The following is a 70,000-nucleotide window of genomic DNA, read 5'->3' on the forward strand; positions in this document are numbered from 1 at the left end:
CAAATAACAAGGAAGTGTACAACACTTGCGTTACAGTCCTGGAGCTCTATATCTAAATAATATCATATACATAGATATCTATATCATATAACATATTGTGTGCGCCTCCAGACGATATTATGAATCACAAACGACTTGGTCGGGTTCTGCGACGTCTCTGGTTCTTCCACTTTCACATCAACCTGAAGTCGACTGAACCGCGCGCTGCCTGCTGCCGGCTGCCCGCTGCCGGGCGATGGTGCCTCGCGGCAACCGGCAGCATGTCGCAGTTCATGTACTTCAGCGAGTCAAATCAAAGTTCCTTTCCCCCAATTCCTTCTCAACCATGGCTCAGATAACCCCCACGACAGTCTCGTTGTGGAAATACAAGACACGTCAAAGAACCGACAAGAAACACTTGCGTTACAGTGTGTGTATTCACATTGATGTGGACGTTGAAGAACCAGGAACGTCGGAGAACCCAACGCGGTCGTTTGAGATTCATAATATCGGCTCACACAGCTTTTGGCCGTGATAATATATATTATATGATATAGATATCTGTGTAGGCTATATGATAATATTTAGATATAGAGCTCCAGGACTCCCGTGTGTTCTAGAATATTTACAGAACACGGCTAAAGGCTGTGTGCGGCTCGCCATTGCGATACATCCACTGTAAACAGAGCGCATGGTGGCTGCAAGCTGCTCAGGGCCACACCCCCACCCTCCTCCTTGACACGCCCACCGAAACAGCGCATTTGGGGGAAGCTCAATGTGCGACTGGCTCGGAGTGGCTGTAACTCTGCACCACGGCTGAATTTAGGGAACGTCTTTGAATACTGTGTTAGTTGCCCACTAATACCTATATTAAAGAATACATAAAATAGCATGTCATGGGACCTTTAAGGAACCGTAAATCAAAACTTGTCTAAAACAAGTCCCTTGTGTAAATTACGTGCTTACGTCTCTGCGTCTAAAACGACCCTAAATCGGCCTGTAGTCGTGAACCACTATGGTTCTCTGTTGGGTTTACGTGTCGCTATGCATGTCCGTGGTAAAGAGAGAACAAATAGTTGGTCTTTGTCTGTGCATGCAATTACTATACAATTGGTCTACTACTAGAAGTTTTTATAAGATTATACCAAGATTATAATATGGTATGGATTCTAGCAACTTGAACGCTGAATACGACTCAAACTATGAGCAACTAAAACAGAAGATAGGCTGTTAGTTGGTCGACATTGTCCGATCTGGTTGTTACATTCAAAGTCTATAATGACCGAATACAAAACATCCCCAGGACAGTTTTGATCCTTTTTGAGAAATATGTTCAAACCTGACACACACTTTCAGTTGGTCTCATTGATTTACGTTGAGGCTAGAAGGATAAGGGTTAGGGTTATAAAATCCTGCACGCGATGACTGCATGATTGACCAATGTACCTGTAGCTTTGTAAGAGACAAACGATATAAATGTTCTCAACAGGTGAAAGGTCATGAAGGGGTCATAACGACTCACCTTGGTGATGTTCTTCTTCCGAAGCACCATTGTTGGAAACACCTTTGACCCAAACCAGGAAACTTATTTGACCGATTCCAAAGTAAGATTCCAGTAATAACAAAGATTGGTTATCGGCAACAATTCTATTGTTTACCAGCTCAAATTTGAACTATTTTTTTAAGGTAACGTGATCGTTATAAATGAGTCGCACAGCTTGTGCCGTCCAAGGCGACCACAACTATTGGAAGGAAAGGGGGTCACTTCTCCCTCATGAGTGTTTTGACCCTTGACTCTGAATCCTTCATTTTGTGAGACAAAATGAACCAAATTATGGATTCAGTGTGATGGAGGCTCCCCCTTTTAAAAGACCACTCGTCCTCAAGCCACGACTGTAGTTCGGATACAAAAGGACTCAGAGACCTCACATAGACCCAATCATTGTCCTGTGCAGGTCCAACAGTGTCCTTCTGTTGTCGTTGCTTTCGTGGCTAAACGTGGTCCTTTGTGTCTTCTGGTGTCGAACGGTCAGCCTGTGTTGGCTGTGTTCTGAGCTTGTCGACCACAAGCTCAGACCAGATGGGATTAACCGTGAAGGTGACATAAATATGTGTACGTTTCATAAATATATTGGTGTGAATATGATGAGAATCCAGGGCAAGTTTACGTCGCCATCGTGAGCCTCAGCTTAGATAACGGAGCGATAAGATTGTTAAAGACATACAGTATGTTCCTGTTTGCGATGATAGTGTGAATAAGAAGCAGGCATTCAGTGACATAAACGTATTTATTAAGATGCAACCAAGGTTTTTTAAAAATGACTTTCGATACTTCAGAATTGTTATGCCTTATTAATGCCATATTTATTTAAATAGTTTGTACAAACTGTAGCTTTCAAAAAAACAAAAAACAAAAAAAACAGAACTGTCAGGCACAAGTGTTAACAGTAATTCATAATCATGATTCATTCAGGAGTTTGAACCAGGTCAGGGATAAAGATCCACATGTTGGGTGTAAATGTAAATGCACCGAAAAAATGCATTAATAATTACTCCATCCCAAACAGGTCGGGCATTACGATTCCTCCTCATTTTAGATTGTGGCTTTCAGATGCCATCTCGCGACTGACCTAAACCTAGACCAGCCCCTCCCCCGACTAGTTCAATGTGCAACTCGCTCTGCAGTTTCATTACGATTTAAATTTTGTATAACAAAAGCAAATCACGATATCACGTCATACAAAACAAAAAAAAAGGCAAAACACTGGTTCACTAAGACACGGAAAACAATATATATATATATATATATAATATATATATATATATATATATATATATATATATATATATAATATATATATAATATATATATATATAATATATATATATAAATAAGCCTATATACTTTTTTTAAACCTCATAATGTGGAGTGAAGTCGGATTCATACTCTTAACCTGCCCGTCACGTACATTTCGTCACCAGTCAGTGTCTGCGAGGGACTGCACGGACCCCCACCGCACGGGGGGTCCTTGGACGCGCAGTGGGCTGCTGACGAGCCAGTGGCCTCGCACACACACGAACACACTAGTGGTGGATTTAATGATTAGTTTCCGTGACCCAGTGAGCGTGATTCAGTTCGCCACGAGGAGTCGTTCGCGAATCGTTTGTTTGTTCAGTCGAGTTTCCGGTAGCACTAACTCCACTGAGTCTGACTGACTCAGCTGAGAACCGTGCAATGGGGTCCATTCCATGATGCGATTTACCGCTACTGAAAACCAGGCTGAACGAACATACAATTCGTGAACGACTCCTCCCAGTTCAGTCGAGTTTCCGGTGAATCGATTCACCGGAAACTCGACTGAACGTGGAGGAGTCGTTCGCGATTCAGCCTAGTTTCCGGTAACGGTGAATCGCATCATGGAATGCAAGCCATTGCATGGTTCTCAGCTGAGTCAGTCAGACTCAGTGGAGTTAGTGCAACCGGAAGCTCGTTCGTTCGTTCAGTCGAGTTTCCGGTGAATCGAATGGTGAACGAGACGACCGAGAGACGAACCGGTTCGGTTCGTTCGTCCTAAAGACTCGTTCATTCGAACCGGTTCGCAAACAAACGAGCCAACACTAGCACACACACGCTCAGACTCTCATTAGGCGAGTTTCAGATCAAGCGTGCGTTGCGTTGCCTCGCATAACATAATGCATTCTGGGATCAAAACGTCAGAAATGCTGGCGATAACTTCCCTATGCGACATGTCACATGACTTTAAACACTCGCGGGAGCTCCGTCCGTCTGCATTTCTGTGCATATGGTCTCAAATAAATGTGGACATAAGACACTCCCCTCAACATATCAAAACGTTGCCCTGGTTGGTTGGAATCACCACGTGGAATTACCCACGTGAGAAATGACATATCTCCTTTGAATGAGGCGTGCCCTCTCCCAAACTATGCTTGTTCAAACTACGAGAAGTGCACCTGTGTCCGACTTGACGTGGGGGGAACTTGATGTGTTTCTGACTAGTTCCGGTGGATGTTCTCAAGTCTCATGCATGCATCGCTCGCAATTGCAGACGATCTGAAACACCCCTAATGTCTTACACACACCCACACACACACGTTATGAAACAAGTGTCCCTGCGTTAGACTGTTAGACGGTGTTTAATCTAAAGCGGGCACTGGGGGCTGTGGTGGTGGTGGTGGTGGTCACTCGCAGGCCAGCTTGCTGTCGAAGCTCGACAGGCCGATGGCGAAGGCCTGCAGGGCACACATGGGGTAGTTGAAGTCCAGCGTGAAGATGTCCTCCGCCACCCGGCCAAACTGCATCACGATGTAGTCGGCTGCAGCGGCCACCGGGGGGAGACAGAGAGACGGCGTGTTTATACACACGGCAGAAACACAGTGGGGAGGAACTTCGTGGGGAGTATCACCGTTACCGTGGAGGCTAGCTTGTGTTGTAAGGGGTGCTATCTTAACACACTTTTTCAGAGGAAACGGCTCTTTCCACGCCTGTGTGTGTTTGTGTGTGTGTGTGTGTGTGTGTGTGTGTGTTTCAGAAAATATGTACGTTTACAACAAATATATATTTCTGTCTGCAGTATTACTTCATATTATATATCAAGATTTTGGTATAATGGTTATTTTCTTTGCTATGAAAGCATAGAGCGCACACACACACACACACACACAGGCGTGGAAAGAGCCGTTTCCTCTGAAAAAGTGTGTTAAGATAGCAGTAACACACACACACACACACACACACACACACACACACACACACACACACACACACACACACACACACACACACACACACACACACACACACAAACACAAACACACACGTATATATGTATGTTTGTTTGTAAGTATGGCCAGCAGGTGTGGGCAGGAAGTGGGATCTCACGGTCGTTGTCGTGGACGATCTGGAAGTTCTTGACGGAGGCCTGGGTGACGCGGCCGTGGAAGTTGAGCACGTAGGACTGTGTGTCGTCGTTCCAGACGGGCGCCTTGTTGTGCAGCTCGATCAGGTTCTCCAGACATCGGTTCTGCCACTTGCTCAGCAGGCTCTCCTGTTCCTGCAGGGACCCCAGCGCTCTTTAGCACGTTCACGCTGAGCGGCACGCGACCGCACGACGACGCGTTTATCAAGTTCACGCTGAGCGGAAAATGACTGTTCTGGAAATCATACGAACCACGGCGCGTTTATCACGTCAAGGCTAAGTCAAAAGAACTGCTTTGGAATTGGAACATAGCGATGTGACCCTTTAACACGTATGCCTGTTTGATGAGTCCACACACACGGTCCAACACACGGACAGACACACACTCAAACACACACGGTCCAACACACGGACAGACACGCACTCAAACACACACGGTCAAACACACGGTCCAACACTTGTTCAAACACACACTCAAACACAAACGGTCAAACACACACTCAAACACACACGGTCAAACACACACTCAAACACACACTCAAAGAAACGGTCCAACACATGGTCAAACACACACTGTCACACACACTCTCAAACACACACGGGCCAACAGACGGACAGACACACTGTCACACACACACTGTCACACACACACGGTCAAACACACGGTCCAACACACAGTCTAACACACACTCAAACACACGGTCCAACACACACTCAAACAGACGGTCACACACACACTCAAACACACACTGTCACACACACACACACACACACGGTCAAACACACACTCAAACATACGGTCCAACACACGGTCAAACACACACGGTCAAACACACACTCAAACCCACGGTCCACAAACACTCAAACACACACGGTCAAACACAGGGTCAACACACAGTCCAACAAACACCCAAACCCACGGACCCCCACAGTCCTTCCCTGCACCGAGTGACCCCAATCCTTACGCTGCTTGGGCGCACGGGCACGCGCTCGAAGTTCATGTTCATGCCGGGGATGATCACCGTCATCTTCCTCGGACCCTTGAAGCCCAGGACGTTGGTCTCCTGCAGGGCGGGACACACACACACACACACACACACACACACACACACACACACACACACACACACACACACACACACACACACACACACACACACACACACACACACACACACACACACACACACACACACACACACACACACACAGAGAGCACTCTCATCAGCACCTCAGTTGAGAGGAACCAAGATTTAAATTTTAAACAAAATCTAAAAGCTAATCTTTTGGGTGGAGCGGTCTGACAGATGGAGCGACGCTGGGTCTGCGTTGCCCCAGCGCCCTGCGATGCGCTCCGGTGAAGTGTGATTGAAGGGAGGCCCACTCACGTAGCAGACGGCGGCCAGCTCCTGCCGCGTGTTGCTCTCCTCCAGCAGGGCCCCGGGGGCCTTGCCCGGGTTGGTGCCGCTGTCGTACACGGTGAACTTGGTGCCCATCATGTTGGACCTGAGGCCCGGGGGGGGAAAGGACACCGTGGTCAGAGCCACCCTTCAGCAGCACAACGGGTCATTCCAGTGACTGGAGTTTGGGGGGGGGGGGGGAGATCGCTAGCTTTGGCGTTAAAGGGGGGGGGTCTCATTGGGCCAGATCTGTCTGGACGGTCGGCCGAAACGCCCCGTTACCGTAGTTTCCCCATGAAGCTCTCCCCCTCTCGCGACAGGTCGGTGGCGTCTACGGAGATCAGGTAGTTGGACGTCTTGCTCTTCTTCCTCTTCCTGCCCGCCAACAGGAACACCTGAGGGCAGAAACATCAGCGCTGGGTCAGCACTCATCTTCTCTCTCTCTCTCTCTCTCTCTCTCTCTCTCTCTCTCCCCCTCCCCCTCTCTCTCTCTCCCCCTCCCACCCGTCGCCCGTCCTCCCCCTCCCTCCCTCTCTCTCTCTCTCTCCCTCCCCCCCCCCCCCCCCCCCCAACTCCCCCTCTCTCTGTCTCTCACCCGTCGCCCGTCCTCCCTCTCCAGGTGCATGAAGTAGGTGGGGTAGAGGCCTCGGTCCACGCCCTTCTCTCCCTCCCCCCCCCCCCCTCTCTCCCTCTCTCTGTCTCTCACCCGTCGCCCCCCCCCCTCTCCCTCCCTCCCCCTCTCTCTCCCTCCCTCCCCCCCCCCCTCTCTCCCTCTCTCTGTCTCTCACCCGTCGCCCCCCCCCCCTCTCCCTCCCTCCCCCTCTCTCTCTCTCCCCCCCCCCTCCCCCTCTCCCTCTCCCTCTCTCTCACCCGTCGCCCGTCCTCTCTCTCCAGGTGCATGAAGTAGGTGGGGTAGAGGCCTCGGTCCATGCCCTTCTTGTCCCGCGTGATGCGGCACTTGACGATGACGCCGCGCGGCGCCGGCCGCACCACAAACTCCTCCAGGTCGTCCACCTCCAGGGGGGGGCCGTCGGCCGTGGGCGAGCCCGACGACAGAGGCTCCTAGGTGGGGGACAGGAGACACGGACCCGGGGTGAGAACCGCTGACCGACAGAACCGGGCCACTTGGACGCCTCGTCGTGGATCCATGGCTTTTGATTCTCTTGATACAAGCTTATTATTTAGAATGATATAATTTAGTGTTTAGTGGAATAATACGCTTATAAAAAATAGTGTAAAAAAGTATACGCTCATTATTTTAAATCAAATGTATTTTTAAATAATACGCTTATTTTCTTCCATAAAAAGTATTCAAAATAATACGCTTACTATTAATAAAATATAGATAAATAAATTATAAGCTTATTATCTTAAATCAAATGTATTTAAAAATAATACGCTTATAATTTTCAATCAAAAATATTTTTAAAGAATCCGCTTGTTATAACCGAATGGAGAGCCGCTGCTCGGTACATACGGAGCTGGACTTGACGCTGGAGGCGGAGGCGGGCCGGGTGGAGGCGGTGGCGGGCCGGGTGGAGGCGGTGGCGTCGGCGTTGGGGGTCAGGGAGCGCGTGCGCTCGGCCTCCGGCTCCACGTTGTTATCCTCGTCTTCGTCGCTGGGCTCCTCGTCGTACTTCATGCTGCCCGACAGACCTGGGGGGGGGGGGGGGTCAAGGTTCTGCTCAATCTACAAGGTTTAACAACTGCGTTCTCCTCCGCGGCTGTAGTTTGTATACAGCGCACAGGCTTGATGCGCCCCACTTTTTTTGGTGGAGAACCAGCGCCACTCAGTGGCCTTGAATATGTACTACAGCGTTTCTCTGAGTCTGCTTTAACTGAGAAATTCCTGAAACACATCAAAGGAAAACGGAGAGGAAAAGATTGTTTTCGCTCGTGTTGACGGGGCCTTAGTCTCTCTTCGAGAGTACAACTAACAGACGAGGTCCAGACCAAATGGACGCTGGACTCTTCTGTGCGGGCGCCACTCGTGGTACACCTATCGTGAATCATCCCTGATCAGTATCGATCAATCGTCGATCCATAACCAGTCTGTTCAGAGGCGTTCCACCCTGGAGAGGAAGAGCCGAACTAAAAACACTGAAACGGGAGCTTAAGTAGCCCCGCAGGAGCCCAGTGTGAGATAAAATGGGGAAATGTTAGCCTATGTTATCCTCTCGTAAAGGTACAGAGCCCCTGAGCCAAACCACTGACCTCTCTCCTCCCCCAGACCCCCCCCCCAGCCCCCCTTATTAAGAATCTTATTACAAAGGAGGTATGGTCCACCTGTCCCCCTGGTCTATAAATAGCCCGGCTTTGTGATTGATGACGCGGCCGTTAAACACGGCCAACGCCGGTTCCTCCGTACCCAAAAATACCTGCCGTAACCCCGGCGACGGGCGGGCGCGCGGCCAACGGGGACAGCCCTGCATTATTAACAGAGGCGGTCGCCGGGGCGACGGAAGTAAGAGTGACACCGGGCCACTGCGGCCCGCCGCTCGTCTCCTCTTCTGTTGCCGGGGGCGACGGCGTAAGGCAAAAAGCGATTGGCGTGCGTGAGGGTGGACTGGGCGCGGATCTGCTGATGCTCTGAGGCTGAGAGACGTCCGCGATGGGTAGAGGGAGAGAGAGGCTCGGTCCCCTCTTGCGCTCGTACGGTCGTGGAGCCATTTAGCTGAACTGTTGCATGCAAATGATATGGTCCTTGTTTATAGAATCACTCGTCAATCGAAAAGGCGTTTGTATGGATTCTCCTTGGACCTGGAGTTAATCTCTGATGCTTCCCCCCCCCCCCCCCCCCCCAAGCTACTTCCTCTTCTCCAGGGTCATGTGACCTGTGACACCTCCAGGGGGGGTTGGTCGTCAAGCCTGCCCAGAGTGGGACAAACAGTTGCCGGGGCCAACGGCAACGACACACAGAGGGGCGGGGGCGGTCTCTTCAGGATTGTGTGTGTATCGTTGCGTGCGTGTGTGTGTCTACATTGTCAGAGTAAAAGGGAGTGAAGGGACTCTGCCTTTCACGCTGGGCTGAGATGAAACTCAGGTGTGTGTGTGTGTGTGTGTGTCTGTGTGTATGTGTGTGCGTGTGGAGATGAAGAGGGTAGTAGTATAAGTAAATAGTATTCATGAATAAATAACAAAAACAAAAGTACAATTGTGAAATCTAGAGATCCAGCCCTCGAACACGTCAACAGTGACCCTTTGTTTCAGAGGGAGGCTCTCGGCCCGAGCAGAAGCCTGATCGCTAAGACGCTAACGCGGCTCTGACGCTATCGCGGCTAACCCCCCCCCCCCCCCCCCCCCCCGGAGCCCCAGGGGGTTCGGGCCCTCACCTCTCCTCTGCAGCAGCTCATGGAGGTCCGTCTTGGGCTCCAGCAGCGACACGGTGTCCCCGTCCCTCTCAGGCCCCTCCCCCGGCGAGGGCCGCGACTGTCCGGGGGTGGAGGAGGCGGCGGTGGTGGTGGAGGCGGTGGCGGGGGGGGCGGCGGCGGCGGGGGGGGGGTAGCGGGTATGGTGCGGGTGGTGCTGCTGCCGGGACGTGGGCGGCGGGGACCGGGCGGTGGTCCGCGCAGGGCCCACTGACAGCACCTGGATCTTGGAGCCCAGGTCAGGGGCCTCGGGGCCCAGGAAGGCGGCGGGTCCGTCGATGCCTTGAGCGTCGGAGAGGGGGGGAGGGGGAGGGGGGGGGGGGCGTTATTGATACTGGCTATACTGGTGGCACCATGAGGGGTCGTTCGCCTCTTTCCGCACCGCTGCAGAAGTGGTTTTGGGCTGGGATTCGTTCTGGCTCTGTTGGAGGTGGCTCACTGTTCCCTCGTGTCCTAATATACCCAGATAGCGAACACTACGCAGTACACTTCTGACGAGGCACCAGAAATCGATCGGTGTGTCTATCAGCCACATTAACCGTCTCAAAACGTGCGAAGACGTCTCCCTGTTCAGGACCCTCGCTTTGCAGTGCATCGTGGGTATTAAGTGGTGGACTGTATGTGGAACCTGAATCGCCTGCTCAGTTTCCAAACAACACTACCAGATACAGACTCATGTATAATGATAATAATTGTAAAAAATAACTTTTTTTCACCCTAAGCAAGTTTCAATTCTGAAAGCTAGACAATAGATAGTCAAGAAAATGGACAAGTGGTTGAAAATGTAAATCTGACAACAAGGAGAAAGGAGAGTCCGTGAAAAAGAAAGCGCATCCAGAAACACCAAAGTGTCGTCAGTCTCAGGAGGAATATATTGTAATGGATTGCCCCTCTACATGCTCTCACCCCCCTGGCCTTGTGCTTCCTTTGTGGGGAGAAATCAGCCAACAGTTGCAGGAAGCACAGGCCCACGTTTCTCACTAAACTGAGGGTAGATGCACCCCTTTCCATGGTCATGGTAACACTGCCAAACAGAACGCGCACACAACTAGCTATGTTTTTATTATTTTATTTCTCGCCCAAAAATGTGGTTTGTGCCGGTGAAGGTGGTCCACTCGGTTGAAAACAGAGCACCGAACGGACTGCTCCCCAGCCTCACCTTCCAGGATGGCGTCGGCGGTGACGGCCAGGCGGAGGTCCACTAGCGGGGCCTGCTCCTCCCCACGCCGCGGCCGGCTGGAGCGCCGCGGCTGGGCCTCCTGGTTGGGCTGCACCATCAGGGGCTCCTGCCGCTTCCTCCGCTGCTTCTGCTCCAGCAGCGCCCTCTGGTGGGCGGGAGGGACGGCGCAGGGTAAAGGGAGGGTTCAGGTTAACTGGAGTCAGCGGGAGCTAGAGGGAGCTAGCGGAGGCTAGCTCCCGCTAGCTCCAGCAGCGCCCTCTGGTGGGAGGGAGGGCGCAGGGTTAAGGGAGGGTTCAGGTTAGGTTGCGGGAGCTAGCTGGAGTCAGCGGGAGCTAACGGGAGCTAGAGGGAGCTAACATGAGCGGACGGGCCACGGCGCTTGTTAACCGTGTCAAGGAACGCCTGCCTGTCAGTCCGAGGTCTTGATTGACATGCAGTGAAAACTGCAACTACTGTATCGTCAGCATTTTGTTGACGACAAGAATAGAAGCAAAGGCAGTTATCCAACCTATTAGGGGGGCAGGATAGTCGTGGTGGATATCAGGGTGTTTGAATCCCAGGCAAAAGGGTTCTGCATTCAAACCCCGATATCCGCATTACACCTACCCTCTCTGTGATACTGCTGGTACGGTCGTTTAATCAATCAAGTCAATCAATTTCCTATCGTGTGTGTGAGTGTGAGTATGTATGTGTGTGTGTGTGTGTGTTAGGGATCGACCGATATATCGGCCGATATTCGCTTTTTTTTTACGTGTATCGGTATCGGCCGATACGCGGCTGATTTTCGCCGTTTTTTTTTTTTTTTTTTTACTTGTTGTACCTCACCTGTTTTTAATATTTGTTAAATATTGTTCATCTACTTGTTCTTACTTGTTCTACCTCACCTGTTTTTACTATTTGTTCAATATTGTTTTTTATATTGAAGTTCAATAAATGTTCCTTTTTTTAAATTGAGACTTGTAACATTTGTTATCAGTGTAATTTTTATGATTGAGGGAGCAAAAGCAGTATCGGCTCTAAATATCGGCTCTAAATATCGGTATCGGCGTATCGGCTAAGGCTGATGAAAAAATATCGGTATCGTATCGGCCCTAAAAAATCTGTATCGGTCGATCCCTAGTGTGTGTGTGTGTGTGTGTGTGTGTGTGCATGTGGTTGTGCGTGTGGTTGTGTGTGTGTGTGCGCGCGCATGCTCCTTAATGCTCGTACCGTGAACACACCATTAATTAACACACCTATCTCCGACCCCCAGTAAACGGCACAGGGAGGAAAACAGCAACGAAAGCCTCTCAGAATCAGCGTCTGACGACGACAAAGGTCGACCTCGTTGAGACCTCGTCCACCGCCGTGCCGGCCCCCATCTCCACCCCACCCCCTCCGGAGAGAGAGTGTGAGAGTGAGGTAGAGAGACCTAGGCGGGCTACACAACACGATCTTAATCCGTTTATGTTCGCATGAGGTGCTTGGGGGGGGGGGGGGTGTTTCCACGGAAACAACACCCTGCTCTGATGACGTCAGAGTAGAGTGTCACCGCCGTGGGTCTTTTTCTGCCATTTTGCCGTGCGGGCGTTTTGTGTCCATCACACACCGGCGCTCGCCGCTGCCCACAGCTGTTGTTATGGTGAATGAGAAGCGGGGAAATTGGCGCCATTTCAAGCTACAGGGGGTACTTCTGGTCTGAGGTAAGCAGCCTTTGATTAAGACCCCCCTGGTGTCTTTCTCTCCGGCCCAAAGTATCCTCTGATTGGTCTGTCTCTTTGACGAAAGCAGCCCCCCCCCCCCCCCCCCCCGGATTGCGTAAGTGCATTCGTTGTCACGCTGGCTGGCCACAGAACAAAGATGGCCTGGCCAAGCCGACTCATGTCAGTTTCAGAACTCCTCACGGTCATTGGGCTCACACACACACACACACACACACACACACACACACACACACACACACACACACACACACACACACACACACACACACAGTTGTGTGTTTGTACACACAACTAGGGATGCAGGATATTGGAAAACAAAATTGTTGCGAATTTTGTCCTTCTGCGATACGTATTGCGATGACAAAGAAATTATTTAAAAGAAAAATCTGATTTATTTTGATCGTTGCATAATGATTGGGGTGATTCTTTTGCATTACAAACTTGTTATACAGAAATGAATGGTGTAAATTTAAATGGGAAAATTAATAAGTGGTGTTGCCCATTGTTGTGGGAACAATTGCAAGGCACTCTAGACAGAGTACCTGTTTTTGGTCAACGTCGTCTTTTCTGTAACCCAAATAATTCTATACAACTGAAGTTTTTTCTTCTCTTTGGAATTCAATCATATTTTTGCTGGCTCTATTTGAAGCTTTGTTCTACTACTAGCGGGGGCTGTCTACGACTGCTTTGGTCGTCTGATCATAAACTGTTCGACATGATCACTGATTGGAGGTTCGCTGCCCATGCAGAGCCTGCAGGTCACTCCCTAGCAACAAACTGTGCATCCAAGAACCCTTGAATCTGAGGTAATTATGTTTTTAACAAAGTATTTAAAAAGAAAGAATACGCGATACGAATAGCAATAAATGGTATTGCGAAAAACGATATATCGTGGAGCCCTAATCACAACCATTTTCTTTTCCCCATAGCCACAAAATGCAATAAACAGTCACGTTTCTCAAAAACAGGGATGATTTCACATCAACTGAGCTTCTGAAAAACAATAGTCAACACAGATGTGTTAAAGAAATGCTTCAGGAGGCGTCAAAAAGACTACATTTATTGGTTTTATACCTGCAAGTGATGGGTAACAAGTGGATTAAGAAACTGACGTCATTGTGCTGAAGGTTGGCAAACTCGACATAGCTAAAAGTGAGTTTATGAATATTCTGTATGATCTCAAACACTAAACTGTTTAATATGAATCATATCATGGTGCCGTTTGGAATGAGGTCTTGCTTGTGAACTAGTTGGACAATGCCACGGAGCCACGAGTTTGTTGAGGGTGTTTTGCGTGAGACTATTGTAACATGCTTTGTATAAACATACCATTCAAAAGTATTTATTTTTTACTGCCATACTGTTTATAATGTAAAATACAAACTTCAATAACAGAATAGAATTGCACTGTTTAGAAGCAGGGGGTCCGGCAGCGAGACCACCCCAGTATGTTGTGTCTCTACGCTCTGATTGCGTACCAAAGGCTCTATTTTAGGACGCGGCCCCATTGTCACACCCTGGCTTTATTTGTGTAAGCACCAGGGATGTGGCACTTCCAGGCCGGGACGGAGTCGGTGGGCTCTCCCTCTCCTTCCTGCCACAAAGAACATATTGCTCACTTAAAGGAACACGCATTCAAAACCTGTGGGGTGGCACAATGGCACAAAGGGAGGCAGAGAGAGCCCGCGATGAGGTGAGAGCAGCGAGCTGCCCCAGAGGATGAGAGGAGAGGTGGGGGGGGGGGGGGGGTGGGGGGGGACTGTAAACCACCCGGACAACCACAGGACAGGACAGGACAGGACAGGACTCGCTTGTCCTGTGGGACTAACGTAAAGTGGGTTCAGGCACACTTCAGCCTCTCCTGTCCCAAACAAGAACAGGTGGCAGCCAGACAGACAGATGGATGATCAGACAGAGAGAGACAGACAGGACACACGGATGATGCAGACAAACAGACAGATGATCAGACAGACGGATGAGATAAACAGACAGACAGACAGATGATCAGACAGACGAGACAGACAGACAGACAGTTGGATGACAGACAGACAGACAGATGACCAGGCAGACGGAGGACACAGACGGACAGACAAGACGGAGAGAGGATACAGACAGACAGAAAGATGATACAGAGGGACAGACGGATGACACAGACAGATGACACAGACAGACACACGGATGATACAGGCGGACAGACAGGCGGAATGAGACTCAGGACAGACCCACATCCACCGCTGTGTGCACGCTACTGGAAACAATTCAGCAGCATTCAAAGAAACCCGGCTCACCGCTGGAAATAGAACCGATGAGGCGTGAGAGCGCGCCATCCATCCATCCATCCATCCATCCATCCATCCATCCATCCATCCATCCATCCATCCATCCATCCATCCATCCATTCATCCATTCATCCATCCATCCATAAAGAAAACAAAAAGAAACAAACAAAAAGCGAGCGGTCCGTCCGCAGACGGGCTCGGAGCGCGGCGACACTACCAACCCTTTCCATCGAGGTGAGGAGATCCCGGCGGTAAACAGGATGTGAGGGGGGAACAAAGTTACGGGATGGCGAGGAGCGGCGAGGTCTGCGTCCAGACAAGCTTCGAGTCGGCACCGTAACCCTGGCGGGACCGCCTCTCTCACATGCACACACACACTCTCTCTCTCACACAGAAACACACACACTTTGGAGTCGGATGAATGAAGCTCCAAAAAAAAAAAGTGCCTCATAGGAAGAAGAGGAGACTTTAGTTGTCGGTTTAGTTCCACGGACGCACGAGCAAGAGAGCGCGCCCTTCTCCCTCTCTCTCTCTCTCTCTCCAGACGCTGTGTGTGTGTGGATGTGTGTGCGCACGCTGGGGCTTGCATGCAGTGGGTCCTTTGCAAACGGAATCAGTGGTCATTAGGGAGGGGGGAGAGAGAGAGAGAGAGATAGCCCTAGCAGCAAGAATAATTTCTGATATATTCCTCTCATACATCTTGTTCTAAACCCTTGCAGACGGCTGCATCAGGTTTAAAGACCATGTCAAGTCTCCCTTCGACATCCGAAGGCTGTTTTATAATTATTTCAATTATTCATAGCTTTTCTGATTGCTGACAGGGCCCAAGTCTGTGCTAATCCCTGACACGCGTGTGTGACACACATGATGGATGTGTGTGTGTGTGTGTGTGTGTGTGTGTGTGTGTGTGTGTGTGTGTGTGTGTGTGTGTGTGTGTGTGTGTGTGTGTGTGTGTGTGTGTGTGTGTGTGCGTATGCATACACACACACTCATAGTGTGAGTAACGGAGAGACTAAGAAACCATGTGTGAAACCACCAGTTGTTGCAGCTCTTATTTATCTCAATCTCACATCTGCACCTTCCCACAGTGGGGCTACACTTCAGCCTGCGCCGACATCACAAACCAAATCCTCCCTTTGAAGCCGTGTCATGTACCTAGCAGAGCCTCTCTCGTTCACTGTGGGGGGGGGGGAGCCGCGTGACAATCAGTACACATCCTTCCTCACCTCCCGGTCTTGTTGTGCCGGCATTTATCCTGCTAGGCTTTTTTCTAATTATTTCAGTCGGTCCGAAAAGAAAATATCAATGAGGCCGTAGAGGGCAAAGTGACGTCGTAAAGGGTGGCCCCTCCCACGTGCAGGGAAGCCGCTAATGAGGTGACCTCCTGTCCGTCTCATTTCTAGATGGGCCGACGGGGGCCCTTCCAAAGAAGCATGTAATGAACAGCAGGGGGCATCCTCAGAAGTACTGCGCTCCTTAGCTACATGTCTGCTGCGCGCTCATGTACGACCCTGTTTGTAGCAACGATACCGTGGGCTTGTCTAATCATTAGACTAGCCTCGCTCGTCTTTCGGTGCTCATTAGCTCACGAGTCAGTGATCTGTCTCCAGCGACCCATAACATACTAATCAAGTGCCGCCACACAAGCTCCTGAAGCAGAACCAGAACCAGAGCTGGAGAGACACGGGTCTGGTGGGTCTTTCTATCGCGTGTCCGTGTGCTGTGCGTCATGTAGTATCCGGACAAATCGGTGCCAAAGAGCATTACAACGCTGGATTCTGGATTTTAATATAGGCTGTCTACCAGCCTTCCTGTAGGCATTCGTGAGCGCATCGAGAGCTAAAACTCGGATGAAGTCCATGTCTGAATTAAATGTTAGTCAGATGAATAAAGATACGAAAATAGTCAACAGAAGGAATATCCTACTATCTCCAAACTGAGCACCTACCTGTTTCTCCAACTTCTGCTGCCTGAGACTGGTGGTGTCATCGTCAAGGCAACTGTAGAGACGGAGAAAACAAACAAACACAAACATTTGATCTAGATTCATGACATTGTTTGATTCCCCCATCCCATAGATATATATATTAACTAGATGCCCTACGGCGGCGCGTCTAGAACGTCACCACTGGCGGCCATCTTACCACAGTAAGCTGCTCAGCCATAACATTGTGTTGGTAGTGATTCATGTACTTTTTAAACAACCATAACTTGCTCAATTTTCAACCGATTTTAGAACATTCTTCTATTTTTCATTATTCTATCAAAAGTATGCAGTGTCATAACTACATCTCTGACGATTCTAAAAAACCAAACCGTTTGAAAATCGGTTGAAAATTGAGCAAATTATGGTTGTTTAAAAGGTACATGAATCACTACCAACACAATGTTATGGGTGAGCAGCCTACTGTGGTAAGATGGCCGCCAGTGGTGACGTTCGACTCCATTGGCCAGCAGCGCGGACGAGGCATCTAGTTAATATATATCTATGCCCCCATCCCACCATCACACATTTGATCTAGCCGCAGCGTCATCTTATTGTGTGATGGGTGTAATTCCCCCATCACACCACTAAGTGTCCCCAGTGAGACACCCGCAGGGACAACAAAGTCCCCCTCGTAACCGTAAGCCCCCCTCGAAACCGCATAGCGGTGTGTTCCAACATAGATGAAGATCGGACGTGAGCAGGGATTAGTCACGCTTTCATGCTCCGTTCTTCTGGGTTTTGGTAAAACCGTCAATGTCAAACCCGCTTTCCTGTGACCTGTGAATAATCCGGTTGCCTCAGCTGTCACTCATTGGTGCACGTTGGAACTTTCCGGAGCAGGACAAAGAAGTAGGCTGATGAGGGAGGAGGGAGAGGAGTGACTCTGTGGTCATGAACCCCTACTGGTTTGTACCATGGGTGACTCAGAAAGAAGAGAGAGACGGAGAAAGACAGGAAGTAAGGGCGAGGGAGCATATGAGGGGGAGAGAGGCATAGAGAGTGGGAGGAGGAGAGAGAGAGGGCTTAAGAGATACATAGAGGTGAGGAGAGGGGGAGGAGAAGCGAGCGAGGGAGAGGAGGGAGGAAGAGTCAGAGGAGAGAGGGAGAATGGATGGATGGAGAGAGTTGGAGGAGGAAGAATGGATGGATGGAGAGAGTTGGAGGAGGAAGAGAAGGAGAGGAGAGGGAGAATGGATGGATGAAGAGAGTTGGAGGAGGAAGAGAAGGAGGGAAGAGGAAGAATGGAGAAATGAAGAGTTGGAGGAGGAAGAGAAGGAGGGAAGAATGGAGAGATGAAGAGTTGGAGGAGGAAGAGGAAGAATGGGGAGATGGAGAGAGCTGGAGGAGGACGAGAAGGAGGAGAGAGGAAGAATGGATGGTTGGAGAGAGTTGGAGGTGGAAGAGAAGGAGGAAAGAGGAAAAATTGATCAACGAGAGAGTTGGAGGAGGACGAGAAGGAGGAGAGGGAGGGAGAGTCAGAGGAGGGCTGAGATCGCTCGTTTCCATCGAGCGCTGTTGGCTCCGTCCAGGGGACTGTGTGAAGGTGCTCCTGTTTCTCCACGTTGCTAAGCAACCGCAGAGGGAGGGGGAGGCTATTGATGTGCTGTGAAAGAGCCACCACTGTATGTCTTTTTACGCACACACACACACACACACACACACACACACACACACACACACACACACACACACACACACACACACACACACTTGATCGACTTTGCTTCCTTCCAATCCATCCTCACCTGGTCCACTCATACAGAGTGGTGGTTGCCGCGGGGAGAAGTGCGTTTGTCATTTGTACTTTTGTGCTTGTCGCTTTGATGCTTGTACCACATTACCTCTGGTAACCGTGTCAGACTAGAACCCATGGCCTACGGTAGTAGCGCCTGCATCCTTCTCTTAAGTTGGACCAGGGACGACAAACCCGCATTCACCAGCCACAGTGACCGGTGGGCGCACCAGAAAATAAATAACCCATGTGCTACGCTAAGCTAGGCCAAGCTAGTAAGCTATGCTGCGAGGCTACACTATGCTACACTGCCGTGTACGAGGACAGCTCAGGATATTGGCCACAGAGTATTAGCTGTGGGTTGTGGTGGTGGTTGTTGCGGTTGTGGTGGTGGTGGTGGTGGAGGAGGTGGTGGAGGAGGTGGTGGAGGGGGTGAGGCCTGGGTGTTAAGGGGGTGGAGGAAGTTTCTGGTTATTAGTGGCAATATTAGACGGCTCCTCTGGGAGGTCATTACAGCCACCGCACAACAGGTGGCTGAGACAGATGCTCTAACGCGCACGCACACACGGTATGTGTACGTGCATGTAGGGCTGAAGTGAACGGGTGGTGTTGGTCAGCGGAAGAAACAAAACCTGCAACCAGAGCCCCCGATTTGAAACACAATTCATTCATTCATTCAGTCATCACTCAGTCATACCTCAGACAAAAACACACACACGACCACACACTAACCTATGTGTACTTCTACGTTACAGCCAAGACGGAGCTAGATTTCCAACAACCTTAACCCCAGTGCATCATGTGGGTTCATGTGCAGGGTGTGGGCCGAGGGTGGTGCGCTGTCTGGTGGTGGTGGTGGTGCCTCCTACCTGGCGGTGGCGTTAGAGGAGAAGCTGGCGGAGGAGGAGGGCCTGGGTGGAGGGACAGAGGCAGGGCGGCCGGCCAGCATCACAGGACATGGGGACGAGAAGAGAGTCATGTTAGGAGCTGCTGCAGGGAACCAAACAAGGATTAGTTAAGCTGCCATGTTGTCGGATTCACTGTGAGCTGAACCCTGACAGCAGAGCCAGCAGAGAGATGGAGGAGGACGCTCATAAGTGTGTTCTGTTCACAGCGAAACGCCCAAGAGCACTTCAAATGTGCGCGAGCAGAAGCTAACCCACGGTCCGGGTCAGTGACTAACAACGCATGTTGTTGATGACTAACCCTGGCGCTTCATAACTCTGCGGACTCGATTGTGCTCGCCCCCACGTATGTTGCAGAGAGGAGAGGACATTCTGGTCAGCAGAAGTCTCCCACCACCTGTGGGTGGAGCAAGGTGATGGACACCAAACATGGGGGACAATGATGGCGACGGTGTGCCTTTTCAATGACATTTTGGAAAGGCAACGGTAGCTGTACAGCGACAGTGAACCGAACCGTGGTGGTGGTACCATCACCCTGAGATGGCGCTCTACTCGGGGGGATGTGAACATGACCCCTAGCGGCCCACCTGCCCTGTTCTCAGACACACACACACACACACACACACACACACACGACACTAATCACACTAATCCATCACAGCTGCGACTGATCAATGTTTAATCAGGCCGTCACAGAGCTTGGATGACAGAGGAAGGACAGCGACGCCGTTGTCTGTCATGCAGGCGTTGTAGCCATGGAGACGCCCCCCCCCCCCCCCCCCCCCCCTCCCTCCACCAGGTATTGATTACCAAGCCAACGAACAACCTGTTGCCGATCGGCCAGCGTAATGAGAGGCGGCCGGGGCGATTTAACGACTGACAGCCCGACAGGCACCAGCCGGGGAAAGGCCAGGATCCAAGGGAGCACTGTGGAGCCAGTTCCATGACACAGGGAGAAAGGGGCAGGATTAAGGGAACCTTATTTGTGGTCAGTTCAATGGGGGGGATTGTGTAGTGGGTGGGGGGGGGTCGGGTTCACTCCGTGATCTCCTCATCCCAGGCGTCACTGAGCAGGACGCCCTATCTGCACCTTGATGACGCTCCTATCTGCTCCCCTCCCCTTCTGGAAACAAGCATCTAAGTTTGGGTCTCATGTTTAGGGTTCTACGGAAGCATATGAAATGCGAACGGGATGTCGGGTGGATTAGTTGATCTTTGATTCAGGTTTTTTTCAACAGGTGGCCATTAGTCAAGCTAGGGAGCTGCCCTGAGTCCCAGAAGACAGTCACCTGTGAAAATACAGAGTGTTTATTTTCAGCTGAGTGTAGCTTAGCGACTGGCCAAGTTAGTTACACTACCAGGTGGGCAATGACAAACGAATGCTAATAGGTCATCTACGACACTATGAATGTATTACATTGTGGCTTCATTCATGTAATCACCAGTGTATCTATCTGCGTCTGTGCCAGACGTGAACGGGATGCACCGATATTAACGTCACCCGATATTGACACGCGCCAATGATAGGGGCCGAGGTATTGATGATTGCTTCTCGCCGTGCATTGTTTGGCAAACTTTTACTTTAAATAAAAAATATAAAAATGCCAAAAATGCCTTTCACAAACAAAGTTCTGTGTTTTCAGCTGCTTGGGACAAGAATGGGTAAAAAAATAGCTCAAAAACTACTTAACACCTTCTACAGACGCACTGTCACGCACAGTCACTCACTTCTGCAAAGACACGCACAAACGAGTACCATAAGGAAACGAGGCCCATTTCCCCAGAGATGGACAGCAGGTTGGGCAACAGAAAAAGGAAAGTGGGTGAGGGTTGAGAACCCCTGGACACACATTTCAGACCGCGGGAGAAGGGCAGCAAGGGACGCACAAAGTAAATCAAGGTTATTAGGCGTTTCATTGGCAGTGCAAACACCTCCTCTGTTAGCAAAATGCCAAGCAGCGCCTGAGGCTCCCGCTATCTAAACCTTTGGATGTCTGCAAATCCTCTGGGTAAATATTCACATCCTTGGTTACAGTGTTACAACGGCCACGCCGCCGCCAGCCACACACAAGACGGGGAGGGCACTAGCGCACAACTGCACCACCGTAACCTACGTACACTACACACATTAAACCACACACACACACACACACACACACACACACACACACACACACACACACACACACACACACCAACACACACACAGCCGGTACAAACTCTTGTTACAGCATGCAATCACATTCCAATACCATGAATAAGTCAGAGTGTGGCAGCAGAAACGGGATCGCCGACAGTGGGTTGTGCCCTTGCCCGGCCAGGAAGTCCAGCAGCACCGTGTGCGTGTGTCTTCTCTCAAACAGCACTTGTCGAACCCCGACAGGTCTGGCGACCAAAGCGTGACACGTGGTCCCGAAGTCACTGCTTTTGTGTGTGCGCGCAGGTGTGTGCGTGTGTGTGTGCGTGTGTACGGAGCCACCTGTAGGAGAATCGGCTGTAGACGGGGTGAGAGGGCACCGTGGGGCTCTTGGCGGCGCTGTCCATCATGGAAGCCACTGACAGGCTGAGCTCCAAAAAGCTGCTTCACACTCTTTAACAGCTCCGAGGTCTCAGAGGCTTAACTCCACAGCGGACACCAGCGGTCCTGAGCCCTCACGTAAGCCCGGCACAGGGAGACACACAAACCGAGATACATCTGCTTCCCTCTCCTCCCACCCAGGTCACTGCGGGAGAGTAGTCTCTCGCTCACCTGTGCGAGAGAGCGGGCCTCACCTGAGGGAGAGCCCGTCCCCTCGGCTTCCTTGGCAGGCCCAGCGAGGGTGGGGGGGGGGGGGGGGGGGGGGGGGGCGGTGGTGGTTACCATGACTTGGGAGAATGCTCCCACCGGGTAGTAAGCAGGGCCTACCAGGATGGGCTCCTCATTCGGCCATGCTTCTGTTTACAGTTCGGTGAGCGATAAAGAGAGATGAAGACAGAGAGATAAATTGCGAGGGAGAGGCTAAATGCCACCTTTGCATCCAAACTGAGTTTCAGTCTACCGCACGCCTATCTGCCGCCTATCACCCACACTTCAGCAACGCTGCTAGAAAGACTCTCGGGCTGAAACACTGCCTAGATTGGAAAATAAGACGAGCGAGAGAGAGAACGAGAGAAAGAGAGCTACAAATATAGCCCTAGACAGAGAGAGAGAGAGAGAGAGGGAGAGAGAGAGAGAGATAGATAACGAGATTGACAGAGAGGAACAGAAGGAGACACTAAAAAAGGCCAAATTGATGCGACCGAGCTGAATCCAAAATTGTATTAAAGTTTAAGTGTTGAAAAAAAGAGCCGTCATTCACACTTTACCCATCAAACAAGTTCCTTGGTAACTTCCTTGTGGGGAACTCAGCTGTCCGCAAGTTCCTCTCTTATTCACTGGCAGAATCTAGGGGGGGGGGGGGGTGGGCATTCTAGTCTTCAAGTCAATGGGGCAGCGTCTAAATCTGGCGTCGCTGTGGAGGGACGGAGGTGGTGGTGGTGGTGGTACTGGTAGAGGACCATTGACCAGTTGCTAGGAAACCAGCAGAGCCATCTTCAGTCTCTCTTGTGCCGATGCCCAAAAGAGTACATGTAAGAGAAAGGTGGTGATGGTGTGTGTGTGTGTGTGTGTGTGTGTGTGTGTGTGTGTGTGTGTGTGTGTGTGTGTGTGTGTGTGTGTGTGTGTGTGTGTGTGTGTGTGTGTACATGCGTGCGTGCGTGTGCACGTGTCTGATGGTTAGCAGGGGAATCAATCACCTGTGGGAGTAATTAGTCGGAACAAAACAAAAGATGGAAATACATTCAGGTGACATACATTCAGACGGCCCCCCATCCCGGTCATACTCTCCGGCGTAAGCACACACCTTGAACGGGGGAGGGGTTCATATCTGAATCCCCAAGTTGCTGTAACGACAAATGGAAGTTATTGTGGGAAAGCCGATCAGTATATCGGGTAGGGTAAGGATTATTAAGAAATCAAATGGAAGGACTTATCGATGAAGAAGGGCAATGTGAGGGAGATGAGAGAGGTACGAGGGAAAGTTGAGAAATGCCACATCGGTGATGTTTACACTCGTACCACAGTGCTTCACGGACAACTTACATGCACCACATTTTTGGGTTCTGTGTTTTTTCCATTTGGCCATGAGTGCAATTGTAACACAAGCACACCGGTCGGCTGAACCACATGTGATCTTTGGAATGCACCCTTCTCCCACCGCATGCATAACAAGGCCCTCACATCCACGCCCTTCTTCTGAGACAAGGAAGATTTAAGACCCGCTGTATACGTGTTTTAATCAAGGTGATTTAGAGAGAAAGGAGAGGCTTCTTTGCTGCTTCTATACACTGTGGCCCAGGGATACCAGGCCTCAGAGGGGAAACTATGGGAAACCTGTGTGTGTGTGTGTGTGTGTGTGTGTGTGTGTGTGTGCGTGTTGGGGGTGTGTGTCTGTGTGTGCGGGGATCCCACATATTTTACAACGGTGTTTCATCGCCAAGCGTTCGAGGAGGTTCTCTGCGAGCCTCGTGCGGAAATTCCGACACTCCGACCGCAGCCGAAGATTCTCGCTATGCATAACTGCGTGCTAACAAGGAGCTAACCACTTCTGAGACTGCTGTTTTTCTCCTGTTGTGTTGTGCAACGTAGATGTACCCCTGAGTACATGAAATGCCTCTCAAAATATCACTCTTATTCTCTTTGGAAAAAAGTGTCTGCTAAAGGACTTCATAATGTTGCACTTAAAAATAGTATTTTGCGGGCCTTTTTTGAGATTGTTGCAGCCTAAAATGCCTGATGTTGCGTGAGCTTCTCCAAAAAGTTGCATGAAAGTTGCGTTTTTTTAAATGTTTTTGTTGCTGCGATTACAGTGCGAGAGGAAATGAAAGTTGCGATAAAAGTTGTTAAATATTAAGTTATAACTGCAATTTTCCACGACTAATTTGTTAAATATTAAGTTATTACTGAAAAAACATTAATTAAAAGAACAAAAACACTGAGAAATGGTCCTATGAATAATAGATTCTTGATTCTTTCCGCGCTGGCAATTGACTTGGATGCAACAGCCTGTGTCATAGTGATCTGCCTCGTCGTCTGACGTCCTGCCTGCAGTTCTGTAGTTATGTTTCGGGGTGGCAAAATGCTTATCAATGGAAGAGTGTCTGCTTTTTCCTGAGCTAAGCCGACCATTTTTCGCGATCTTTCGCAGTTATTTTGCTCTGCAAGTGTGAAACGTTGCCAACCACGTTGAAACGTTCAAGACGACGCCACTGATTGGTCAAATTTGCGGGAAAGTTGCAGTGGTTGGTTAAAATTGCGACACCGCACTCAATTCGCGTTGATTGGTTGATGTTGCGTTGAAGTTGCAAATCGCAACGACGCGAAATCCTGGAGGGTGAGTGTTGTGCAGCATCGTATCCTAACTACCTTTGTTGTATACGGGGAATGGGTTAACCTAGCGATTGTTAGTGCTTGACACTTGGTTCTATGAACATCCTTACAGTACCGACAGCAATACATTGTTTCTCGTTCTTCTGACAAATGTACTTATTGTAAGTCGCTTTGGATAAAAGCGTCTTCTAACTGCCCTAAATGTTCATGTAAATGTAGTCCAACATTCACTTTGCCTGATGGCAACGGGTGTCCATGCCTTGTGTGGGCGGTACATAAACAACCATGCAATGATTCTGGGGAAAGCTGCTTTAGTGACACGCCACATTAGTATTTCCATATGACAGGCGCGCGGTGTTAACAGAGCAACACTGCAATTCATGAATAAACATGACAACCCCTCATCAACAGTAATAGTAGATGTATAATCATCAGTCAGGGACAATAATTAGCGTTGTGTCTTGGATAACACCAGTCTTGCAAATGTCAATTTCTCAATCAGAGGGAGGGGGGTTGAATGTAGAGAGCCAGGCCGCTCCCTGATCCAATCCACCAATCATCTGATGGGAGGGATTACCATCGGTTATTGGATAAAGGTCACTGCTCATCACAGCCAGGCACCTCTCCAGGCAGACAGGAGTTAAGGACCCCAAGACTTGTTCAGAGTTCACCTAGATTTTGCATAGCCTCTCCCCTCTCGCACACACCCCTCTGACGCACTGATTGTATGTTGTACGTCCTTGCACTTCAAAAAACTACTTAGCATTGGGAAGCCCTATCCTAGCTGTCTTAATTGTATACAGGAAATAGTTCCATCCTTACTGCACCGACAGCGATACATTGTTGTTTCTTTCTTCAATTACAATTATAATATTACAATATTACTACATCAACTATTACTTATTGTAATTCGCTTTGGATAAAAGCGTCTGCTAAATGCCCTAAATGTAACTGTAAATGAGAAGCGACCCTGTGGGGGTTCCTGTGAGTGACCCAACAGAAACATAAGGACCAGGACCGGGGTAGGGGGATAGTGAGGTGCAGGAGGCTTCCCAGGCCCAACCGGGTCAGTTCGGGTCGTGATGGCAGCACAGCACACCACCCAGCCAGCTGGTTCATGAGCCTTTTGTGTGTCTTCACCAGGGTAGATCCACATGTAGGTCAATTGTCCAGCATCAGTGATGTGCCGTTACACAGATAAGGCTAGCATGTGAATTCCCAGAAGCCTAACTGCTATTTCTTTCTCTTTCTCCACATGTGCACGCTTGGGTGTATTGACTGAAAGATAGAGAGAAGGGAAATTCTATCTGATCATTTGACCGCGCCGTGTGTTCCAAGTGTATGTTGCAACAGGATGTGCATCGCAAACCACAATGAAAATAAAATGATCATCAGGGATGGTCGCCAAATAGGTTATCTCACTCCTATGACGCGGACACATGCATGCACAGTACACACACACACACACCACTGACACACACACACAAAATGACATACCCACACATACACAAACACTCACTCACACACACACACACCATCGCATGTATGCAGATACAATGACACACACACACACACACACACACACACACACACACACACACACACACACACACACAAACACGCACCATAAGTATGGTGCAAAGTTGAATCCCAATAACTGTGTGCATGTCAATTATGTTTGTGGCATAATGCATTGGCTTACACACCAAAAAGTATGTATGGCATGCATACAGCAATGTTTTGAGGGACACACATCACAACATTGACTGAAGGCTTCCAGAAAGCACTAAAAGAGACAAGCATGAACATGCAGGACCGTCTTGCGTGATGCTGTATCCGGCTACAGTGTCGAATAACTCAGGGGCTACAGCAGACCGTATCTATGTCTACAGTTTTACATAAAATTATAGTCATCAAGCCAGTCAAACACAGTGGAATACAGTGTAGGATGATTACAATGAGGTGTCATGACCTGAAATTAAAAGCTCAATTCCAGTAAGAATACATATGTGATGGGAGTGCTGGTTACCCTTTTACTGTCCCATCTTAAAGAGCACAAAATGTACATCACGATGCGTGTTCAATGTGTGTATCAAATGCATGTTAAACGCTTTACCTGTTTTGGTTGGACCTCATTTTCTCGCTTTTTCCAATAAGTATAAATATATATCTGTACAACTTCTTGCGTTGGAAAACAAACAAACAAACGCCACCGTATCGGACAACGTTAACGTTATTAAACGTTGCGCGAAGTACCGACGTGTCGTGCCATCTGACCGACTGCGACGCGCCACAGAACGTTATCTCGTTATTACGTGTCGGGCTGCGCGCGGGGGGGCTGGTCCCCGTATTCGCTGCTTTTCTCCGCTACTTCGTGACCAGTACGTCCAGTTATAAGACGCGGGCGACGCTATAGCCAGCTTATTACACTTAGGTTAGCCCGAAGCTAAGTTAGCTGCTTGTGCCTTTGTGCAACAGCGCCTTCAAAAAGTTGGGGGGTGGGGGGGGAGAGCAACTTTTGGGTCTTTCTCGCTGTATTCCACGTCCGACAGTCGGTGTGCTGGAGGATGACAACGTTATGTAAGCGTTGGGTCGGTTTAAACTCACCTTATGCTGTAGTAACTCATGTTTATCCACGGTTGCTATGGAATATCCCCCAGACAGGCGGCCTCCTGGTACTTTTCTCTAGCGGACACGCTCAGAAAATCTGTTTTCCAACTCCTTAGTTACCAAACGCAGCCACAAGGGACGTTCCTATTGGACGTCGGTATATCTAAGCGTGTTCGTGATTGGCCGACAGTTTTGGTCAGTGGCTTGCGTTGTTCGCCAGAGATAAATATCTGGATACTGTTTATTTTATATGATCTATTTGGCAGAAGGGATGTAACTTTAAACTTCACAGGGTCATATATATACCAAAACTTCTAATCTTTTATCAGAAACAAGCATGGTCAGCCACTGGACTTTAGGTGGTCTTTGGGTTAACCCCTACCAAATACTTTTAATAGTTAATCACATTACCATAATAAATAAATAAATAATCTAAATCTAAGGATACTTGTATAACTCTCTCTCTTGATGTGTGAACAAGCAAGTCCTCCGTAATTCAAAATGTAGTACAAAATGTTTTGGACTTATCACATTCACTTTCAGACACATTCATATTTTTATTTCAAAATAAACAGGCCTATGTATTTCATTTATAATTTTCTTAAAGATTACTGCTGAATGAAGAAATGTATTGCAATAGTAAAAATGTGTAACCGTGTATCTGTTCAATAATCAATTACTGCAGCCCTGAATTGAACAATTCTGCATAAAATATAAGCCTATTCTAATGATAACCCTCATATTCTGCCCCATGATTATTTCAATAAAAAAAAACCAATGGAAACAAGAGTTAAATGCAAGGAAAACATGTCATTGGTCTGATGGGTACATTAATATGCACCAATTTATAACATTATTGTCCATGTGTTGCACACACACACACACGCTAACACACACACAACACACAACATCACCTAGGAACCAACGCGTCCACTTTAGAGAGATAGCCTCCTTTCTCCAGGGCCATCATCAGTCCCTTCCTCCTCCTCCACGTCACCCTCAACCCGTAGTCCTGTTCCGGGGTGTCGGCCACCAGGGTCTCTGGCTGGCTCTGTCTACATTCCTGGGACGGGGTCCCCAATAGCGGGTAAACACGGGCAGAGCGACTCCCCCGGCCCCCGTGAAGCACCTCGGGTGTGTCCAGGTCGGAGGGGCTGGGGACGATGCAGCAAACTGCGCCGGGGGTCTCTGACGTCGCAGAGCGGGGGGGGCTTGTTGTGGTGAGGGGGGCTGGGGACTGATGACTACCCCCGGCGGGGCGGCCAGGGGGCTGAGGTGGTGGCCGTTCTGCAGCGGCACTGGAAGACGTGGGGGCATCGCCCGGTGTCCCTCTGGTGCGTCTCTTTGACGTCTGTTGGTTGGGAAGAGGAGCCACCATGGAAGCCTGTTGTTGTGGTTGTTGTTGTTGTGGTTTTGGTTGTGGTTGTTGTGGCTGCTGTCGATTGGTCGAGGCCGGCGCCGCAACGGACACTTTGTTCGATTTCTTTGCGTGTGTTTGCTTTGATTGTCCGTTGATGTCGGAGGTTGGTGTCGGACCTCGGTCGAACGATAAGGTGGGGAACTTGCAGACGCTGGTTTTGGGACCCGGCTTTCTGGACAGTTGACTGCTTCGATCGAGGATGCTCGTGGTGGAAGGGCCCTTCCTTCTGCCCCGTCTGCCTGGGGGCGCTGCCAGGTGAGACTGGTCAAACTGTGGACTCACCTTGAAAGGGAAGAACCATGCGTGTGTTAACCGGTATACCAATGCTTGCTTTGTGTATAATTTGCATTTCTTGTTATATTTGTCACTTGAATGAGTTTGTTGTTCTATGTGCAACTTGTATGCAAAGTCACTCACCCACAGAGCAAGAGATGTATTGTCGTGTGTTGGCCTCTCTGTGATGAACGACTTGGGGTGTAACGCTGCTCGCACCTCGGGCTCCTCGTTTAGGAGTCTGGATCCATCTAGCGATTGCTCCAGGAACAACAGAGCAGGCTTCGGTGTCGTTCGTTTTTTACGGGGCATTAGAAATCATGACTGGCGACCTATAGTAGCGAGAGATTGCAAGATGCCCACATGCACGTAGCTATGCATAATTCACATTTGCATTTAGGGCGTTTAGCATCAGTTAAGCAATCTTAATTTCCGAAAAACGAGTACATCCTGCATATTATTTTTTTTACAGATCCACTGCTCCATTCTACTCAAATGTCAATCATACCGTACATGCTTGTACTAACATCCAATTCGACATCATAATCGTAAATAGCATGAATTTCAAATCATAACACGACCGAGCGATTCCCTTTCTGTTTTGTACCTCGTCCTCATTTCCCGGTTTCCACCGTACACGCTCCTGATTGGTCGACGGGTCGACGACGTCAACCGCTACCATTGGTCGATGTCGGCGTCACGTGATCACGTTGACAGGAGCAGCGCCCACAGCGGCGCCAAAATTCAAAAGATTTGTTCATTGAAATGACGAGAAGTGCTACGCGTTGACGCTACTATTGAACTGTTTTTTCACTAGTGCTGATTCCCTTGCTAATAGATCTGGATAAACCACAGCCTTTTGAATCCCTATCGGGTGGATTATCAAGCGGATCACGATGGAAAGTTGCTGCGATATGAAGGTTTGGAGCTGTCTTAATGTGTTTCCCTGTTAGCACTCCACCACCACGCTTAGCATCCGATCCAGAAGTGCAGCCCCTCTAACCATGCTCCCTTATGTAGACCTAGCACTTATTAACCCTATGGTCTAGTTACCGCGTAATATCTACAAAAAGTCCCCGACCCACTGACAACGCTCCGATTGGCGATTAAAAACCGTGAAGTATGTCCTGGTCCTGATCTCCATGTAGCAATGCGCTGTTGTGGACGCTAGCTGTCGCCTCTGTCCGATGTTTCCTCCTTTTTGATTCTTTATTTGACTAACTGACTAACTAATGAAACGGTTATTATAGTTTATGAACCGGATCTCGATAAAACGAGCTGTTTAGTTCATTAAGAGGAAGTAGGGAGTAGGTCTCGTATCCCCCGCAGAATCCAGAACCCTGGAGCGGTTCTGGTTCCATCTGCTGGTGCCTGGCAACACCTTCTAGATCTAACCGCTATCGGAGAAAGACGTTTTTTTTTTTTAAATAACCGTGCACAGTAGAAAGCGAAAGCGGACGGACTCGCTCGATTAATTTGCGATTTGTTCGTTCCCACTTTCTTGATATATCTTTTACACAGAGAAACCACGGATACCAAAAGGGGTTTTCTGCGATCTGAGCAGGATGAGACGAAGTCCAAGGAGACCCCTGATCCTCAAACGGAGGAAGCTACCTTTCCAACTGAACGACCCCCCGGCTAATGTGGTCCCGTCGAAGGAACCCTATGGACGACCACCACCAACACCTACACCATCCCCCAATGGGCCCTTCTCAACGGCCATCGTCTTCCCGGACGGCATCCAAGTCGTTTCCCACCCCACCAGGCCCGACACCCAGGTGGTGGTCATCCCAAAAACAGCCGATTTACAGTGCGTCATCGGAGCTCTGACGGCCAAGGGCAAAGAGCATGGGCCCAACGGACCCAACAAATTCATCCTCCTGAGTGGAAGCAGCGGTGGGCTGGAGAACGACTCGCATTTTGTGCACTTATCTGAGGGAGATGGTCCGCCACCACAGAGAATAACTGGAGGACCACAGGGTAACGTGAAGGAGGAGGGGGTTTGCCTGGACATTAAACCCCTCACCGGATTGAACCCATGTAAGGGCCTTACTTTGATAGATAGTGTAATGAGGTTGATTGTTTATTGATCTGTACAAGTTTGGGAAGGATGTTGTGGTTAGGGTGATCGACTCCCAGATGGAAGGATCTTTGTTTGATCCCCAATGTCCTGTATACCTTCTTCTTTACCAAAAAACAACTTGAAATTCCTGCAAGTCTGCTGAGTGACTCAATATTGAAATCGTTATGGTCTCTATCACTTCTCTACAGTGTTGGTGTTTACTCCTCCCAGATGGAAGGATCTTTGTTTGATCCCCAATTTCCTATTTACCTATTCTGCACCAAAAAAAACCTTTAAATCACTGCTTAGTGACTCAATAGGGAACCGGTTATCATTGTTGCTAACACTTGATGTCCCCAATATATTATTTATATTTCTTTGTCTGCTAGTCAACAAGGACCTGGACTGCAGTCCGCTTGACGACAGTCTCACCAACATGCAGTGGCTGGGCAGGATGAGCACGGACACAGAGAAGAGTGAGGGGGCGAAGGAGAACTACAGCCTTTCCCAGCAGGAGTCACAGGAGGTCAGCTGGTGTGATGTGGGCACCTGGACATGGGAAGTAGTCTTTGGGTGGCTGAGTTGGTTTGAGAAACATGTCCGCACATGTCTTCTATAAAGAACCCCACTAGAAGGACTGGGAGGGGTTTCTTCTGTGGTCCCCATTACATATTTGACATAGGGATTTTATCACATTCACGTGATATATTACCATATACAATTCCAGACATTTTTGGCAAACATCAAATGTGTGACTTAAATGGCAAATGTAATATTTTATAACTTAGATTTCTGAGCGTCTGCGTCCATTTCACACACATTGTTTTAATCCAACCAGCAGCAGCCCAATACCAATGTCCCAGTGCTTACTTCATAAAACTAAGTGAGCAATAGTATTTCGCTCCTGGCTACAAATACAAATGCCCTTTATGAAACTGAACCTTTTAAACACATTGCTTGAATACGATACTTACAGCTTATCAATCCGCAAACTCCCCTGACTCCCATATGCATCTCAGACCACCCCAGAGGTCTTTCCAACGCTGCCCACCCCTCAGACTCCTCCCTGACGCTTTATTCTTCTCCGACAGACCTCCGACAGCATGGTGGTGGAGGTGGAGGTGGAGGGGGGCGGGGAGGCGAAGGCCACCCTGTCGGACCGACCTCCCTACTCCTACATGGCCATGATCCAGTTTGCAATCAACAGCCGGCCCGGCCGCAGAATGACCCTGAAGGAGATCTACAACTGGATCGAGGACCACTTCCCCTTCTTCCAGCAGCAGACCAAGCCCGGCTGGAAGGTGGTAACCCCCCCCCCCCCCAGCCATTGACACAAACCATTTGGTGCTAATACTCTTAGCATGAGCTGCGGAGGTAGATAGAAACATCCACATGAGACTACTGTTGTTTACTCTTTTCGTGTCTTGGTTTACTCGAAAGGCTGTTTTCGTGGTACTTTAATTAGTAGTACTTGTTGTAGTGAACGTTGTAGTAAACTACGACGACCGTTAACAACTGTTGTAATTTACTGTTGTGTTTATCATAGACTACCGTTTACTGTTTTAGTGTCTTAGTTTACTTGAATGGCTATTTTCGTGGTACTTTAAGTAGGCGTACTTACTGCAGTGAACGTATTAGTAAACCACGAAAACTTTTTTTGATGACCGTGTACCCCGTTATCATTAGCATTGTTGCTTACATTCAATGGTTGTGTCCTGTTGGTTCCGCCCCTCAGAACTCCATCCGCCACAACCTGTCCCTGCACGATATGTTCACGCGCGAGACCTCGCCGGACGGCAAGGTGTCCTACTGGACCATCCGGCCCGAGACCGACCGTTGCCTGACCCTGGATCAGGTGGTCAAGGTAAGCCGTGGGACACGCCTCACTTCTTCACTGCTCAGGGAGGGTCAACATGGCCCCCGGCACCGTCCTCACCATGGCGGTTCATCATGTACGCATCAAGGCGGTCGTCGCTCGGCTTAGCTCAGGAGGTAGAGCGGGTTGACTTGGAACAGGAATGTTGCTAGTTTGATCCCAGAGTGTCGAGGTGTCCTTGAGCAATGCACCTCACCCTAACTTCTGCCGAAGAGCTTGCTGTCGCCTTGCATGGTTGACACCGTCGTCGACGTGTGAATGTGTGTATTGGCCGTTGTAATTCGCTTTGGGAAAAAAGCGTCTGCTAAATGCCCGAAATTAAATTGAAATTGATCAGAACTCGGTATTGTCTTCCTGGTCGTTGCCTTTTCCAAAGGCAAATCCCCCCCGTGGTTAATCGTTATCTTTACTACAACATCCACATGTATTGTGCCGTGTAATAACGCCCTCTTCATGTCCGTAATGTCCTCTTCAAGTGTGCGACGACAGAGTAGCCTATCCAAGTGTTTTCAGCTTAAAGGGGACCTATTATGCTTTTTCGACTTTTATGACCTATAAACGTTGTTATAATGATTGATAGTCATGTTTAACCACACTAAAGTGTCAAATAATGACGTACATGCATTTCGACGTATTCCCTGCTGACAGTATGGGTTGGCTGTGCAGAGCGCTAAACACTCGGGACAACACTTGCGATTCACATTTCCGGGAAATCATCTACGTAGAGGCACTCCTGCCGCGCCCCCATATGTCTGGTCAAATCTGCCCACGCGCGCGCTTCAAGGAAGGTAACCAATCACAACGGAGTTGGGTTGGCAGGAGGGGGGCGAGGGGGCGGAGAATGACGAAACCGAGCGTTGACAAAGAATGCTGAAAGCGCCCAGATGAGAGGAAGAGTTTCCCGAAAGTCTACATCGTTTTTTGTGTGTGGTTAACCATGACTATCAATCATTATAACAACGTTTATAGGTCATAAAAGTCTAAAAAGCATAATAGGTCCCCTTTAACGATCTGTCATAATTCGAACCCAGTCTTTTTTTAATTTATTTTTTATTGTGTTGGTCTCATTCTTTTTGATGAGCAGTCCTTCTCTTCTCTCTCTCTCCTCCGGCAGCCCGGCTATGAGGGGACGGTCACTCTGGTCCCGGCTTCCCGGTCCCTTGTCCCACACCAGGTAACGTTAGGTCCACCTTCGTCTCTGAGGGCTCTGCGGTCGGGAGGAGGAGTGCGAGGAAGCGGAGGGGTTGGGTGTGTGGTGTGTGGTGTGGCTCTCACGACAGCCCCTCGAGACGCTGTCGCCGCTGGGTACACATCGGGCCGTGTTGTGACACAGCCCCCCACTGGGGTGCACGTAGGGCTGCTCGATTATGGGAAAAATCATAATCACGATTATTTTGGTCAATATTGAAATCACGATTATTCAAACGATTATCTTTGAGTCTGAAAACGTGTTGTATTTATTCACCATGTCTCTCCCCAAAAAAACGTTGTAACTGAGAACTTTGAAATCACGCCTTAAAAAAATACACAAAATGGTCAAAAATAAAATGTTCCAATCTAAAATGATATACAGATATGTGTCCAGCTGTTCTGACCTTTCTATAAATCATTAAAAAATAATAAAAAAATAATAATTAACCAAAAATCGGACAACTCAATTATGTTAATTTTCTGATCGTTTGACGCTAAAATCGTAATCGCGATCAAAATTCGATTAATCGCCCAGCCCTAGGTGCACGTCTCTCTAGCGTCTGAACATGTTCTTAAAGATCTCGACTGGATATTGGATGGTTCTTCCTTTGCGTTATGTCTTTCCTTCTACTCGTAAAAAAAAATAATAGTTTTATGGTCTCTTTCTCTAACTGTCTACCGTTCTCTCTGATGCCTAAACAACCCCCCCCCCCCCGCGCTTGTTTTATGGTGCAGGGCTCTGTCTCCATAACCAAAATGCATGCAAAGGGAAAGTAGAAGGTCTATAAATATTTTTTACTTTATTGTTTGACAGGAGCAGACGGGGATGTTGTCGTCCTCTACAAGGAGTGTGGCTCGTGGCTGTGGTAAGTTTCTGCAAGAAACGGACCAGAAACAGAATCAGAATGAATCCAGATTGGGATTTATGGCCAAATTGATTCACTCATGCGGGGATTTTGACATGGTACATCGGCGCAATAGATACAAGATGTGAAATAAACTTTAAAAGTGCATTCAATCAAATCTCCAATCGGCACCAAAATACATATTAACACAAAGCTAGCCTTTGTGTCCTCCGGCCTCTTTACGCTGCCTCACCTCCTCCCTCTGCTCCGTGTGTCCAGTGAGGAGGATGAAGCCGCTCCTTCCCCGCAGCGACTCCTACCTGGTCCCCTTCCAGCTGCCCGCCGCCACCACCACCACCACCACCTCCATCTTCCTGCCCACCTCCTACTCCCCCCAGGTCCAGCTCCGGCCAGCCCCCCAGCGTACCCGGGACACCCCCCGGGCCAATAAGAGAGTGAGGATCGCCCCTAAGGTAATCCGTCTCGGTCGTCTCACGTCCAAGAGCTGTTCAGCTTTTCTCTTTTTCAAGCTTGTTGTCCGAGGTCACTTGGGTTTAAGGTGTTAAGGAGCAACTAGGGATGGACCGTGTTTAAATCAAGGTTTTTCTTAGTGCCGCCTTCCATTCACACACATTCATACGCCCACGGCAGTGTGGACCATGCGAGGCTAACGGCCATCTGCTCACGACTGGCTCGGGTCGAGTGTTTAAGTGTCGAGGTGTCCCTGAGAAAGACCCCTAGGGGGACACCTCGACACTTCGCCCAGACCGGCCAGGGATCGAACACCCCGCTCTAGCTCCTGAGTTACTGCCACTCCACAGGTACAGGCATCGGACGGAGGTCCCTTTTCAGATGCCCATCTCGTTGCGCGTACGTGCACGCTTTATACGTGACACGAGTGAGACGGCATTGGAATTCTGACCCGCCCCCCGCCCCCTCGGTTGCCCTTTGACCTCTGTGTGCTCAGCAGGTGGCGCACGTCGACGCCCCGGCCGTGCTGCTGCACCCCACCGCCAAGGAGTTCAAGGAGGAGCCGGCGTGCGTGTTGCTGACGCCCCGAAGGGCCCCGCGTCAAGGAGGAGGAGGAGGAGGCAGCTCGCGGCGCAAGCAGCGTCTGGTGCTCCCCGCGCACGAGGAGCCCGTCCTCCTCTTCCAGGACAGCTCCTTCTTCGACTCGGGCGTGGCCTCGGACGCCTCGGGACTCCAGGACACGCAGCCGGAGCTCTCCTTCAAAACCCCCGTCAAGGGCAGCGGCGGCGGCGGCGGCAGCAGCAGCCTCCTGGCCTCCTCCACGCCCAGCAAGCCGGCCGGCTGGGAGCCCTGGAAGGTGACCCCGCTGGGGAAGGGCACGCAGCGGGCCATGCTGGACTTCAGCCCCATCCGCACGCCAAGCGGGCCCCTGCACACGCCACGGCACACGCCCCAGCAGCAGCAGCAGCAGCAGCAGCACCTTCCGCTACAGGATTACTCCAGCTTCAGCTTCAGCTTCAACGGCACGTCCTTCACGGAGCTGCCGCTGTTCAGCTCGCCGCGGGAGCTGCTGACGGCGTGCGGGCGAGACTCGTCGCCCGTGGGGGCCGGCCGCTCGCTGGAGGGCCTCATGCTGGACACCATGAACGACAGCCTGAGCAAGGTGCTGGTAGACATCAGCTTCTCCGGCCTGGAGGACGAGGACTTGGGCACGGCCAACATCAGCTGGTCCGAGTTCATTCCCCAAATGTTGTAGGCCGGCGTCCGGAGGGAAGGGGGGGGGGGGGGGGGGGGAGGATGTAGCAATCAAAAAAAACAAACAAAAAAAGTTGGTTGTTTATCGATGATAGTGATTTAGTTTTGTGTGTTGTCTCGTCGCCCGCGTGACGTGGCGTTGTCCGGTAAGCTTTCCTTTTCTTTCTGCAGTTTTCCCCTCGTCAGTCACCTCCGTCACTCGCTGCCTCTCGGTTTCCTCTTGAAGGGGTTTAGTTTGGTTTAAAGCTCGTATCCATCTTAAGAATCTTTTGAACCGTTTCTAAGTGCCTGAGAGCAATCTTCATGCATATCTGTGTGTATATATATATGTATCTGTATGTTTTGATTTGCACATTTTTTTGTCATGTACAGTTATGTGGAAAGGTAAAAAATATGTGCACGTTTTAGAAACCACGGCCATTCAACTCCCAGCACGCCAGTCCAAGGAAGACGTTCTAGACTCATTCCCCAGCAGTGTTTAAGCGTATCACAGGGTCACAACATGAATGTGTGTTCGTAACTGTCCTTTCGTAACTGTACCAACCTCAGTGCACTTTTGTAGCCCGCAGTCCCGACGTTGGCGCTGGATTTCAGCCCAATTCCGGGAGCTTTGCGAAGAAATTTTATATTAGAGGAGTCTACGCATCGTTAAGCCCAAAGCAAGTGGAATTGTGGAATGTACGAGTTTTATTCCGGGCTTGTGTACTAGGTAATCCATTATATTTTATTAGCTGCATGCAGGCGATTTGTCCTGTTGAGGCTTGCTAGGGGAGCGTATCAGACTTTCAAGCAGAGCGATGTATCCTCGTTCGTACTGGCGGTTTGGTCCTTTGTTAAGGTGGGCTTCTGGTGGGCGGGGCGGGGGCTTTCATGCCAGCTTTGATGTTATAATATGTGGTGACGTGTAGGCAGGTAGAGCAGTGAGGTTGGAGCGTCGGCCATTTTTAATTGCAAGCAATAAGTTTCAACGTGTGATTTGATGTATCCTGGAAATAAATATTTATGACTGTGTAAACACTAAATCCAGTTCAGCCACAAGCATCAGATCAGTTCAGGCTCATTGTCACATTTTAATTAAAGCAACTTGACTAGCTACTGATGTTTCTGCCAGTGTTTTCATATAAAGATCCAGTATTTTATAGAGATGTACATGAACGCTTTGGCTTGTCGGTTGATTCGGTGCTTTAATTGGCCGGGTGGATGGAGTCAGCCAATAGGAGTGAGCTGAGTCATCATATGTAATACCCGCCTCTGATTGCTGATGTATTCTAGGAACGAACGCAGTGTGAAGAGGTTCATTAAAATCCTGGAAGTCAACGGCACATTAAGGACGCTGCAGGTACGATTTAAAGGTTAGGTGGGCAATTACTTCTATTACAATTTTTAATAATTAAATAAATTAAAGCAATCAGCAATCAAACACTCTGACAAGAACGGCCAATCATGTCATTCGACCCGAATGACATGATTGGATGGCAGACCGGTCTGTCTAGTCACATGTTTTGGGAAGGACCGGCTTTTGATTGGGGCCTGCAGGAAGGGGTTGGATACATTCAAAATCTAGCTTACTCTAGCTTTTCTCCAAATTAACTACCCCAGCTTTAAGGGCGGTTAACGTAGGCGTACGTTTTGTCTTGAGGTTGTCATAACGCTTTGTCTAGAGTTATTCTGTTGGCTATGATGTCAGTTTGTCATCAACTGAGATAACGTGGTCATCTTCTAGCTGCAGCTTCACTTTTCGTCCAGCAGATGGTGGTCTTCACCTTGAGGGCTCCTCTCCTGAGCTCCTGCACACCTCTGCCTGTATCTAGTCACATGAACAGCACATCCAGTACTAGGTAATTGTAGACTCAAACAATGCCAACTTTATTCTGTGAATAAGATCAGAGTATATTCTTTCCTAACGTACTGCCTCCTAAATGTGTTCAACTGATTTGTTAACTGTATTTAAATGTATTTCCCTATATTTGTTTAAATTTCCCAGGCACTCAAATCTAAACGGGGAAATGTGTTGAGTAATTCAAAGCTGATGTTGTTAAAAGTCATCCTTCAAAGTTTATCTAGGATTGACTGGTCGTGTAACCTCGTTTCCTAGGCTTCTTTTGTACGTCTGTTTCTACAGATTAACTGGGAACATTTTCCTTTGCATACTGGATACCGGACAACACAAAGACAAACATAGATTGAAGCAAAACATGTATTTCGTTTACCAGGGAATGTGATTTATATTTACTATCTGCAGTAATTGTTGTATTAGAAAGAGTTGTAGTGGTGGTGGTGGTGGCATTGTACTAATAGTATTGGTGGTCGTCTACAAAATATATCTCATCTCTCTTAAAATTATTTACACAATACCGACTTATCACTTATAGAGTGCAAACGCTGAGGGCAAGATACTGTGACCCTTCATTAGTATGAGTATAACTCGGTAGATGAAGAACAACCATTATCTATATCTTTCAACGGACCATCGTGCAAAGGCCGTCACAGAATAATGGCGACCTTTTGAAAACTGAACCTGAAGACCCACCTTGTAAAAGATTCACGCGCTCTCTCCTCTGAGTGCTCTGGAATCCGGGATCGAAGTATAGGAAGGCATCCCAGACTTCCTATAGTCACCGGGAACACCGGAGCCTAGTTCATTAAGAATAATGAGCCTTGATCAATAATGCATGCTGTGCTGTGCTGTAAAATGTTCTGAAACAGCAGCCCAAGTGATGGTCTAATCATGTATCACAGACCATAATTTAGATGTTGTTGCTATGTTCCTTTAGATAGATAAAGCTTAAACAGGGGAGGCAAAAGGTGTGTGTGTGTGTGTGAACGCGGTAATTGTAGTCATCTTGTGTTCCTTAACTGTACTCCTATGTGAGTTGAATAGCTTTCAGACAGTACTGAAGTGTTTTTATTGTATCCCAATACATTAAATGCCCGTCGAAAGGTAATCCATATCTAAAGTCAAACTATGCTGAGTGAGCTTTGACCAGTGCTGATTGAGTACCTGTTCTTCTATCATTTGTACAACGTATTTGTACACATGATTTAAGTACTGTAGCGCTATTAAATTGAGCGTCGGGACACTAAAATACTCCTTTATAATACTATTTTTTTTTTTGTGCATTGGCAACCTCGGACCCAAATTCTACTTGATTCCATCGCTAATGTCCACAGCCTTGCCTGCCTAGACCCCCGAGCCACACGCTTAACCCCCACCTGCTTCTGTCTTGTGTTCACCGTCGGTCGCAAAATTCATCTTTTGCTTACTCTGATGCTTCCCGCGCACCGAATAACTCCGAGAAGGGCGCCAACCAAGAAGAAACACTTCTTATTAGTTGGCTTTCCTGCTCAAGCACCCTGGGAGGCGGTCGCCATGGCGACATCTCAAGTCGTCCCTGATTGTGTGTGTGTGTGTGTGTGTTGAGTGATGAGTGATTCTCCATCACACAGATTACACCCTACCCCCCACCCTCGACACCACCAGCACCACCCCTATCACTGCGGTTCCTTCCCACCGCTTGATAGCGGCCTGCCTGGCGGCTAATCACCGCCTGCAGTCGCCAGGACTTGCGTAACAATACGTTAGCTGTGAAGGATTGAGACAGACTGTGATCTCTGTACTGCCCCCTCGAGTGGGTGGGGAAAGAAGGGTGGGGATAGAGGGTGGGGGGGGGGGGGGGGGGGGGGGGGTGATGCTCCTCAAGATCTTATACAATCTAAGACAGGCTGAAGTCCATATTATGTGTCAGAATCAATTAGCTGCCTCGAGTATGGCTCCCTCTAAAGTCTCTATTTCTTTAGATATTAAACCCTTCTCTTTATCTTTATCTCTTTCATTCCTTCTTCTCTGTCTGTAAATCTGTCAGTCTTCCTGAGAAAAAGGTACCGGAATGTCTTCCTCTCTCCACCCGTCTTCCTTCATGGCCGTCATTTCCTTTATCTCTTGATCCCCATTTTCTTTATCTCTTATCTTTATTTTTTTTCCGTCTGTGTCTTCCTTCCTCGGATAAATGATATGCAGTTCACACACACACACACACACACACACACACACACACACACACACACACACACACACACACACACACACACACACACACACACACACACACACACACACACACACACACACACACACACACCCCCCTACCTGTCAGGGGCTGAGGCGACCGGCCATGTAGCCGGGGGCTGATGGCTGATTGATCGTAACGCTTTATGGCCTGAGGGGGGCGTGGACCGCTCCATCTCATTGTGCTTAATCAATGTAAATCTGTCCTCTGCAGGAATTTATCCCCCCCGCCGCCCCCCACCCTATAGGATAGGCCAAGTGTCTTGAGCGAGCGTGTTTGCGTTAATTTAACAGTGTTGGCAGAGCGGCTAGAGAGTTATTACAGCAAAGCGTATACGATGAAAGTGTGCGCTGAATGAGTAGCGTACGGACGTTGATTTACGAAGGATGGGTCCGTCCGTGAGCTCTGGAGGCTCGCCACTCTGCAGGAAATGTTTCATCGTTGGGGTGTTTTTCATTCATTCGTCTCCATTCACACGCGGGTCGAGGGAGCCGTCGTTTAGCTGACCAAGTGGTTGGAGGCTGGGTACCAGTTGCTAGGAAACGCCTCCTCCCTGGACCCTCCCTGGACCCCCCTTTTGCATGTCTTGGTGGCCTCTTGACTGTGAAGTGTGTGTGTGTGTGTGTGTGCGCCTGTTTGCGCATAAGTGTGGTTTGTGCATGCATTAGTGTGTACGTGTATGACTGCAGGTTTGTATGTGTATGCATGTCTGTCCTAGATGTGTGTGTGCATGCTCATTTGTGCACTTGTTTGTATGAATTTTAATGTATGTGGGTGTGAGAGGGTAAATGGAGCAAGAGAAATCATCTTGTATCTGTGCGTATGTATTTATGCATTGGGTGGGCCTCCAAGCAATGCCTCTGGCCAGATTGGCCGTGTGGGCTGGGTGGATATGCACACAGTCACATAGTGGCTCTCTCTGCTCAGTCTCTTTTTATTTTTGGGATTGTTTTACTTACCTCCTTGCATTTCTCCTCTTCATGTTTCACCTTATCTTGGCGTGTGTGTGTGTGCGTGTGTGTGAATGTGTGTGTGTGAATGTGTGTGTGTGTGTTTGAGGGCTAACTGCTGCTGTTTAATAGACTGCGTCTCCAACGCTCTCCAGAATGTGATCTTTGAATCATCCTTCCAACCTATTCATCGGATCTAATTCCAAATATTATTAAAGATAAAATAGGAGTTATTTCTATCGTGTCTTTTTCATATAGGCTTTACTATGCATTAGAAGTGCTTTACTGAACCATTTACATTTATTATATACATTATCATACGTTTTCATGATTCTAACAAGTAATGTAGCAATGGAATGGCACAACCAAAGCCATAAAACCGACAGATAAAATAATGCAGTAAAATGTAAAAGTTAATAAAAGTTCAGGATAAATGTTCGGACTATTCTGTGTTCGAAGTCCTTTGTATAAGGACATTTATTTAGGTAAGAACTATTTATCTTTTGTTAAATTGCATGTTGTGTGGTGTGCATGGGCTTGTGTGTGTGTGTGTGTGTGTTTGTGCTTATGTGTCTGTGTAGGAGTGCATGAATTCTTTACATTTACATTTAGGGCGTTTAGCTGAGGCATTTTATTCAAAGCATTCCATTTGTCAAAAGAAAGACAAACTACAATATATGCATATACATATATATATATATACACACACACCGTGTGTGTCGTCCCTCCAAACTAGAAGTTTGTGGGTTTGAACCCCGGTGTTCAGTCTTCCCGTATGCATCCGTGAGCAAGACACCCCAACCTCAACCGTCTGCTCATTAACGAGACGGGATAAATGTGTTCTGCACGTTCCCGAAGGTGTGTGTGTATGTTTGTGCGTGCATGCGTGTGTGTGTGTATGTAGGAGCCTCTCTCACTGGTTCCGATTTGGTATTCAGCGTGGCTCCTGCACCTGACCTTTTATGTTCTCTGAACACCCTTCTGCTGTTAATGAGGATCCCCCCCACCCCCCATTCTCCCCTAGTCTCCCCCAGTCTCCCACAGTCTCCCCCAGTGTCCCTGTCTCCACCAAAACCTGCCCCTACCAGTCCGAACCAAAAAGCTGCAAGGGGCTGGATTTGATGTCCACAGCCTAACCTGTATGCCTGCTTGAGCAAGATGCTTCTTAAGGCAGGTTTAGAGCTCTTAATCCCCATACCTGCTTCTTAAAGCTGGTTAAGAGTTCTTAACCGCTTCTTAAAGCAGGTTACAAGCTTTTAACCCCTATACCTGCTTCTTATAGCAGGTTAAGAGCTCTTAACCCCTATACCTGCTTCTTAAAGCAGGTTAAGAGATCTTAACCGCTTCTTTAAGCAGGTTACAAGCTTTTAACCCCTATACCTGCTTCTTAAAGCAGGTTAAGAGATCTTAACCGCTTCTTAAAGCAGGTTAAGATTTCTCAACCCCTCTATCTGCGTCTTAAGGATTGCAGGAGTCTCCTCCAGAGCTATCTCCATAGTGATGCCGCAGCTGTTCAAGTTGGAGGTCTAATTAAAAGTGCCGTCCGAAGCACTCACACAAACCCAATGTTTCTACGAGCCGCTGGGAAGACGAGCTATCGTCTATCGTCTTCTGAAATTTCCACCATGTCACTCTATCTCTCGAATGATACGCTCTCTGAGTGCGGAACCAAGAGCTCCTTCACTTCACAGGAAAGCCCTGCGGTACTCCCCGCGTAACCCCTCAGGTGTCCTGGGTTTCCCGGCGCGTGGCTCAGGAGGTAGAGCGGGTTGACTGGTCACCGGAAGGTTGCTAAGTTCGATCCCCCGGCTCCTCCTAGCTGAGTGTCCGAGGTGTCCCTGAGCGAGACGCCTCACCCTGACTGCTTCCCGACGAGCCGGCTGTCAACCGTGCGTGGTTGACCACCGCCGTCGGTGGGTGAATGTGTTCAAGATTGAGTGAATGTTGGGCGATATTGTAAAGCGCTTTGAGCGGCCGCTGGTTGGATGAGCGCTGGATGAATGCAGTCCACTTGCATGTGGCCGCAGCGTCATCGTCCTGCATCCACAAAACCCACTGGAGCCGTCGGACCATAGAGAGGTTGAGTCCCCACAGTGGAGCTGGACACCACCAGCCTGCCTGACACACACTGAGGAGGAGGTCCGCCGAGACCTCCTGTTCCCCCTCACCTCTGGGTGATGCCCTGTCTCCGAGGCCGCTGCTGCTGTCCCCCCCATCCCCCACCTGAAAGCCAGCCAACCACTGCCTCCCCTTGAGGCATCGGGTCGATGGCGTCTGTTATTCCAAGTGAAGGGCTCACTCACAGCCAATCAGGCGTGGCGCCCCCCCCCCCCCCCGGCGCCGCCAGAGCTTAAAAGCCCGTCCCCCCGGCCCCCGTTCAAATGGAGGGTGGAGGCGTTCGAGCGGTTGGACCCTGACGACCGGATCGCCGTATTCAGTGTGGATCGGCCCCAAGGCCTCGATATCCTGGTCTCCACCTCCCCCTCGTCACTCCGTCACTCCTCCACCACCACCTCCAGCACCATCACACACCACCACCATCACCTCCACCACCATCACCAACAGCACCTACATCCCTCCACCGGCACCTCTCTCGCTCTCTCGCTCTCTCGCTCTCTCGCTCTCTCGCTCTCTCTCTGCGGTCTCCTGGGGACCCCAGGTGTATCTTCGATGCGTTGGACTAAATAATGGATCCTCTGCTGTCTACCAGTGGCTCTCAGCGGGCGGGCCAGCGGGGGGGCTGAGCCTCCAGGAGTAGGGGCGTAAGGGGGAAGGGGGGGAGACATCCACCCATTCACCACTGATTGGCGGATGGAAGTCCATAGCTGCGGGGGGGGGGGGAGATTAAACACCACTCTGTGTGTGGTCTCTGTCGAACCAGCGTCTATTTGTAGCAACGTATAGCTTGTGTTCCGTCGTCTGCAGAGGTTATGAATTATGAATGGGAGTATGAACGATGCGATGAGGCTGGTTGACACAGCGACTGGATTCTTGGCGTATCGCCGTGACTACAACTGAAGGCCTGGATTCTGCTTATGGTTCACTGGCAAGCACGCCGTCACCGTATATTACATTTATTAACTATTTGACATGTGGCTCAGGGGGTAGAGCGGGTTGGCTGGTAACCGGAAGGTTACTCGTTCGATCACTCGCTCTTCCTAGCCGAGTGTCGAGGTGTCCCTGAGCAAGACAGCTCACCCTGACTGCTCCCGACGAGCTGGCTGTAGCCTTGCATGGTTGACCCCGCCGTCGGCGTGTGAATGTGTTTATGAATGGGTGAATGTGAGGCCATATTATAAAGTGCTTTGAGTGGTCACTGAAACTGCTCTATAAATGCAGTCAATTTACCTTTTAAAAGGGTTTGCCTGTATGTGTGCATGTATGTTTTAACCTTAAGGGGTTCATATTTCGGGCTATATTTTACTTTCATCGATGAATAAATGCATTATCGTCGTTTGGTTTATTTTGTAGATTTAACATTCGGACTGAGAGGCGGCCATTTTCCCCTCAGAGGTTTTCTTAGCTGTCCCGCTTGCCTTCAGGGTTCCAGACATGACCCGATCCCGGCAGACGTGTCTCATTACCCCCCCCCCCCCCCGGCTGAGTCCCGGCGGGCCAGACGCTACGTGGCCACCCTGACATTGGCCCCATAACATATTTTACGGGGCCCATCACACACCTGTCAGCCCGCAGAGAGTGAGGACCTCTCTGGGCGTCAGCCATCTTGTTTACGACGCTTCAGGATCTGAAGCTCATTGGCTGAGGAGGGGGGACCATGTGACACGATGACCTCGCCCTCCAAACACAGTCCGTGACCGGATTTCCCAAGGTGTGTGTGGGTGTGTGTGCTTGCGCTTGTGTGTTTTTGTGTGTGTGTGCGTGTTTGAGTGTTTAATTAAATCTGTCCAAAGTGGAGATGGATAGATAGATGTATAGATATTATGGTTAGATATATCAACTCTATCTAACTATCTTTATCTACTCTATATATGTATCTTTCTAATATCAGAATCGAATGTTGCACTTGCAGTTAACACTAAAAGGTACACATTTGTAAAGTAAATATTCTTCCAGTTGCTACATGTACAGGTTATGATCAGTCTGTGTCCATGATTCCAGTGTAAGATTCTTCCAGTATACAATCTGATGGTAAACTGCACATAGTCTCATGTTCCCATGCAGCGAGGAGAGTGTAAGTGGCTGTTAAGTGTGCTGGAGAGGTCAAACAGGGTAATCATGTGCACTAGATCGCGGCATGTCTGACGTGTGTAGAGGGTGTGTCAGGATTTGTGTGTGTGTGTGTACTACTTCTCTCCGTGAAACACTTTATGCAGGCATTAAACCTAATTATAATTTGCACTTTTCTGTACGTGTGTAATTTACCTGACTTGACTGTTCACTGTAAATAATCGAGCTGCAAATTCAGATCGGTGTGTTGACATGGCAACCTAATCTTGAAGTTGAGTGACCAATCTCATGAAGACAGGCGGCGTGAACACACACACACGCACGCACGCACGCGGCTCACAAAGACGGGACCTTATGAAAGGGAAACACGGTTAAGCTAATAAAATTGAGGTAAAATCCAGGGACGATGTTTGACTCCAAGCCCAACGTTTCTCTGTTTGAACCCACATGACCGGGCTCTACCTGTGGGTGTGCTGGAGCGAGATGCCTTCCCTCTCCTCCACACAAAGTCACCTGGACACACAAAGACAAGTGGAACCTGAACATTTGTCTCCCTTTTGTGTGCAGCCTGCTGTGACAGAAGAAAAGGTGTGTGTGTGTGTGTGTGTGTGTCATTGTATGCCTCTATGCGTGTTTGAATTTGTGTGTGTCTGTATGGTCTTTGTGTGTGTGTGTGTGTGTGTGTTTGTTTGTGTGTTTGTATGTCTGTGTCTGTGTCTGTGTGGGTGACAATGTGTGTGTGTCGGTGTGTGAATTTGACACTGTGTCTGTCGGTGTGTGTTTGTGTGTGTATGCATGTCCATGCAACAGCTCCTGGGACACGAGACGAGGGGCGTGTGAGGAGAGGAGGAGGAGGCAGCCTCCACTACCCGCTGCCCAGGCTTCATCCACTAGGCCCCTCACACACCGCTGGACGGTTGCCTAGCAACTGCGGTTCCGCACATCGGCCAATCAGGACCAGATGCAACAGGAGTTGGGGTTTGTCGACGTTGTCTTCAGCACATAAACGCGAGACTCTGTTCTCCTTCTATTCAATTGATTTTTGTTTGTGTGTTATTGCGTGTGTGTGTGTCATTGTGTGTGTGTGTGTGTGTGTGTGTCATAATTGCATGTGTGTGTGTTTGTGTCATTGTGTGGGTGTGTCGTGTGTGTGTGTGTGTGTGTCATTCATTCCAAGGACAAACAGCACTGTGTATAGGAAGAGTGTGTGGGGGGGGGGTGATGTGAGTCTAGGAGAGAGGATGAAGGGAGCCATGCTGCTTCGTTACCTGGAGACCTTAACAGCATTAACGACATCACTGGGGGACACCACCCACACACACGTTAACACATTAACGCACACACACACATTAACACAAAACAAACACACTCACACACACACACACTACAGTAACTACAACAGAAGCATGAAACGGATAGGAAAGCTATCCGTCCTATCTCCTATCGTCCTCTGTCCTATTTCCTATCCTGCTCTATCCTCTTCTGTCCTACCTCCTACCCTCCTCCTTCCTATCCTCCTCCGTTCTCTTAACACACCACCCAGATGTGTGTTTAGGGAACAAAGCGACTTCACTGGCGCCCGTCGAAATTGATCGATTCACCCGTTTATAAAGAGACATATTGTTCCGTTAATTTATACAAATGAGCCGTGAGTCGTTGGTCTCTGTGTGTGTGTGTGCGTGTGCGCGCCTATGTATATGCAAGTGCCTGTGCATGTTAGAGTGTGTGTGTGTGTGTGTGTGTGTGTGTGTGTGTGTGTGTGTGTGTGTGTGTGTGTGTGTGTGTGTGTGTGTGTGTGTGTGTGTGTGTGCCATTTATTTCAGCTGATGTCATTGCTCTTTCACGCCGGCCCCCACTCACTCTCTATCGCTGCTGTCATCTTTTTTTTTTTTTTGTAATATATTCTCTCTCTCTCTCTCTTTCTACACACTGCAGACCAACACATGGCATCATTTTCCCCCAGTAACGTTTGTTCCTATTTATTTGAATACATAAGGCACATTGCTATTTTTATATTTCCCCACTGAAGGTACGACTGCAGGAATCCAGCTTCTCCTATTGGTCACATTAGAAACATCTGGTGAATGTCGTCGCTGAAAACATCAAGGGTTCGTCTTCTATGGCACCCTGCCCGGGACCCTCGAGTTCTCCGGTCTTTAGCTTAGTTTCATCCAACTGAAAAAGGAGCATTGGTGTACGAAGAAGCACCCCCCGACCGAGTCCTTCCCCTACTGAGCACCACCGCTGTGTTCCCTAACAGCCAGCGATCATCTTCCGGATCCATCCAGATCCTTCAACAGTCCTGAATAAGGTAAGGCTACTCCTGTTTAAGGGAATTCTCTACTCCTGGGAATAGCGGACGTAGGTACGAGCGCTTGAATTGACAGTTCTGCGTCGGTGATTCCGATGTCACATAAGTCCCTAATTCGGTCTTCATCTGGTGCTCTTCATGACGTGAAGAATATGTGACTCCTGGGCCCGAAACGAATCGAGGCAGACGAAACTGGCCGGCACATCTCGCCATACTTTAGGAGATGTGGCTTTAAGCTAAGGCACCGTTCTCTGTGGGCTACGCCGGTGACGTTTGTCGATCCAATCTTGGCAGATAAACTGGTTATTTTAATTCAGTGTATTATATTTACATTCAGGGCATTTTTGCAGACGCTTTAATCCAAAACGACTCACAATAAGTACATTTGTCAGGGGAAGAGCAACAACAATATATCGCTGTTGGTATAGTAAGGACATTCATAGAACAAAGCACTAACAATCACTAGGTTAACCCATTCCCCATGTACAACAAAGATTGCAAGGATAAGATGCTACCTAATTCTTAGTACTATTAGTTTAGTATACGGATAAAACAAAATTAGTACTGACATAAACACTGCGCTCACTACATGCTAAACAGTGAGCTATGGGGGGGGGGGGGGCGTAGGCGGTGAACACTATAAACTCCTTTCAACCTGCCCACCATCTTGTAATGCATAGGGGAAATACGGCTTTATTGGGCTTGCGGTCTTTAAAGAGAACATTAGCATGTCCTCGCTAAAGTTTGTCGAAACGCTCCGAGGTGTGACAGTGTGTGTGAGTGTGCATGTCGAGGGAGTGGGGGGGAGGGGGGGTTAATGTGAATTTTACAGTTGGGCTAACGAGAGTTTGGCGCTGAGTTTTCTATGGGACAATCAATGGTTTATTCGCCCCGGATGGACACTAATTTAATGATATTATAACCTGAGTCATGATTGAAATGACGTGACTGACGTTCCCTGGTAACAGGGATTGTTTTTGTACAGGAAATAGCTGTGGAAACTCCATGTTTGCATTTGTAATGGGTTTGTGATTGTTGACGTCAAATGAGCTGACGTCAAGGCAACGTTTTGAGTGCCACTGAGGCATCCATCCACTGAGGAATAATTCTGTCTCTTCTTCTTTTTAATCTTCTTGAGTTAAATAATCTGTCCTCAGACCACATATCTCAAGCCTGTGATGAAACGTTGGGAAACATCTAATTAGACCGCAAAAATTCCCGAGGAGGCGATTCCGATGGCTGTAAAAAAGGCCGAACACAACTGACCCGTAGGGAGGCTGAAAAACCCATTTCTACTTCAGCTCTGTAATTATGTCGTACCGGATCTGAACTGGATTGGCCATTAATGTATGGATTCGACCTCCCCTCCTCTGCGACTGGGCTCCCCCCTTCTGTACAGACAGGAAATTACAGCGTAAGTACTGTTGCCACTTACCTGCAGTCTCCCCTATGATTTCCCCTGTCTCTCTTTGCCTCGTTTTTGTTATTGCCCTTTGTGTTGCCATCGTCACCATCATCATCGCTGTCGTCATCGTCCTCGTCATCCTCCCCCTCCTTCTCCTCCTTACATTTTCATTTGGGGCACTGAGCAGACTTTTATCTAAAGCGACATACAACCATTCCTACTCACGTTTATACACAGCCGGCGGTTTCAAACATGCAAGGCGACAGTCAGCTTGTTGGGAGCAGTTCTCGGCGACACCTCGACACACAGCTAGGAGGAGCCGGGGATCGAACAAGCTACATTCCACTTAAATTCAACCTCCTCTACCTCCTGAGCCACTGCCACCCCTTCTTCCTCCTCCTCCTCCTCCTCCTCCTCCTCCTCCTCCTCCTCCTCCTCCTCCTCCTCCTCATTAAAGTTAAAGTTAATGTAGGGAAGTTGGAGGACCCAGGCAAAATAGGCTAGATTTTTAAAGTAACCAGTCGCAAAGAGCCAGTCCCCAAAAAACACTTGACTTACTCGCTAACTGAACTGATGGCTTCATTGGCAGAGTGCACGAAGGTAGATGGGTAGACGGACAGGGATGTCTGTCCCATCATTTCATTAGGGCTGAATGAATGGATTGGAAGGGCTTATTGAACTCCTATGACAGCCACAGATACCAGATTTTATTGAATTCTGTCGGGGAGGATTTCAACAAATATCACAAAGAGGCGCATTTTACTTTTCAAAAATAAATCGCTCACCCTACCTACCCTATAAAATAGTACGTACCACGTAATCCCAGCGGCCGACGTGGGATCAGTCCTCCGACTGCTACCTCCTCCTCCGGATCTCAATGTGCAGCACGGTTAGCCGGATTCACCGGAGCTGGGAGGAGACGCATCTACGATTCCACATCTACGGTCGTGCCCGCACACCATCCTATCGTCAGCCGAGGAAGCTTGGCACACATTAAAAATGGATTATGGTGTTTGAACATAAATCTCCCCCCTACACGGCACTGTAATTGCTACCCGGAAGACGTTGTATCAGGGGGGCTGGGGCAGGGGGCAGGGGGCGGGGGGATGGAGGGGGGGCACTGTTTGAGTAGCAGAGAGGTACCATAAGTAAAGGCCTCGCACACACATCCCCCCCCCCCCCCCCCCCCATCACCTCTGAGTTCTCTTGGAGACAAGCTTGGTAGTGGAATAGAAAGCTCAGGCTTGTTTTCCATCTCTCTGTCTCTCTGTATCTCTCTGTCACCCTGTCTGTCCCTCTGTATCTTTGTGTCTCTCTCTAGCTTTGTCCGTCTTTCTTTCAGTCTCTCTCTGTCTCTGTCTCTCTCTAGCTCTGTCTATCTCTCACGCACTCTAATGACAAGTACATTTGAGTAAATGTAATAACACAGTAGTAAACAGTCCTTAACCGTGTGTACAGTGAAGGGACAGATGGAGGGAGTTAGAGAAAGCAACAGATCACACATCGCAAAGATTAAAAGAAGGAATATTTTCTCTTTGGCTCTATTCTCCTGATACGATGTCAAACAAATACTGTATCTGATGTTAAAACTCTCATACACTCGCACACGTACACAAACGCACACAAACACAGATCAGGGCCTTTGGTCTGTGTGCTTTCCATCGCCAAACATATACTAATGTGTTCTCCCCATGTCTCGCAGTGTTCTGAGTGTGGCCATGATGAAAACCTTCACTTTTAGGCCACCATCACCACTGTCATCCTCCTCCTCCTCCTCCTCCTCCAACTTCTTCTTCTCCTCCTCCTCCTTCTTCCTCTTATCCTTCTCCTCCTCCTCATTTTTGGGGCATCTAGCAGGCACTTTTTATCCAAAGAGACTCACAACCATTCATACACACACTTACATCGGCCTATTAAAAGATGTGGCAACCCATGGGCAACTAGAAGGTTCTCTCTCTTTTCTTATGTACCTTACCCATCCAGAGCCGACACCAATACTATGGTTTACAACAGTGTGCAGAAAAGCAACGGCTCTGATTTTAAACACGCCCATGCGTCGATTTATGGACATCGGTTTATGACGGCGGGCGGCGACTAAGCTCCGAACTTGGCGAGTTGTTTATGAATCGACGAGAAATCCTTGGAGAGCCTCTGATGATAATAATAGACTCTCAGAACGACTGCAGAGGAAGAAAGCGTAGAGGAAAATATGACAGTTGGCGCTGCAGAGAGTCTCGCCTGACAGCCATTGATTTCTTTGATCCGCTGAGGAAATAAGAGGGGGGCCCCCCTGCCAGGCCGGGAGTTGTTCAGGAACGTTCTCAGCGCCCGACGTGCGGTCGTACCCAGGGATATATTTCACATCAACGACGATTAATTCCCATTATCCTCCCCGCCTCCACCGTCACCAAGAAACCATTAACTCTCTGAAGCCGTTCCTTCCGAAGGGAACACCGACATAATGGAGCAAAACCAACTGCTTTTTTTGGTCTTGCGATTGGGTTTCTAAATCGTTTAGAGCCAGAAAGATCCTTTTTAAAGGGTTATGAAACGGTAGATCTGTTTTCTCCTCTGATAAACATGCTAGTGATTATCTATTTAGCTAACTTTACGCTATCAGTCAGGGATTTAGGGTCTCCCTCGATCGGACTCGGAACACCGGCGTAGATTCTGTAACAAATATTGCAAAAATCGGACCAAAGTCTGAAGCAGATGCAGAGACGCTCAATCACGCATTTACATCATCAACACTTGATTATTGTAATTCATTTTTCTCTGGTCTACTTAACTCGACCACGAAAAGCCTCAAGCTTCTACAGAATGCTGCAGTTAGAGTATTGGCTAGAACGAGAAAATTGGATCATATTACCCCAATTCTCGCCTCCCTGCACTGGCTACCAATAACTGCCAGATCGGATTTTAAGGTGCTGCTGTGAACCTATAAAGCCTTGCATGGACAAGCACCATCCTACCTGAAGGACCTCACCATTCCTTATAGTCCTCCCCGCCCCATCCGGTCTTCGGGAGCTTGCCTTCTTTCGCTACTAAAGGTTAAAAACATATCAACAGGCAGAAGAGCGTTCGCCTATCGAGCACCCTCTCTATGGAATAGTCTGTCACCTGTAATCAGGGAAGCTGACTCTCGACCTATTCAAAGCAAAGCTGAAAACGTACCTCTACGGTTTTTCGTTTGGAAAATAGGGGTGCAAAAGCGATGCTGATGTAGGGAATGATGCCAAATGCGTGGATGATGTGCGTCGATGTCTGATGATGGTAATGTTTCTGTTTCTGTTTCTTTTACTAAATTAGAAGCAGTCTACATTTCCAGTATGCACTTTTCCCTTCTAATTCATTATTCTGTCTGTTCTAGCGTGTGACTGCGACTGGATGCCTGGACTCTCCTTATGCTTAACCGGCCAGAACCCCATCTCGATTTAAATAGTTTTGCCTGGATGGATGGATGGATGGATGGATGTATGGATGGATGGATGTATGGATGGATGGATGGATGGATGGATGTCAGTTATGCACCAATTGCACTCCTGATCATCCCTGGAAGGAGGGATCCCCCACTCTGCGTTGCTCCTCCAGATTTCTTCCTTGCTAATGAAGGGATTTTTTTCTTTCTATCTCATGGGGGCAAGGGTCAGGGGGGTGCCATAAATATTTGGCCTGTAAAGGCCTTAGAGACTGTACCGGTGATTAAGGGCTCTACACGTACAAATGTAAAGTTTTCTATAATTCTTTCACAAAGAGAAAGTGGGTATGTGTTTTTTTACACAGCATGGAAGCGGTACTCTCTTATATTATAAAGAGCCCCAAGCATGGCAGTACCCCTTTAACATATTATCCAGCAATCCTTTCTGTTCACATTTCTGGGAGAGAATTCATACATTTACACACACGCACCAACATGCATACATGCACGCACACACAAACACACACACGGTTATGTGCACACACACATGGTTATGTACACACATACACACACATACAGCTATCTATAGGCACGACAAGCACACGCGAAAGCACACACACACACCCACACACACACACACCCACACACACACACACACACACACACACACACTCTATCAACCTCTCCTCCAGGGGAATGACCTATGGTGTAGTGTTGTTGATTTCACGTTTTGATCTGAGGATCAAACTGCTCCTGCCTTCGACGCTGTAGGCTGTTCTACGTGATCCGTTCAATATATAATAGTCATGTTATGGGGGTCTTTTTGCATGCATGTCCAGTGGATTCAATATAGAAATGCTGGTGGTCTGTTTTTAACTTTTGAACGTTTCCTTTTACGGCTTATGTATAGGAATCTGTGTAACCTTTGCATGTTTCAGACTTTAACTCACACACAAGTTCATGCCTTTCACATTGGCAAACGTACACACGCACACACACACACACACACACACACACACACACACACACACACACACACACACACACACAGCATACACTATGTATATATTGATTAACCACCGTCATGGTGAAACCCTTGCAGTATTCATCAAGGTTACATGCATATAGGTATACCCCCAATTCAATCAGCACCATGGACAGAGACACACAAAGAGATGGGAACGTTTCACCTCAATACAAATCCGGTTTCTGCTAGATTTGGAGGTGGAGCTCCCAATTGCTAGCCCAATCAGACACACATCTCATGGGTGGGGTAAAACATGTTGTTTCACTACTGTGCACTTGAGCTCAAACTTAAAACAGATAAACAAAAAATAAATGAAGATTCTTCCAGTTTATGCTACTGTTTGGTAAACTTAACTTAATCAAGGCTCATAGGCATAAGTCTATTAATAAATCCAATGTTTTTATATATTATATACTATCTGCAGTGTAGCCCACCAAATTGTTTATTTTTAGACAGCAGAACGCGAAGCTGCACCCTAAATAGCTGTTGAAGTTTTAAGTACTGGTTAAATATTCAGTGTACATTCCCTTATCGAATCTGAGGCAGACATAAAATAACCTCTGGTTTAAATCTGAGTCCAGTCGTGGTGTATTTATTTATTGATTGATTTTCCATCCAACGACCTGTAAACAATTGTTTCATGCATTCAGACGCTCACTGGCTTGTTTGTTTAGCTCGGAACGTTAACAGGAGGAAATTGTTATGTTTTCTTTCTTGCAGACGGACCATTTACAATGTTATTTTCCTGAGGCGACATTTGAACGCTGTATTTGGTTATTCACTCAAGATGGCTTCCATATAAAATATGTAAGGTGATTCGATTTGACTCTTGTGTGGTCATTTCAGAATCATTATATTACCCCAACGTGGATGAATTAAGCATTTTGTGAACCACAGCAGAACGATCTAATTAAAATGTATAATTTAATTGAAATACATTTATTCGAGTTTTTACGTGGTGTGATCAATATTATTGGTCTCCTTTCCCATAAAACCTGCAGTCCTCTCTCTTAAACTGTAAATTATCGATTTTTGAGAGCAATCGCTTTCAACTGATGTTAACAGTTTACCCTGTTTGTTGTTTTCCAGAAAAAAGGCGTTCAGGGTGTCTTCAATATGAAGCATATAGGCCTTCAACATCCTGTGACCCATCTCATAGATCCAGACACAATAGATACAGCAACATCATATCCATTTCATACTAACAAAGGGAATTATTGTGACTAAATAACGAGGAGCCTTATAACCGCAACATCTGATAAGTTTCCTTAGGTACCTGCTCTTTGAAAGTAGTTTTGGAAGAGGGACAGTCCTAAAGTCACAAAAAGTCTTAGTCTAGATCTACTTACTATGAGTAGGGACGTCAATTGTTCTCACTATGCTTTCTGTTGGCTGATTTATTTTCTGTGGAGCAATTCGATCAATTAATAAAGTGAAAGAAAAACGACAGGGGATACATTAATTGATTTTCGATTGAAAATTAATGTCATTACGCAAGGTTGCATCACAGCCAATCAGACAAACGAGGCTTGGACAAACTCTCCTTAATTAATATTCATCCACAAGCTATAACCGTTTGCTATTTCAAAGTCTTTTTATATATTTTAGCAATCCATTTTGAATTTACAATTATTTTTGCTGAGGAGGTTTCTTAACTGAGGGAAATGACCAATGATATGAGCTGGTCGGATTATTTTATGGGTGGATGACCATGAGGGTACACGAGGGTGAGCCTCCACCCTCAAGGTGACACCCATTTCCTCTCACTTTCTCTTCTCGTTGACCAATTACTACACTCTCACTCTGGGGCTTGGAGAGACCATCTGCACCGGCGGAGAAGGGGAGCACTCAACATGTTGGATTCATTTTCTGAAGGGAAACATTAAACACAAAAAGAAATACGATATTTTTATGTTGAATAATGTGTTTTTCCGGTTTAATTTTATAGAAAATAATTAAATTGTTATAATTCGTGATGCGAGGTCACAACTCGATGGCCAAGTAAAGGGTGGGTTTTTATTTTAATCGACTGAAATCTATCAACTTAAATTCTTGTGGAAGACGCACAAAATCTCAGCCCGTGTAATATTAGCCCCTTCAGAATATATGTGATATTAGCCCCAGAATTGTTTTATTTATTTAAGTAGTCTACAACAATAGACTATTTAAATCCATATATTTGTCTGTAATTTGCACGGTATTTGTGCGCTAGAATCAACCGTGGCTAGTACCACTACTAGGCTACTGGAACACTTTAAACTTACACTTCACACCTCATTACATATTATAACTTATTACCAATGTCTTTGTTTATCTTATTATTTTGACTTCGTAATTTATTTTATTATTATTATTTATTATCGTGATCACTGCTGCTACTTATTTTTATATTGTAGGCCTACATATCATCAATTACTTTATCTTGAATTGTTGCTGCTATGTCACAGTTGAGGAACCAAGCCTTAGAATTTCACCCTTGTGTATTTACACGTACAATAAGATGTATTAAAAGTAATTCTGATTCTGATTCTGAAATGAACATGTGTAACTTAAAGAAGCTCTCCTCCAGTTCCCCTCTGACTGGAGCCACAATGGTCTCGTCCAGCTCCTCCGCTCTCCAGCGTTTCCACTGCCGCTACTGCTTCCCCATCAGTGTCTCCAGTGCTGCTGCTGCTGCACAGCCCGATTTCACACGTTGACCTGGCTATTTTTCTATTTTTTGCATGATTTTTTATTCCTTCTTCTCGGACCATGTCAGCGGGGGAATGAGCCGCGTCTCGCCTCGGTGGTCTCGCGCAGGAGCAGGAGCGTGTGGGCAGCTTCCCCCTGGCGTCCTGCAGGACTGGGTTCCTCTGATGGTGATGCCAGCTGTGTGAATCCGGTTACCTTTGCAGTGACTGCACTTGACATTGATCCGTTTAAGGAAGGCGCTGATCGCGAAGACATCCATTGTGAGTATGATTAAAAAAATCGTTGCATTCCATTGACCTTCGATTCTCTGATTCTGAGGGGGTATTTTATTCGGGTACCCCGACCATGTCCGTGGCTCAAGGTGATTTTTCTCCTCTCTTACACCTCCAACTCTGAACTGATGTGTGCGAAATGCAGAAGTGGGAGTGATCCTGTGTGTGTCTGTGTGTGAGATCGTGGACCGTGCAGTGCAGCCATACATCCAGCCGTCATTGACACTGTTAAAAAGCTGACACTGAATACGTTTGACTCTCACGAGAGAGAGAGAGAGAGAGAGAGAGAGAGAGAGAGAGAGAGAGAGAGAGAGAGAGAGAGAGAGAGAGAGAGAGAGAGAGAGAGAGAGAGAGAGAGAGAGAATGCATGATGTAATGCACTTGAGACATAGCCAAGGATTCTCCTCAATTATTGTTTTTTACACCGACAAGAGGATGAGATCAGGCTCTTCGGCGTCACGGTCCCGTGGGTTTGTTTAAGCGACGAGGATGCTGCTGTGGTCGTGGTGTCGCTGTCACAGAGACAGTAGAGAAGCATAAACGATGATTCTACTGGTGTTTTAGTAGCCTAGTCACTAGTGGATACACAATTCTACTGGTGTCTTTACCCCTCTCTCTCTCTCTCTCTCTCTCTCTCTCTCTCTCTCCACATGTATGTGTGTCTATTGAATACAATCATCCACACACAGACTGTAAGCTGCATTATATTCTTGTTCGACACTCAGCCTGTACCTGACTGTTTGTGCAAATGCCCACACACATAATTGTGTGTGTGTGTGACCGCTCCATTCAAACAGCAGTCCTTGGTCTTGTCAATGCACGAGATATGTACGATATCTTGCGAGCGCACACTGTATGGCTATTAGCGTCGGCACTCTGTCACATTGAGCTGAGACGATGCAGAGGCGGTTCAGAGCTATTAAAAGGTTTCAGTCTCAACGCAAAAGCGCCATCAGTTCAGTTGACCCTTTCCTGGCACAAAGTGTCATTCGAGGGCTCATGAAACGATGCAGACCCTCACTGCTAACGAGACCCAACGAAGCTTGACCCATAGATCCCCACGGAGGAGCGACTGTTGGGTTCCGGCATGTGGTTTGGTTTGTCTTGCAGCCAAGACGTCCTCAGCCACAAGTCAAACTCTTGAGGGTGCCACGCAGAGCCCTCACCTCCGTCCGTGTCCTGTGTTTAATCTCAGACGGTTCGCGGCTTGCATGACCTGGTTGCCGGGAGTTGTGGGTCATGTTAGAGGCAATGCACACACGCACGCGCACACACTCACACACCTGATGCACAAACGTGTTCTTATTCGTGTGTGTATGAGGGTCTCTACACACTTTACCTCCACCTGTCCATGCTTCGTATTCAAAGGGGGTGTCCATCCAAACACAAAGTACATAACGAAGCTCTGTAGGCATTGATCGATGGCGTTTACATTTCTGATTAATGCCGAACCGCATCCCCAGCCAGTCTTTCTTTGTTGACCAATCAAGGCTTGTCTTCCGATGCAGACAATTGGTTGAGGCACTGTGACGCGGAGGATTCCAGTATCCTGATGGATGATATCGATTTGATTAGTTTGGGGGCTTTACTACTATGTCATGGAAAGGTAGGACCGCATTTCAATATACAGTGAGCACATACCTACTGTCTGTCTGTTGCAGTTACAATGCGTGTAGCCTCTGTTATCTAACGACCGTGCAACATCAGACCAAGTCGCTAACGAAGTGAGACGTGAATGGAAATTTCCAGGTGCGGGAAATGAATAAAATAAATCCTGCCATGTTTGTAAGCCCCGCCCACTGCGCTGAACCCGCTGCTTTCTCTCGTTAGCTGCACCTGTGGTTGGCTGCTAATTAGCCAGATCACAGATGGTTCAAAAAGTGGAGATGACTTTTAATTTATGAGGCAGGAGTCCTCCTCCCAAACGTGCACCACTGTCTGCGTAGCGGTACATAAAGTTGTTCACCTGTGGAGGTACTATTGGCCAAGTACCCGATGAATATTTAGTCTTTGTTGACATTTACTACGTCAAAAGAGCGAGAGAATCAACAAATCCAAGAATTTCACGTCAAGCATCAATAAAGTAACTTATTATTTCCCTTAAGTTTGTTAATTCCCTTAAAATGAAAGTATTAATTGTTGACCATGCCCGGACCCCTGTCTCAACCCACTTATGGGCCGCGACCCAGAGATTGAGAACCACTGTTCTAGACCATGTTCGATAGTATCCCACTGGTGTGTGTGTGTGTGTGTGTGTGTGTGTGTGTGTGTGTGTGTGTGTGTGTGTGTGTGTGTGTGTGTGTGTGTGTGTGTGTGTGTGTGCTTCCGTAGCAGCGATTAGATGGATCTGGAGTGTCTGGCATTCTTGGCAGGCGAGCGGACGCCATTTGTATCGTGTATCTGCTTTCGCAGGGAAGAAATATGAATGAGATTTGTTTCAGAACCACACTGTGGTCTGAGCTTTACCGCCCAATCTGGGCCCGCCAGTTCATTCATAAAAAACACACCACGCACCTGGTGCTCGCGGTGCCAAAAGAAGAGGAAAGGAAAGTGGAGAGAACTAACACGCTCTGCACTCTGTTTCCCAGAATGCATCGGTCTAGCTATAGGTGTCTAATCGAATGCAATGCAGTCTGGGAAACTGAGTAAAGAGTGTCGGGCCGTAAGTCAGCCTGAACCTGGTGTTAATGATAATTAGACGTCTCTCTCGTTTTCTCACAGATAGTAGTAATAGTGTGTCTGTGTATTGTATCTGTGTTATATATTGTGTAGTGTCAGTTTCCCACAGACCAAGGACCAATGTGTGGCAGCGCGCACGGCGGCACAGGCGCAGCACGGCGACGCGGCCGTCAGTGAGTGTGCATGTAACTCCGCGTTTACATGCGGTTGCGGACACATCTGATTCGCATAGATGTGGAAGAACAGCTCAATCGGAATAGAAAAGTATCATATATATACGCCTCAATCGGTTCGGAATACAATTCTATGCGGAATAGAATAGGTGGTGTAGTTAAATACTTCCAATTAGTTTGGGGTTTAACTTGGAGCAGCTGCAGTAGTTCGCAATTGGTCCACTCCGTCTGTACTTTAATGCACACCGAACATTACCGCTGTCAAGGAAATTGAAATTATTGCCTGATTCACGTCTTTGATATTATCACTCCGTAGTAGTTAAAGTAGTCCGGTAACTTATCAACCCCAGCGTGTCCGGTTGCTAAGCGACGGGTGACATCGGTGGGTTCATGTGTTAGCGTATCGTGGCTCTCGCTACGTGTGTGTGTGAATGACAGGGAGAACGAGTGCTATGCAGAGATGAAAGGACGGAACGATTTTTAGATTTCCAAATCGCGTTATTGAAAAAAAAAAAAATATATATATTTTTTTTAATACAATAAAAAAAAAAAAAAGACAGAATCAATTCGTGGCGCTCGATGTTGATTCTGTGGCGCCGCGCCACACAATGGTCTATGTATGGGAAACACTGAGTGTGTATGTTACGTTGTGTGTGTGTGTGATGTACTGTATGCTATGTGTGTGTGTGTGTGTGTGTTTTATGTACGTACTGTAAGCTGTGTGTGTGTGTGTTTGTGTGTGTGTGTGTGTACTGTGTGTGTGTGTGTACTGTGTTTGGTATGTACTGTGTGGTACGTACTGTATGCTATGTTCTGTGTATTTGTCTTTGTATGGTGTGTGTGTGTGTGTGTGTGTTGTGCACTGTGAATGTGTCTTGGTATGTCATGAATGCTGTGTGTGTATGTAATATGCATGTGATTTACGGTGTGTATACTATGTGTGTATACATAAGCTATGTTAGTTTCAGATGCCCTGCTTCGCCCTCATGCCGTCGACACGCAACACAAACTATGAACTATGAAAAAAAACAAATGCCCTCCATTAAATCATTCAAATTTCCAGGCCTTGTCTGTTATAATCTGTATCTAGTTTCCAGCATAGCTTGAAACTAGATACAGATTATACGAGACAAGGGCTGAAAATTTGGCTCTCTAGGTATTTAATGAGCTGGCTGCGAGTGAAGCTTGCGATGGACGCTGTGTCACATTGTGACAAACGTCAGTTTTAATTCATCAAAGCCAGGGTCATCAAAGTCCTGTCGACTTCCTGTGCAGCAGGAAGCTTCTCTTCACATCTACAGACGGATGTTGTGTTTATTCTTTGTTCTCTCTCTCTCTCTCCTCTCCTCTCCTCTCCTCTCCTCTCCTCTCCTCTCCCCTCCCCCCCCTCTCTCTCTCCTCCCCCTCATTCTCTCTCTTGCTCTCTCTTTATCTCTGCCTCCATCACTCCCCGGACAGTCCTTTCAATCTCTCTTATTCTTCCCGGCCCCCTCTCTCTCTCTCTCTCTCTCTCTCTCTCTCTCTCTCTCTCTCTCTCTCTCTCTCTCTCTCTCTCTCTCTCTCTCTCTCTCTCTCTCCCCCTCTATGTCTCTCTCCTCGTCTTCCGCTATCTCTATCCCCCTCTCTGTATCTCCCCCACTATATCACTCCCGCCTTCTCGGTCGTCTCCTGCTCACTCTCCCTCCCCCTCTATCTCCAATCTCCATCTCTTTCTATCCATCCTCTTCTCTTCCTCTCTCTCCCCCTCTCCCACTATCTCTCCCCAAATCTGTATCTCCCCCACTATATTGCTTCCGCCTTCTCCGTCATCTCCTCACTCCCTCCCCCTCTTTCTCCCATCTCGATCCCCTTCTCTCCCTCCCCCTCTCTCTCTCTTCCTCTTCATCTCTCTCAGACCCTCTCTCTCCCTCTCTATCTCTCTCTCTCTCTCTCCCTCTCTATATCTCTCTCTCCCGCCAGGTTCTTTTGATGTTACAGCAAAGGGGAATATTGCTGAATCACCCCACCTGGGCCTTCAACTCATTGTGTGTGTGTGTGTGTGTGTGTGTGTGTGTGTGTGTGTGTGTGTGTGTGTGTGTGTGTGTGTGTGTGTGTGTGTGTGTGTGTGTGTGTGTGGGGGCACGTGCGTTCTGCTTCCTTATCTATCTCTCCTTCCCAAATGTTCCCACGAATGACATTAACAGAACAGAAGACATTCCGGAACTCGCTAATTCCCCTGCACCGCCCCGTGACTGATTACGTTCTCCAAAGTCAAGTGTGGTTCTCGCTCTCTGTTGAACACTGTTCTAACGATGTGGGACAACTGGCTGATCTTCAATAAACCCACTCATGTTGAACCCTGGAGAAAAAAACCAAAGACACCTTTTACCCCACTTGAGTTAAAATGATTTTATTTTCTCTTCTTCACTCACATGGACCCAAATGAACACCTGCCAGCAGCCAATGGTAGATACGATTTGAGAATTTGGCAGATAAACGTAATCCTCATGCTAAACAGAGTTAGCATGGCTGTGAGATCTTTCCACTTCGGTGGGTGAAGACAAATGTGGGGAAGGTTAACTGGTAAATGGATTGCATTTACACAGCGCTTTTCTAACCAGTGGCCACTCAAAGCGCTGTACAATATTGCCTAAAATTCACCCATGCATTAACATATTTACACACCGACGGAAGTGTCAACCATGCAAGGTGACAGCCAGCTCGTCGGAAGCAGTTAGGGCGAGGTGTCTAGCTCAGGGACAGCCTTGAGGTAGGTCTCTGCTGGCTTATTATCGTCCGAGTCGGAGATGTCCGATCTGGTGGGACAAGTCCAGTCGGACCAGGGCGCTTGACTCCCAGCTGCAAGGTGTCCGGGTTTGATCCCCTGCTATCCCGCGGACTGCCCCGTGGACAGGGAGCCGCTGTCTGTGTTGACTCTGGGATAGAGGGCTCCTCTTAAGGAGGGTAAATATATAACAGTGTTTCTGGGTTCAAGCCTCTGAAAGACGCCGGTTTGAGGCCATCTATCAGTTATTTTATATAGGGTCCTTGGGGACACTGCTTGGAGTCCACTTCTGGAGAGTAATATTTCCTTTTACTGCGTTTTCATTGGAGATAAAGGGATTTACTCCTGGGTGCTGGAATATCTCCAAAGGGAAAATCCCATTTGGTACGGTTACCATTAAGTCCCTTTGCATCTGCTTTCATCCAAAGTGTTTTCCGATTGGGCTGCCACCATTCATGGACGTCGTCGATGAAAAAATGTGTCGACGTCGCTGTTTCTGAATACCGTTGAGAATATTGTTGGAATGCACGTGTTAATTATAATCACACTGTGTAACATTTCTGTGTAATCACTGCAGTCGCAATAGTCGCTTCATTCAGTCGCTATGCCCTTTTCAACACCTAGAGATATAACAACAACAACGTGGTGACTGCAGCAGAATCTGCCACCAAGGTGAGCAGCATGCTCCTGTGATAGAGGCGGCTGCAGTTCTAGAGTTCTAGAAGAGGCTGCAGTTCTAGAAGCGCAATTCTAGAAGTGCAGTTCTAGTAGGGCAGTCCTAGAAGCGCAGTCCTAGGATCCTAGTTTATTTAACCAGCTTAAGTGAGTATTTTCCTTTACCTAGACTTTATTTGCAACGTCATCCGAGGAAGAATCCACTTGCTCCCTAGATTGACGACAATACGAGTGCGAATAATGAACGTGAATCAAGAATCAAGAATTTGACCGCCAAGCTAACGTTGGGTAGCCAAAGTGTTAGCACCTCGCTGTGATTTTTTTAAAGGCAAAAAGACTAAAAAGGACTCGTTCTTAGGCTGTGGCCTCCTTCCTGTATTGCAGGAACCTAGAATCGGAGTAAGAGCTAAGAAAGGTTGGTGGATTAAAATAAATCCCATACTATTCATGGAGAGGTTTACCCGGACTGAAATCCTGAAAACTATGGGAGTTCTGTCAATGAGCCCATACCAAAACAGTGGTTTGCTAACTGTGCATAATATCTATGGCCTTTCATAGCACTACTACCGCCATGCGGAACACCTGTAAAGTAAGAAAACATGATGCTCTGGGCTGTGGAACATCAGGAAAGGGCAGAAACACCATGTGTTTAGTATACAAGTGGTTTATGTAAGGACCAACGTGTTATTATTAGTCGGTCGAGCTTTGGCCATAGCGTGACTGCACCAACGTCACGGTTCTGTCTGTCTTCTTCACATCCCGTAGTCTGGATCCCACCCTGCGGTTTTGGTATTGGGAAGTCTGCAATGAGTCTGCAAGGACCACACAGGATTCACTTCGGCGATCGGGGTGGAGAAAAACAGCCTTCCACGTCCCGCTAAATAATTCATTTTTGTGTGTGTGTGTGTGTGTGTGGTGGGGAAGTAGCTTTAGCACCAGTTAATTCCATGGATTGAAGCAAGTTGTGCATAGAGAGCAAGTTCTGCACACTTGGGTGAATTTAAAAGGCATCTAAATATACCGTCATTAAGACACTGTCAAGGGAGTTTTGTGAGGCCAACCTTATCGCCTTACATTCTCTGTTCTTATTGGCTCGTTAACATGGTCAACAAACCTCTCAACCTGCAGCAAAACCCATTCCCTGCTGTGTGCCTAAGCTGCAATCCAACAATCAAACCAACACAAAGTCTCAAAGCTCTTCGACAATGTGGTCGGATTTGTCCCTGTGCTGTGAAAGATAAGTAATTCTAAAGTAGTTCCACCTACCCGTTGATAATATACTAGTAATGTTGTTTATAAATCCATGGATAAATAGCCACCCAAACCAAAGCTAAATTAGCATTTATTGCGCATTGTAAGCGCTGTGTGTGTGTGTGTGTGTGTGTGTGTGTGTGTGTGTGTGTGTGTGTGTGTGTGTGTGTGTGTGTGTGTGTGTGTGGTCGTTGCATTATTTGCTTGCAGGAGCTGTCTTGCTTGTATTCAATGACCTTGTTATTTGTCCATTAATAATAATTAGGGCGGAATGTGGCTCAGGAGGTTGAGCGGGTTGGCTGGTAACCGGAAAGGTTGCTAGTTTGAGTGTCGAGGTGTCACTGAGCAAGACACCTCACCCTGACTGCTCCCGACGAGCTGGCTGTCGCCCTTGCATGGTTGACATCGCCGTCGTTGTTTAAGTGTGAGTATGAATGGGTGAACGTCAGGCAATATTCGAAAAGCGCTTTGAGTGGCCGCTGGTTAGAAAAGCACTTTATAAACGCAGTCCATTTAACTAAACCGGCTCTGTCCCTGACAACACCGTCCTTGTGATTTATGTGCGCTCATCTCTCAGCGGGGATCAGCACACATCCTCCCAGTTGCATGCCACTCGCCACTGATTAGGCCGTAATTAGCAACATAAGCACCAGCGGTACAAGAATCCAGGTCGCTCGCATTTCCTCTTCCGGCCATACAGTAAAACAAAGAGAGAAAGCAGGGGAATACGACGAGAGAGCGGGGGGGGAAGCCACAAGTGTCTAATGAGCGTCTTGGTTAGGGCTGACGCGGTGTCGGTTCTTTGTAGCATCCATATTTGATGCCGTCTTCTTGTGCATCAGCAGTTCAGCAGTGCACACACGGTTTTTGTGCTGATTGGCTCGTCGATCTTCACAGTGCGGGAGTTCAGAGAGCGTGTTGAACGGAGGGCCAGTGGCTCCGCTGTGAGACGGTGAGTCACGGGGCCCTCTAGGAGCCGAGGATGTCCGACTCCCTTGCCCCGAAAAGGAACAGGGTTTGATCCCCCCCATGTTCGCAGTCTGTAGGCATCCTTGAGGAAGATGCCTACCCTTAAAGGGCTCAGGTCATGCCACCAGGTGGGCGTGTCCACCCAGATATATGACGGATTGATGATCAACGTTTGCTACGGTCCACTGGGTAGGCTGGTAGACGGATCTTTCCAGCGTACATCGAGGTGGACACGCCCACTTGTCACCATGAAAATCATTCCTTCCCTGTGCAAAATGGCTTGCATCAGCTAATGACACCCGTACCTGGTGGCATGACACGAGCCCCTTTAGCCTACGCCTCAGTGACCTGCCTGTGTCTGCATTCAGGGAGGTCGGACGGCATGTGGCTCAGGAGGTAGAGCGGGTCGGCTGGTATCCGGAAGGTTGCTAGTTCGATCCCCGGCTCCTCTTAGCTGAGTGTTCGAGGTGTCGCTGAGCCAGGCGCCTCACCCTGACTGCTCCCGACGAGCTGGCTGTCGCCTTGCGTGGGTGATTTCGCCGTTGGTGTGTGAATGTGTGCGTGATGAATTGTTGAGTGTTTGGCAATATTGTAAAGCGCTTTGAGTAGCCACTGACTAGAACTGGTTAGAACTGCGCTATATAAATGCACTTAATTTAATATTTACCATTCACAGTCGTTCGCTTTAACCATTTAAGTCCTAAACTGCCTATTTTTCCTAATATCGACGCTGGTTTATTTATGTGCCCCTTTTCAAACCGTGTTCTCTGACTCTTGGTCCAGTTGAGAAACATTGAGCTGGACCGAGTGGTAGTCAAGACTCGGTTGGATCAGGCTCCAGCCAGGAAGCCATGTTGTGTCCGGTCCCATCTTGAATGGGGGGTGGGGGGGGCTGCCATGTGTCGCACCCAGCCTGCCAGACGGACCCCCGTCTCGGGACTAAACGCCAGCCGATCTCTCCCCCCAGTCCCCCTGAAAACCCCAGCTGGGAGCCTGGCCGCCTGCCTGCAGATTGTCTGGGTCTCTCCTGCGTCGGGGCTTTTGTGAGAATCCCCCCGAGTGCCGCCTGGCAAGGGAACGCTTGCTCCAGCACGTCCTTGCCAGAGGGCACACAGCCCTGTCATTGTGGCCCCAGTGAAGAGGGCCGCCGCTGGGGAAGCCGCGGCAGACCTCCCCTGTGGATGGACTCTGGCATGAGTACAGACCGGGAGCCAGGGGGACAAGGGGAGCCATTCAGAGGAGGCAGCAGGCGTTGGACCTGATGCTGCACCGAGGGGGATAAAAGACAGGGGAATGATTATCGTCGCTTTTAAATACTGATACCGTGATGGCAGAGGTGTGTAGGGCCCTAGCATAGCGCGTCCTGGAGCTATCAAGTGTTTTTGTATAAAAAAACAAATTTGGGATAAATACTCCTTCGTCCTTTTTTAACACTGTGGTTTTTTCAGTGTCGCGTAATTGATTGTAATTCAGTGAATTGAACTGCATCCGATCCCAGGGTATTTGGCCGATGTTATTCCGGCTGAAAAGTACAGCGGAAAAAACCACTGGACCTCTCACCTGCTCCTTAGTGACTCAGTGTGGGACTCTGGCTGCTAAACCACTAAAGTGTAGTAAACACTAATTCCCACACTGGTCCTTAAAACGACAGATTCAGCCGGGGCTAATGTGTGTGTGTGTATAAATACACTGCTAGCCTCCTGCGCGCTGAGCCCAATGAGATCATGCAGCAGCGAGGGCTGTAGTAGCGGTCTTCCCTTGGGAGGCGCAGAGGAGATTACTCGGAGAGAACACCACCGCCGCGGCCTCCTCACAACAACGCCGCTGCTACGCTACGATGCCTTACGCAACCGCAGCCCCCGCCGACCCATTAAGGCACACGAGCGTGAAATATGGGCCACACAACGGGGCCCGGGCCTGGCCGTGACGCGGCTGGGGCTTTGAGACGACGCAGCGCGGCTCCCAGTGTGTCAGCTCCGCTTCCCGTCCCAGCCCCGGGCCCCGGGCCCCGGCGCGTTCCCGGCGCGCATGCTAAATGCTAAAGTCCCCGCCGCGGCCTGCCTGGGATGCTAGCGGTCACTTCCAGTCGCGGTACGCACGGCGGGGTTCTGCCCGTAGTACTACGAGTACACGGGGAGACGCTGACGTGTGGATGAGAGAAACAACTCACAATGCCCCCCCCCCGTGCGTTCTGCGCATCGATGAATCCATCCCTGATGAGTTTCCAATCAGTGCTTTGTAGTGACACGTTTATCTTTACCTCCTCGCCCATCCCTGCCCACCCCCTCTCCCCCATGAATCCCGTCCCCTCGTTCTCTATCACCTTCTTCCTCCTCCTTACACCCCTCCCCTTCCCTCCCCTCTCACCCCCCCTCCCTGACTCTCTTCACCTACCCCCCCCCCTCACTCTCCCTCCTCTCCCTTCCCTCTTCACCTAACACCTCCCCCCCCCCCCCCCCTCTCCCCTTCCTTCTTCACCTGCCACTCACGCCCCCTCTCCTCTTCCCTCCCCCTCCCCCCCCCCATTCCCTCACTCTCCCCCCATCTCTCCTCTTCCCTCTTCACCTACGCCCTCACTCTCCCCCCCTGCTCCGTATCACCCTCTGCTCCTCCCCCTTCCCTCTCCCCCTACCCCCTCATCCTCTTCCCCCACGTCCCACGTTCCTTATCACCCTCTTCCTCACTTCTCTCCCCCCTCTCCCCCTCCCTCTTCCACTACCTCCTCACTCCCCCCTCTCCCCTTCCCTATCGCCCTCGTCCTCACTCTCTCCCCTCCCTCTCTCCCCAGCAGCGTCAGGATGATGTGCGAGGTGATGCCCACCATCAGCGAGGACACGGCGCTGAGCCAGCGGGGGTCCCAGAGCAGCGCCTCGGACCCCGACTCGCACTTCGAGCAGCTGATGGTGAACATGCTGGACGAGCGGGACCGCCTGCTGGACACGCTGCGGGAGACCCAGGAGAGCCTGGTCCTGGCCCAGCAGCACGCCCAGGACGTGGTCTACGACCGGGACTCGCTGCAGCGCCAGCTCAGCTCCGCCCTCCCCCAGGTAAGGCCTCCGCTTTGGGCGGTACAGAGAACGTAGAAGGGAGGTTGTGGAGGGGAGAGTGTCTAATGTCGGAAGGAAGTTACGGAAAACGTAGAAAGAATGTTTCGAAAAAACGCAAGAAGAACTTTGCAGGGCGGGAAGTGTTAAACACGGAACGGAAATTATGAACGCGAAGGAAGAACTTTGCAGAGCGGGAAGGGTAAAACGTGGATAGAAAATAAATGAAAAACTTGTTTTGAAACGTACCATGAAAGCCATGAAACGTATAAAGAAGACTTTTTGAAACTCAGGAAGATAATTGCAGAGTGGAACGATTGAAATGTCGAAGGAAGTTCCGAAGACACATCGGAAAGTATAAAACGTAGAAATTAAATCTTATGTGGTGTGAGTTATGAGGCTTGTAAGGTTGTCCTCCCACCTTCAAAGACAAGGTGCACTTAGATGGGAGGCCCTACCAGTGTGTGTGTGTGTGTGTGTGTGTGTGTGTGTGTGTGTGTGTGTGTGTGTGTGTGTGTGTGTTTGCCCCCTCCACAAAGAGAGAGAGAGTTAAAGTCAGTCATCATCAGAGACAAGTTAGAGATGGATAGATTTTACAGAGAGAGAGACAAAGAGAAACAGAGACAGAGTGTGTGTGTGTGTGTGTGTGTGATGGATTGTTCCTCGCGTTAGTTTGCGTGGCAGTAGGGTGTTGATGGGTTTGTATTGTCTCACTCTTATCTCTCCATTGTACTGTTGCAGAAGTACAGTACAGACTAGATTACTTTATTGATCCCAGAGGAAATTATTCATTAGAGACGCTCAGCTCAGGCCAGGAGAAGCATCAAAGTAAATAAAATACAATGAACACAACTGGCAGTACAAACAGAAAAAACAGCATGAATATACATTTTTATTATAGATAATGTATGCATCTCACCGACAACGGAACGTAATAAAATATGCTCATATCAATACAAAATACATGTGTAACCAAGGCCAAGGTAGAGTTAGTGACTCTCAGGTATATTGCGGCCATATTAAATCATCATATGGTCATCCGGTCATTCTAGGTCAAAAGGTGCAGATGTTTCCCAGATTGATTCAAAATTCAACGTTGTACGGTAACGGGACATTAATAGAATACTCATTGAAACAATATTGTGATCGGTTGATACGTCCTGGCCCTTCTAAATCATACTTAGCATTGTGTAGCATCTTATCCTAGTAATCTATGTTGTATACGGGGAATTGGTTA

General features: G+C 48.4%; 4 protein-coding genes across 15 annotated transcripts in view; 2 read left to right on the forward strand and 2 right to left on the reverse strand.

The window, feature by feature from the left end:
- Window positions 1–2,879: 2,879 nt before the first annotated feature.
- tulp3 (TUB like protein 3) lies at window positions 2,880–27,611 on the reverse strand. 2 transcript variants are annotated; one of them, XM_060038314.1, is made up of 12 exons: window positions 27,485–27,611; window positions 19,435–19,476; window positions 16,795–16,846; window positions 10,844–11,009; window positions 9,649–9,966; window positions 7,794–7,972; window positions 7,187–7,378; window positions 6,599–6,711; window positions 6,305–6,422; window positions 5,882–5,980; window positions 4,880–5,051; window positions 2,880–4,313 (listed from the first exon to the last, which is right to left on the reverse strand). In XM_060038314.1, the coding sequence occupies exons 1-12, from the start codon at window positions 27,502–27,504 to the stop codon at window positions 4,180–4,182; spliced, it is 1,605 nt and encodes a 534-aa protein (XP_059894297.1). In that variant the 5' UTR covers window positions 27,505–27,611; the 3' UTR covers window positions 2,880–4,179. The 2 variants fall into 2 exon arrangements, with proteins under 2 accessions (XP_059894297.1, XP_059894298.1); XM_060038315.1 differs by lacking the exon at window positions 27,485–27,611 and adding an exon at window positions 26,994–27,444.
- Window positions 27,612–28,019: 408 nt separating this feature from the next.
- Window positions 28,020–29,834, reverse strand: rhno1 (RAD9-HUS1-RAD1 interacting nuclear orphan 1). The gene is made up of 2 exons (XM_060038295.1): window positions 29,325–29,834; window positions 28,020–29,189 (listed from the first exon to the last, which is right to left on the reverse strand). Exons 1-2 carry the CDS (start codon window positions 29,490–29,492, stop codon window positions 28,398–28,400), a joined length of 960 nt encoding a protein of 319 aa, XP_059894278.1. The 5' UTR covers window positions 29,493–29,834; the 3' UTR covers window positions 28,020–28,397.
- Window positions 29,835–29,907: 73 nt separating this feature from the next.
- Window positions 29,908–36,922, forward strand: foxm1 (forkhead box M1). Of its 2 annotated transcripts, none has more exons than XM_060038292.1 (9): window positions 29,908–30,100; window positions 30,702–31,220; window positions 31,632–31,768; window positions 32,334–32,543; window positions 32,978–33,106; window positions 34,233–34,292; window positions 35,124–35,175; window positions 35,434–35,627; window positions 36,122–36,922. In XM_060038292.1, exons 2-9 carry the CDS (start codon window positions 30,746–30,748, stop codon window positions 36,878–36,880), a joined length of 2,016 nt encoding a protein of 671 aa, XP_059894275.1. In that variant the 5' UTR covers window positions 29,908–30,100; window positions 30,702–30,745; the 3' UTR covers window positions 36,881–36,922. The 2 variants fall into 2 exon arrangements, with proteins under 2 accessions (XP_059894275.1, XP_059894277.1); XM_060038294.1 differs by having other exon boundaries at window positions 29,909–30,100; window positions 36,125–36,922.
- A 19,927-nt stretch (window positions 36,923–56,849) lies between these two features.
- The window catches only part of ppfia2 (PTPRF interacting protein alpha 2), a 126,315-nt gene continuing 113,164 nt past the window's right edge, over window positions 56,850–70,000 (forward strand). For 9 of the 10 annotated variants that reach the window (XM_060037892.1, XM_060037896.1, XM_060037898.1 and 6 more), the window contains exons 1-2: window positions 56,850–57,196; window positions 68,508–68,766. In XM_060037892.1, the coding sequence (XP_059893875.1) occupies window positions 68,518–68,766 (249 nt within the window). In that variant the 5' untranslated portion in view covers window positions 56,850–57,196; window positions 68,508–68,517. The remainder of the gene's footprint in view (window positions 57,197–68,507; window positions 68,767–70,000) is intronic. The other variant, XM_060037893.1, reaches the window with a different exon arrangement.

This window comes from Gadus macrocephalus, chromosome 19 (genome assembly GCF_031168955.1).
Source record: "Gadus macrocephalus chromosome 19, ASM3116895v1".
NCBI classification, from domain to species: Eukaryota; Metazoa; Chordata; class Actinopteri; order Gadiformes; family Gadidae; genus Gadus; species Gadus macrocephalus.

Excerpts from the sequence above, each read along its gene's own strand:
- tulp3 (XM_060038314.1), bottom strand. The coding sequence starts at position 27,504 with ATGAGTTACTACAGCATAAG. Across the intron at positions 9,967-10,843 it reads CGCCGACGCCATCCTGGAAG|GCATCGACGGACCCGCCGCC; the intron begins GTGAGGCTGGGG and ends CCGACGCTCAAG. Across the intron at positions 6,423-6,598 it reads AGCTTCATGGGGAAACTACG|GTCCAACATGATGGGCACCA; the intron begins GTAACGGGGCGT and ends CCCGGGCCTCAG.
- rhno1 (XM_060038295.1), bottom strand. The coding sequence starts at position 29,492 with ATGCCCCGTAAAAAACGAACGACACCGAAGCCTGCTCTGTTGTTCCTG. Across the intron at positions 29,190-29,324 it reads ATACATCTCTTGCTCTGTGG|GTGAGTCCACAGTTTGACCA; the intron begins GTGAGTGACTTT and ends TTCCCTTTCAAG.
- foxm1 (XM_060038292.1), top strand. The coding sequence starts at position 30,746 with ATGAGACGAAGTCCAAGGAGACCCCTGATCCTCAAACGGAGGAAGCTA. Across the intron at positions 32,544-32,977 it reads AGACCAAGCCCGGCTGGAAG|AACTCCATCCGCCACAACCT; the intron begins GTGGTAACCCCC and ends TCCGCCCCTCAG. Across the intron at positions 35,176-35,433 it reads GAGTGTGGCTCGTGGCTGTG|TGAGGAGGATGAAGCCGCTC; the intron begins GTAAGTTTCTGC and ends CCGTGTGTCCAG.